The sequence below is a fragment of the Chiloscyllium punctatum genome, chromosome 36 (assembly GCF_047496795.1).
Source record: "Chiloscyllium punctatum isolate Juve2018m chromosome 36, sChiPun1.3, whole genome shotgun sequence".
Lineage (NCBI taxonomy): Eukaryota > Metazoa > Chordata > Chondrichthyes > Orectolobiformes > Hemiscylliidae > Chiloscyllium > Chiloscyllium punctatum.
In genome coordinates, this window is record NC_092774.1 from 63793567 (window position 1) to 63865353 (window position 71787).

General features: G+C 45.6%; 2 protein-coding genes, 1 non-coding gene and 1 pseudogene across 11 annotated transcripts in view; 3 read left to right on the top strand and 1 right to left on the bottom strand.

Annotated features, from left to right (window-relative positions):
• The first annotated feature begins 1825 nt into the window (after positions 1–1825).
• On the top strand, positions 1826–1897 carry trnae-uuc (transfer RNA glutamic acid (anticodon UUC)). Its single transcript has one exon. It is a non-coding gene; the product is annotated as a tRNA-Glu (tRNA).
• An 18271-nt stretch (positions 1898–20168) lies between these two features.
• LOC140460593 (uncharacterized) lies at positions 20169–32021 on the bottom strand. 2 transcript variants are annotated; one of them, XM_072555206.1, is made up of 2 exons: positions 31868–32021; positions 20169–21867 (listed from the first exon to the last, which is right to left on the bottom strand). In XM_072555206.1, the coding sequence occupies exon 2, from the start codon at positions 21478–21480 to the stop codon at positions 20596–20598; it is 885 nt and encodes a 294-aa protein (XP_072411307.1). In that variant the 5' UTR covers positions 21481–21867; positions 31868–32021; the 3' UTR covers positions 20169–20595. The 2 variants fall into 2 exon arrangements, with proteins under 2 accessions (XP_072411307.1, XP_072411306.1); XM_072555205.1 differs by lacking the exon at positions 31868–32021 and adding an exon at positions 22815–22958.
• Positions 32022–39332: 7311 nt separating this feature from the next.
• LOC140460113 (uncharacterized) lies at positions 39333–42747 on the top strand (annotated as a pseudogene).
• A 7644-nt stretch (positions 42748–50391) lies between these two features.
• LOC140460597 (uncharacterized) overlaps positions 50392–71787 on the top strand; it is a 621333-nt gene continuing 599937 nt past the window's right edge. Inside the window, exons 1-8 of one of the 8 annotated variants that reach the window (XR_011954221.1) lie at positions 50392–50642; positions 51876–52186; positions 53688–53780; positions 55028–55196; positions 56207–56278; positions 56952–57126; positions 61129–61256; positions 62565–62971. Coding sequence is in view for 1 of the 8 variants with exons in the window: in XM_072555212.1 (XP_072411313.1) it covers positions 62970–63413 (444 nt within the window). In the remaining 7 variants the exon portion in view is untranslated. Of the gene's footprint in view, positions 50643–51875; positions 52187–53687; positions 53781–55027; positions 55197–56206; positions 56279–56951; positions 57127–61128; positions 61257–62564; positions 63414–71787 lie in introns of those variants that run through there. The other 7 variants (XR_011954223.1, XR_011954225.1, XR_011954222.1 and 4 more) reach the window with 7 other exon arrangements.

Sequence of the window (71787 nt, forward strand, 5' to 3'; positions counted from 1 at the left end):
AGCCCACTGCCTGTCAGGGTGGAACAAGCAGAGACCCACAGAGCTGCTATTGAGGCGATGAGGCAAGAGTTTGGAAATGAGATCGAACAGTGAGGGGCGTGAAGTCGTAATCGAAGTTAAGCAGGCACCTGAGGACAAAAGTGTTTTATTTGCCAGTGAAAGATACTGCTTCACAAAGTTGGGATTATGGAAGGGAAGCAGTGACGGTGATTATCTTTGGCTGTTCCTCTTGTGAATGTTCCCATTGCTGCGCATGTCCGTGTTAACGTCAGAACTCTGCAGCATGGCGGTGTCAGGTCCGCACAGTGCCAGGGGCGCAATGGATGACGCATCTGACTCCACCTACCTGTTTGAAATGCAGCTCACAGCTTCTTCACACACCCCAATTAATCTTTCTCATTGTCCTGAAGCCGGCATACGGTTTGAATTCCCGAACTGCGGGAATGAGACTCTTTTCACTGTGTCGCGTCAGTAAGTGTCCCTGAGAACATCAGAGTCAAGTCACAGCGCTGTCAGAGGAGAGGAAGCTGAAATAGTCCCACACGCTGCTCACGGGCACATTTCACTTTCCCCAACTCACCGCCCCAACCACTGTGGCTCTTGGGAGTGGAAAGGGAACAAACACCAAAACCCAGTCTCAGCTTTGTAAATCTTCAGGAAATAAGAAAACTGTACATCCCTTCGGATCTTCCATCCTGGGCTGACAGCATTGATTTTAAATGGCTGTCCAGTCAGTGCCGATTCGTTTTGGCTAAAAAAAATCTTCCTTTTCTCATCCCAGCATTTCTTGCTACAGAGAACTGTGTGGCAGATTTCATGTATATATTTCCTTGTATGGTATTTTGTAAATTACATTCGTTTGCTGGTTGTTTGTATCGGGTTTTTCAGGTTCATTAGCCGCTGTTTAAGTGTGTTGGGAGGTTTGTGGGCGACCATGATGCTGAGAGGGTTGAGTTGTCTGGACATCATTTCCCAGATGTCTTTAATGTAAAGTAATGTGGCTAAGGTTTCTGCAGACGTTGTGTCTGCTTGTGTCAGTTTGTTGATGTGAAATCGGCACACTGGGTTTATTGGGTAGGCAAAAGTGAGGACTGCAGATGCTGGAAACCAGAGTTTAGATCAGAGTGGTGCTGGAAAAGCACAGCAGGTCAGACAGCTTCCGAGGAGCAGGAAAATCGATGTTTCGGGCAAAAGCCCTTCATCAGGAATAGAGGCAGGACCCCTCAAGGGTGGAGAGATAAATTAGGGGTGGGGTGTGCTGGGCCAAAGGTAGCAAAAAGTACAATAGGTGAATGGGGGTGGGGATGGAGGTGACATATCAGAGAGCAGGGTGGTGCGGATAGGTGGGGAGGGAGATTGGCAGGTAGGACAGGTCATGAGGACAGCGCTGAGCTGGAAGGTTGGAACTGAGGTAAGGTGGGGGGAGGGGAAATGAGGAAACTGGTGCAGACCACATTGATGTCCTGGGGATGAATGTATCCGAGGCAGAAGTTGGGACGTTCTTCCTCCAGGCATCGGGTGGGGAGGGAGCGGCGATGGAGGAGGCCCAGGACATGCAAGTCCCTGGCAGAGTGGGAGGGGAGGTTGAAATGTTGGGCCACAGGGCACTGGGGTTGATTGTTGCGGGTGTCCTGGAGATGTTCCCTCAAACGCTGTGACTTGACTCTGCGATGGGGCTCCAGTCTCCCCAATGTAGAGGAGACCGCATCGGGAGCAATGGATACACGAAATGACATTGGTGTTCGCCTTCTTCCTTCCGTGACCCGGGTTCGACTTCCGGGCAGGAAAGCAATTTTCAGGAGAGCTGTCAAACTTCTCCCGTATATCCCTGGTGGTCTAGTGGTTAGGATTCGGCGCTTTCACCGCTGCGGCCCGGGTTCGATTCCCGGTCAGGGAATCATTTTTCAGTGTGTTGCATAGCTATCCATTCTCCTTAAAAGCGCTGGACAGTTACTTATTTGTCTTCGTCGTGACTGGGTGCTACAGTGTGTCGTGTTTCGTTGAAATAGTGCCCTCGTTCAGATTTGTTTGTATGCGTAGGGATGATTACTTCTGTAGCGAAATACTTGGTTCGCGTGTGGTGTTTTCCTGTAGAGGCTGTTTTGATTTTACCATTGACTGTTCGCTCTACTGTGACATCTAGAAATGGCACTTTGTTGTTGTTCTCCTCTTTTGTGAATTTTATGCCAGTAAGGAGATTGTTGATGGTGTTGTACGTTTCCTCTAATTTGTTTCATTTTTTGATGACAGAAGTGTTTCATCGGTATTTCGTTGATTTATTTGTAGGGCTTGTTACTGAATATAAAGTGGGTGGTAACCACGAGGTTGACAGTGCTATCTTTGCTGATGAAGTTGGTGCTGTGTTTTTGTCTTTAGTTCTTCGAGTAGTGTCTTCAGTTTTCTTTGGTCACGTTGATGTTAATGGATGTGAACAGGGCTGTTATGTCAAAGGACAACATTATTCCATCCTCTTCTATCTTCATGTCTTTGGTGTTCAGGAATTCTTGGATGGAGTAAATGGAGTGGCATGAATCTTCGACTTGGTGTTTTAGTCCTCAGTGGAGGCCTTTGACTAGTCTGTATATTGGTGTTCCAAGTAGTGAGACTATGGCCTGAGGGGGGCTCCTTGTTTGAAAAAGAGGAGAACAACAATAAACTGCCACTCTTAGATGTCACAGTAGAGCGAACAGTCAACGGGGAACTTCACACTGGCATCTACAGAAAAACAACACACACAAACCAAATACTTAACCACAGAAGCAATCATCCCAACACCCACAAAAGAAGCTGCATCAGGAGATTATTTCAACGAGCCACTACATACTGCAGCACAGAGAAACTACGAAGAGCTCAAGAGAAATAAGTATATGGTGCATTGAGGGAGAACGTGTCCCCAATAAACCCATTCCACCGATTTCTCATTGATGCTTTCAAGCTGACTCTCAAAAATTCGGTTTGAACCTCCATTCTTTCCTCTTTGTTTTTTGTGGGTTTTGAAAGCTTTCCCAATCCTCTGACTGAGTATTGGAGTTGGGAAGTTATGTTGTGGTTGTACAGGACATTGGTTAGACCACTTTTAGAATATTGCGTGCAATTCTGGTCTCCCTCCTATCACAAGGATATTGTGAAATTTGAAAGGGTTCTGAAGCACCAATAGATCCACAGAGGGGAAGTGGCCCTTCTGCTGCCCTGAGTATGGGAAGGCCTTCAATGATTCTGCTGCCCTGCTGACGCACCAGTTGGCCCACACCGGGGAAGGCTGTTCTCCGGCCCCAAGTGCAAGATGGCCTTCAGCAGGTCTTCCCACCTGCTGAGACACCAGTGGGTCCATACTGAGAGGCCGTTCTTCTGCCCCAACTGCAGGAGGGGCATTGCTCTTTCCTCCGACCTACTGGCCCATTGGTGTGTCCACATGGTGGAGAGGTCGTTCAGTTGCCGTATGTGCAGGAAGGCCTTCAGCAATTCCTCTGCCCTGCTGAGGCATCTGTCCATCCACACCGGGGAGAAACCATTCTCCTGCGCCGAATGTGGGAAGGTCTTTACCTGCTCCTCCACACTGCTGAATCACCAGCTGGACCACACGGGGGTTTTGGGGAGGGGGGGACAGTGGAGGAGGGGGGAGGCCATTCTGCTGCCCTCAGTGCGGGAAGGCCTTCAGCAATTCCTCCACCCTACTGAAGCACCAATGTGCCCACACCAGGGAGATGCCCTCCAGCTGGCCCGAGTGTGGGAAGAGGTTCATGTTTTCGTACAACTTGCGGAAGCACCAGCGGAGGCACCAGTGCTCCCAGCAATCAGATCCCACCGGTGACGCTGCCTTCGGTCACCTCCCAGGACTGAACCTCCTGCCAGTTCTGACAGTGGGTGCAGTGGGAGAGTAGGTGGGCTGTTTTTCTTTTCTGCTGGACTGCAATTGCCTCCCCCACACCCCACAATCACAACTCCATGGGGGCTCAGGGTTAGCACTGCTGCCTCATGGCACCAGGAACCCAGGAATAATTCCACCCTTGGGGTCTGTGTGCAAGTTATGGAGGGTAGGAAAATGGATCTGAGTGGGTTAGTCTTCGGAAGATCAGTGCAGATGTGTTCGGCTGAAGTACTTGTTTCCACATTGTGGGAGTTCTATGATTCTATGAGCTTTGCCTTCAGTGGATACTGCTGCTCATTGAGCCCGGGACTGCACATTGCCAATGAAATGATCCAGAGAAACCGAAGACCGCAAGACCATCGGAGAAGAGGTTAGGCCATTCGGCCTACTCTGCCATTCGTTAGTAAGAAAAGTATTGGATGAGATGAGCTACACTGCGGAAACAGGCCATTCGTCCCAACAAGTCCACACCGACCCCCCCCCCCCCCGAAGATTAACCCATCCTGACCCATTTCCCTCTGACTAATGTACCTAACTCTATGGGCAATTAAGCATGGCCCATCCACATGACCTGCACATCTTTGGTTTATGGAAGAAAACAGGATCACAGAGAGAAAACCTACGCAGACACTGGGAGAAAGTGCAAATTCCTCACAGATAGTCACCCAAGGCTGGAATCAAACCTGGGCCCCTGGTGCTATGAGGCTGCAGTGGTTACCACTGAGCCACTACATATTGTAACCCGAAGTTGGCAAGTAGGAGCTTGGGAGAATACAGCAAGCTAGGCAGCACCAGAATGTGGAGTAGTCAGCATTTTGGGTATTAACCCTTCTTCAGGACTGAAACGTTGACTTCTCCATGAGAAACGATTCACAGGAATGTTGCTGGGGGTTGGAGGGTTTGAGCTACAGGGAGAGGCTGAATAGCGTGGGGCTGTTTTCACTGGAGCATCGGAGGCAGAGAGGTGACTTAATAGCGGTTATACAATCATGAGGGGCATGGACAGTGTAATAGACAAAGTCCTTTCCTTGGGGTGGAGGAGTCCAGAACGAGAGGGTATAAGTTTAGGGTAAGAGGCGAAATATATTAAAGTGACAACTTCTTCATGCAGAGGGTGGTCCATATATGAAATGAGCTGCCAGAGTATATGGGTCAGGTGCTGTCAAATGGGAGTGGATTAATTTAGGATATCAGGTCAGCATGGACAAGTTGGAACGAAGGGTCTGTTTCCTTGCAGTACGTGTCTCTGACTACTGGTCCTGATGTAAGTTTAAAATAGAGTCCAAGTAACTTTGAATAGTTCAATCTTGTTGAGCTCACCTCCTGAAAAGTTTCAGATGAATCCCTCTGAGAGATACTGTTTAAACATGCTGAGTTGGACAAAGTATCCCATCAAGTTCAACACAAAACCAGAGTTGAAGAAGTCAGAAGTCAGAACACCAAGGGGACCAAAACTGATCACAATATTCCAGGTGCAGCCTCATCAACGTCCTGTATAACTCCAACATAACTTGCCAACATCTGTACTCAATTCCCTAACTGATGAAGGCCAGTGTGCTGAAACCTTTCTTCACTGCCTTGTGTACCGATGTTATCAGAGATATAGGACCTACTTTAAACTGATCCACGATCCAGCTGCTGGGAGCACAGAAGTAGAGTAGTGCTGCGTGAGTGTGCTGGGTCGATAACCCAGAGGTCGATGGGTAAAAACCATGTGATGCTATTGCTCAATGTCTCTGTAAGCTGCTTTCATATACAAAGGTTCTGTGCATCTGGTTCCCAAAGCTTCTTCAGTGGAGGCGTGGCCGCTGGAGCCCAGGCGTTCAACAACCCCCCGGAGCTGGAGGAAGTTCCAAGCTCCAAGAAGCGGGGGGTAAGGCTGGAAGCATGATGCTCAAGGCTTGTATTTTTAACTCATTTTAATGGTACCTACTGTATGGGGCTATGGTTTACATTAAAACGGAGGATCATATCAGAGTGTTTATATTTAGCAGTGGTAGTTGGTAAAATGCACTCTCTGGAGGAGCACTTTCTATGATGCTGCATTTCTTGCCTTCTGCCCTTACCCCATTTCTTATCTCCCATCTTGATTTTATATTTTTTTGGTCAAATTTCATTTCAGATTAATCAGACTTGCGATTCACTGTGTGCTATTAATTTGTTTGTTTGAATATTGTAAGTCAAAATTAATGGTGTCATGTCATTTCTGATGTCAGAGTTTGACATTGAATGTGCAGATGTGAATATCAGTAAGTTGTGAAAATAAATCAAGAACTTGTGGTTTTTAACAAAAAGAGCAGTTCACTGATATTCATGGCATCGTCTCATTTGGGTGTGATGATTCAAATCTGACCAACAAACCGTTTCATGCAGTCATCCAATTGAATAAAAAAATTCTTTAATTTAATTAAAGAAAATAACTCTGGCAAACCAAGATTTATGCAATCTATTTATAAGATTATGTCCATTGCTCGCAATATGGTCTCATCCACATTGAGGAAACTGCACGCCAACTAGCGGAACATTTCAGGGAACAACTCTGGGACTCTAAATCTAACCGACACACCGCCCTGTGGCGGAACACTTTAACTCCCCCTTCCATTCCACCAAGGACATGCAAGTCCTGGGCCTCCTCCACTGCCAAACTCTTGCTACCTGACACTTGTAGGAAAACACCTCAACTTCTGCTTTAGGACCCTCCAACCACATGGTATCAATGCAGATTTCATCCGTTTCATTATTTCCTCTCTCCCACCTTGTCCCAGATCCAACCTTCCAATTCGACACCAACCTCTTGACCTGTCATACCTGTCCACCTTGCTTCTCACCTATTTACTCCACCCTCATCTCTGACCTATCACCATTAATCCCTCCCTCCATCTAACTATTGCACTCCCAGCTGCCTTCCCTCCAGCCCCACTTCCTTCCCATTTATCTCTCAGCCCCCTTGGGCCACCCTTTATTCCTGATGAAGAGCTTATGCTCTAAACCAAGACTGTGATGAAGCAACATCCTCAACAAATAGGAAATAGCTCCCAAGTCAGATTTCATTCCCTCTTCTGTTTCCCAGTTCTTTCAGAAATAAGGAATGTCTTTTTCTTCCACTAGAAAGTGGTCTTCCACTTTGCGCTGTCTGAAGTGTTATGCCAAACCACTATTTCAGCCACCTTTTAAGAATCCTTTCAACCTGTTTTTCTAACAATTGTGGAGGTGACCAAAAGCAAACATTTCACTTCTCCTCAATGTCCCATTTCTCCTACTATGAGCCATTTTGTCATGTTGTCTCTGTTACAAACAGCCAAGTGCACTTGGTTTCTGAATTGAAATTTGGCCATTGAAGTGAACAGGATTAATATTTATCGATAGCTAGCTGTGTTTGCACTAACTGTAATTATCCACCAATACGACGTCTTTTGTTCCACCAAAACTGGAAACAATGATCTGTGCTTATATTGCAGTCGGATATAGAAAATCATCCCAACGATCTTCACGTTATTATAGTTTACTGAGGCCATAACATCATTACGTGGCAGTTTGATGTGACTAAAACCTGGATGGGAATCTATTGATTATGTTGTTAAAATATCGGTATAATGTTATTCACACTGCGCTGTCACCAACTAAACGAAGCGGCTGTGTGTTTAAATACCGTAATGAACAGTTTGTGTTCGACTTCTCACACTTCGACTTGTGTTCGACTTCTTGCGGGGAGCTGAGCATTTACCCAAACAATGGGCACACCACCTCCCTGACACAGTGTTCACAACTCAAACTGACAGCAAAGATTCACGTGTGATCAAAAGTTTCCGCAAAGAAGATTTGACACGACCGATATACGGAAAGAACGTACTCATTTCTTGATTTGAAATGTAAGAAGTTGAGTGTAGTGAGCCAGACATGATTTGAACAAGGAACCTTCTGATCTGGAGTCAGACGCGCTACCGTTGCGCCACAAGCTCACGGACAGCTGATGACCTCTATTCATGCTTAAGGGAAGTGATCGCACTACAATAATTTTACGTTCAAGTCTGTTCTGTTTCTCCCCCTTCTCTTCCAAGGGTTGGGATTGTCTTTCGATTTGCAGAAGTTGAGATGCTCTGGATGCTGTGATCCAGGGCAAACACAGGCTGGAGGACCTTCGCGTAGAAATAGTGACGAGCATGTACGGTTATGTCAAGCTACAGGAGAACAAAATTGTGGCTCTACTCTTTTTTTTCCCGACTGGCATTTGACCACTTAAAATCTGTCAATAACAGCAGCATCTCCACAGCATACTGCACATGCTCCTCGGTGTCAGCAAGGTCTGTGCGGGTTAGCCGGTGTCAGCAAAAACTGCATGCTCGGCGCTGTCCCCGGAAACGACTCACGATCTTCATGGACCAATGGAGAGCATTGTCGGACTGGAAGGAAACTTATCCTCCTGCCAATCAGAGCCCCCTTACTGTCTGAATGTGGAAGGCGGACCATGTCATTCTGAAGCTGCTGCTGTTCCTCTCTCTGTAAATGAAGATTGAGCTTCACCCCAAACTGTAACTTCCTTCCTTTGTCCAACATCTGTGAATATGGCACTCTTTTCTCACCCTCTTTTTCCATTTATTTTTCATTCGGGGCTTCAGTTGTTGACTTGCAGCAACTGAAACGGAAGAGAGTGAATCCGGGGGGCGGGGCAGACTCTGGAAATGTTGGAGAAATTACTACTGCAGATGCTGAAGATCAGAGTCGAGAGTGTGGTGTTGGAAAAGCACAACAGGTCAGGCAGCATCAAAGGAGGGTATGAAGGAACAGAGACTTTCAGCTTCTGTGGAATGAGAGAAAGAGTTCATCATAAATTAGCATTGATCAGATAGGCCAATGGGAGATGGAGTTTAATTTAGAGAAATACATTTTGGTCAAGCAATCCAGGCAGGACTGACTGGGGAGTGTTGCAGAATAAAGAGACCTTGGAGTGCAGGTTCATACTTCATTGAAAATGGAGCCTCAGGTAGACAGAATAGTGAAGGCAGTGTTTGGTATGCTTTCCATTATTGGTCGCAGCATTGAGTATGGGAGTTGGGAGTTTGGGAGTTGGCTGTGCAGGACATTGGTTTAGCCACATTTGAAATGCTGCATCCACTTCTTGTCTCCTTTCTATCGGAAAGATGTTGTGAAACTTTGAAAAGGATCAGAAAAGATTAAGAAGGCTGTTGCCAGAGTTGGAGGGTTTCAATAGACAATAGACAATAGACAATAGACGCAGGAGTAGGCCATTTAGCCCTTCGAGCCTGCACCGCCATTCAATATGATCATGGCTGATCATTCCTAATCAGTATCCTCTTCCTGCCTTATCTCCATAACCCTTGATTCCACTATCTCTGAGAGCTCTCTCCAACTCTTCCTTAAATGAATCCAGAGACTGGGCCTCTACTGCCCTCTGGGGCAGAGCATTCCACACAGCCACCACTCTCTGGGTGAAGACGTTTCTCCTCATCTCTGTCCTAAATGGTCTACCCCATATTTTTAAGCTGTGTCCTCTGGTTCGGCACTCACCCATCAACGGAAACATGTTTCCTGCTGCCAGTGTCCAATCCTTTCATAATCTTATATGTCTCAATCAGATCCCCTCTCAGGCTTCTAAACTCAAGGGTAAACAAGACCAGTCGCTCCAGTCGTTCAGTGTGAGGTAATCCCGCCATTCCAGGAATTGACCTCGTGAACCTACGCTGCACTCCCTCAATAGCCAGAATGTCTTTCCTCAAATTTGGAGACCAGAACTGCACACAGTACTCCAGGTGTGGTCTCACCATGACCCTGTACAGCTGCAGAAGCACCTCTTTGCTTCTATACTCAATCCCTCTTATTATGAAGGCCAGCATACTATTAGCCTTCTTCACTACCTGCTGTACCTGCATGCTTGCCTTCATTGACTGGTATACAACAACACCCAGATCTCTCTGTACTGCCCCTTTCAGCTCCAAGGAGAGGCTGAGTAAGCCAGGGATATTTTTTCTCTGGAGGGTCAGAGGTTGAGGGGTGACCTTATAGAGGTTTATAAAATTATGAAGGTCATGGATAGGATGAGTAGACAAGGTTGTTTCCCTGGAGAGTCAGTGGGGGGTGGGGGGGGGGGGGGGGAAGAGACTGGAGACTAGAGACATAGGTTTTCAGTGAGAGGGGAAACATAAGAGTTCTGAGGGGCAACTTTCCCATGCAGAGTGTGGTGCATTTAAGGAGTAAGCTGCCAGAGGAAGTGGTGGACACTCATACAATCACAACATTTAAAAGGCATCTGGATGGGTTTATGAATAGGAAGGGTTTGGAGGGATATGGGTCAGGTGCTGGCAAGTGGGACTAGATTGGATTAGGATATCTGCTCCGCATGGACAGGTTCGAGTGAAGGGTCTTTTTCTAAGTTATACATCTATGACTCTATTTGATTACAGATGCTGCTCCTCTCTCTGAATGAAGATTGAGCGTCACTCCAACTGTAACTTTCTTCCTCTGTCCAACATCTGAGTACAATACTCTCTTTTATCAACCACGTTTTCAATTTTTTTTCATTCTGGGGTTCAATTGTTGACTTGCAGCAACTGAATGGAAAGGGAGTGAATCCAGGGAGGGGGACAGACTGTGTCTCGATTGACAATGTAGACAGTCAGAAGGCTGGAAGAACACAGCAAGCCAGGCAGCATCAGGAGGTGGAGAAGTCTACGTTTCAAGTGTTTCTTCAGGAAGGGGGATGGGTGTAGGACAAGATGCAGATAAAGGGGTGCCGGGAGCAAGGTGTTGAAGTGGGAATTGGTGAAGACAGAGGGTACAACCTGATGTCGATGGGAGGAAGGAATCTGGTTGGTGGCAGGGAAGAGTGAATGGGAGGGGCAGAGGCCGTGAAGGGAGTTGGGAGATGGAGAACTCCATGTGGAAGATGAGGTGTTGTGGATTGGATCGTTGTGGCAATGAAGGAGGCCAAAGCTGGTCATGTCAGAAAGGGAGAGGGAAGAGGAATTAAAATGGGTGGTGACTGGGACATCTGGTCAGCCTCTACAGACCCTCTTGCCCTTCCTTGTTTTCGCAAAATGCAACCCCTGGCTTTTATCCACACCTCTCTTATGCACATACTCTCTGACACATACACATCCCCAATACTCCCCCTCGCACAGGCTGATACTCCATAACACTCACTTCACCAAGCAAGCACACATGCAAAAACACACTCATGCACAAACTCACATGGAGACACCTGTGCTGCCCTGCATAGTTTGCAGAAATCTCTCTTCTCTTCAGAGAATCCCCACAGTGTGGAAGCAGGTTACTCGACCCAACGAGTCCACCCGACCCTCCAGAAAGTAACTTCCCTACCCCCATTTCTCTCCATTCATCCCTGACTAATGCACCTTACCTGGACATCCCTGGGCACTATGGGTAATTTGAGCATGGCCAATCCACCCTAACCTGGACAAAGTTAAAAATCACATAACACCAAGCTATTTGGAAGCACTGGCTTTCGGCACGAAACTCTTTCATCAAGTGGTTGTGAAGAATAAGATCATAAGGGTCAGAATTTATGGAAAAACATTTCAGTGGCAGGACACTGCAATGATATATTGAACAAACCTGGATTGTTAAGTCTTTCATGTTTTCAAATGGGTTGCAGGCATTATTAATATGTAAATTTCCAACTTCCTGTAAGGCACTTCTCAACATAACTTAAGGTTTTGTAACAAAAGATGACATCTCAGCTCAGACAATGCATTAAATGTGAGGTCAGAGTCCAAACCTTGAATCAAACTGATTCTATTTCCAAAGTCAAATTTACAAAATATTATATGTATTGACTGCCAGCAGATTGTGCATTTTTAAGCAAAATCGGATGTATCTGCAAATAAAAATTCACCCCCATGGACTTCTGTGTGTATGCGCACATGAGAGAAAGAAAGTCTGCTTCTGTGCAGTACATGTCTATCTCTATTTGATAAGATGCTTCATTTCTGGTGAAAATATTGTCAATCATAGCTGGGTACTAACAGTTAGATGTAAGCGAGAGAGGATCCTCAAGTTGGGCACAATCAGAATCCTGGGAGAGCCCTATTTCTGGTTTGCTTCCTAATGAACAGACATTATGCACTAGCACCGATTTATTTCTCATGTTGTTGTTGTTTCATTTTTTCTTGTCTGATTCCCTGCTATGACTATACTTTTGTGTCTGGTTGGTTGAGAGACTGGGAGATTGTGCATTGGACTTTGATTGACTTACTGAATAATTTATTGTTCCAGAAGGTGTAAAAAAAGAGGGGGTGGGGGTAAAAGCTTCAGCAGAAATCCAGTAGAGCTGAGAACAGATTGACATCTTATTCTGTGGGAACAGTGAAATCAGAGGACAGAGAAATGAGGACATGAAATCAGAGCAAACACCAGACTACCCTGTGGTCAGTGCTTTGATTAGCCATGGCAACCCTCTACCTTTACCGAGCTTCCCATTTGACTACCCCCTCGATATTCAGGATCCAATCCTTGTCATCCTGAAGCCATGTTTCTGTGAGGAGCCTCAGATCATAATTATTCTCTTCAATGTGTGCAGACAATTCATTTACTTTTGTTACAGTGCAGCACACATGTTGAAACACCACTTTTTGTTTCCATTTTTGTGATCATTCAGAATCCAGTTTTGATTGCTGGTATATTTACTCTCCTTGTCCCTTTCTATCATTCTCAGATGTTAATTTCCCACATCAATACATTGCTCACCAGTCTTGATTTGGATTGACCAGGGTAAATTGCCTATCATGTCCAGGGATGTGCAGGTTAGGTGGGTTAGTCATGGGAAAGGCAGGGTTATAGTTTCATAGTAATACAAGCAGGAGTAAGCCATTTGGCCCATCCAGCCTGATCCGCCATTCATTAAGATAATGGTAAAACTATCTATCGTCTCAGCTCCTCCTCCCTGCATTATCCAACTATTCTTAATTAACCTACCATGTAAAAACCTAACCAACTGTGTCTTCAATATACTTAATGAGGCTGTCTCTACTGCTTCCTTGGGCAGAGAATTCCATAGATTGACTACTATCCAGGAAAAATAGTTCCTCCTCATCTCTGTCCAAAATCCAGTCCTCCAAATTATATGGCCTAGTCTCATCCACCAGCAGAAATGTCTGGATAGTGGAGGGTTTCATCCCTACAGTGCAATGAATTCCCAGTTTCCACCAAAGTCCCCTACATAACTGGATATTAAATCTACCTACATCTAGGTGGATAGACTGGGACTTTTCTCACTGCAGCACAGGAGGTTGAGAAGTAACCTTAGAGATTTATAAAATCATGAGGGGGGTAGATGAGGTGAATGGTGGGTGTCATTCCCCACATGTGGGGATTTTAAGATTAGAGAGCAAACTTTGAAGGTGAGAGGAGAAAGATTTTAAAAAGACTTGAGGGGCAGCATTTTTTTAAAAAAGAGAGTGGTTTGTGTGTGGAATGAACATCCCGACACAGTAGTGGATGCAGGTAAAGTAACAACATTTAAAAGACATTTGGATAAGTACATGAATAGGAAAGGTTCAGAGGGATATGGGCCAAACACAGGCAGGTGTGACTAGTTCAGTTTGAGAACATAGTCAGCATGGATTAGTTGGACTGAAGGGTCTGTTTCTATGCTATATGACTCTATAACTGTTCTGTACTGGTCTTAAAAGCCATTTTCTCACCTTCCCCCATAAACATCCTCCTCTTTGTAGTTCAAAAATCAGATGAACTCCACCTTGAATATATTCAATAATTCCCTAACTGTATGCAGGCATCCCCACTTCTGAACTCAATTCCACTTGCGAATATACCACTTGCATTGCTCGCTGCACCTGACAACTGGCATTGACTGTTGTGGAAGGACGCTGAGGCCCCTTTGTACATCCACACGTCATTCCTGATGAAGGGCCCGTGCCCGAAATGTCAACTCTCCTGCTCGTCGAATGTTGACTGAGCATTTCCAGCACCACACTTTTCGACTCTGATCTCCAGCATCTGCTATCCTCACTTTCTCCATATCCCAATATGTCACCATTTAAACAATGCACCTCTTTTCTGCATTTTTTTTAACACCGCAAAGGCTCTAACTTCACATTGGGGTATTGTATTTGCCATGTGTTTGCCAATTGTAGTCTTCGGGAGAAACATGGGGAATGGTTCGCCGAGAGTCACAGCTGGGTCTGCAGAGGCCGACCTGACCTCCCAATCACCACCCATTTTAATTCCCCTTCCCACTCCCTTTCTGACATGGCCATCTTAGGCCGACTCCATTGCCACAACAAACCAAACTACAAATTGGAGGAACACCACCACATCTTCCACCTGGGCAGCCTACAGCCTGGAGGACTCAACACTGAGTTCTCCAATTTCAAATAACCTCCTTCCTCACTCCTCAAATCCCTTCCCAGGCTCATTCCCACTCCTCCCTGCCACCAACCAGATTCCTTCCTCCCAGTGACCAGTTTGTACTCTCTCCCTGTCTCCACCTATCCCCAATTGACCACCCTGCTCCCAGCACACCCTTGTTCTGCAGCTCTCCCAACACCCACCCCCTAGTCCTGAACAAGGGTGACACCCAAAGCAAGGAACTTGTGCAATGCTCATTGACACAGAGGAACGTATGCAATATGCTCAGTGGCGATGCTGGTATTATTGACAGATTCTGAAGTGTCCAAATGCCAATAGGAGAAAAAAAAGGTAGAACTTTCTTATGTCTTTTCCCTAGTGTAGGGGGTGAAGGTCTGCACTAGAGAGGATCGGTTCAGGGTGAGAGCAGAAAGATATAAAAGGTACCTAAGGGGCAACGTTTCCATGCAGAGGGAGGTGCGTGAATGGGATGAGCTGCCTGAGGAAGTGGTGGAGGCTGATACAATTAAAGCCCTTAAAAGGTCTCTGGATGGGTCTACGGACAGGAAGGGTTTAGAGGCAGATGAGCCAAGTGCTGACAAGTGGGACTGGATTAATTTAGGATATCTGGTTGGCATGGACGGGTTGGACCGAAGGGTCTGTTTCCGTGCTGTACATCTCTACCATTCTAAATAATAAAATGTATACTTTGATAAATTACAAACTATATCCATGTTAATAAGGTTTAGTACATCACACACTTCACTAACCATTCTCAACAGGTCCTACCCCTTCAATGACTGAGGAACATCCGCCTCCAGAATGGTCACCGGCTCCTGCCTGCTGTCCAGCCGGACGGTGTGGCCGTGACACAGCAGCTGCACCAGGAAGGCGGCGGTGCCCAGTGACGGGTGTCTGCCCCGGGGCCGCACGGCGCCATTTTCCTAACGGCCGCCCCTTCCCCGCTCGAGCGCCTTCTCCTCCCAACCGCCTTCACCCCCGCGTGACGTCAGCTCAGGGGGATGGGCGGGGCCGGGGGAGCCTCACCGTCACCAAGTAACAGACACCTCGCGCTACAACTGCTGCGACCTGAAGCGGCAAATCTGCATTTTAGAAGAGACATGGACATTTAACGGGCTATTTCAGCAAATAGTTTGAAATGGACAAGATTACATTTCAAAGGGATGTAGGCACATTCAAAGGGATATCTTAATATGCAAAATGACGCAGTCATATCTAAATGAATCTACATTTCGAAGAGACGCTGCCCTATTTATAAGTAGAAATGACCCTTTAAGAGACAGTCATATCTCAAGGGGTAAATATACATTATCGAGAGGCAAGATTGCGCTTAGAGGAACACAACACATTTAAAGGGCATAATTACATTTGAAGGGGCATTTTTATATTTAAAAAGACACATTGAAATCTCATAATTAAAAGTACATGGTAATATTTAGAAAGCATGACCATGTTTGAAATAGTGCAGCCACTTTATAAGAAAAGGGATTTGGGTTGGGGCGCGGGGTAAGATTTAATTTTGAAGAAAGTAAGCAAGCTATTACAGTTTGGAATGATCTCGAAGGGGTGATGGCACCAGTAAGTGGCAAACGTCAATACAAAATTCTTGAAAAGAAAATGATTCCAGCTTTATGCGGATGCAGGGAAATAATTCAACAAAAGAGCCATTACCAATTTATGGAGCAAACAAAATCCTTTTGAGAGATATAAATGGGAGCATCAATATTTAAATAGGAATTCCAATTTTTGTTCTCCTCCCAAAATCTGTCTTGTCGGGGTGCAGTGTAAGCCAGCACAATTTGTTATGCCACAGTAGGCCTTGCAACTCAACCTCATTGTGTTCTCACCCAATATTCATATCTGTGTGCTTTGCAGTCAAGGGAAAGAGGGAATGATGAAAAATACTGGCTCTGCCAGTGATGCTCACGTTCCATGAACAAATAAAACAGATCATGGTGCTGCCATCACTGCATGTGTCAGAATTAAATGATCAGAAAAATTCTGAACTCACTACAAACATTTTGTGCACAATGCCGTTATTTCTACTTATTTTGATTGCGATTTCGCCTGTACCAAATTAAGAGCAGCCTTAGTTTACGTTTCATTGGCAATTCTACATGTTGACTTTCTATTATCACAATCTCTTTAATTTTTTTATATGTATTTAAATTAATCTTCAGATTGTTCACAACTGAATGACATTCCAGACTGAAAATTCACAGCCTAAAAAATGTTTTGGCATTTGATGAAGTTATTTGGGCAATAGCAATAGCAAATGAAATATCAAAGAAATACAAACTTATGAGGAGGGATACTTGTCTTGTTTAACCAAGCACAATGGCAGTGCAGAGAATTTCAGAAATGCAGAATAAATATTCACAGAGTACCCCTTATTCAACTCATTCAAGAATTTCAAATTGTGTTTGAGGCAATTCAATGGCAAATGGCAACATTTGTTTGTTAATACACTCACCATAAATTGTGAATATGATTTTGATAAATAATCTATGTTTAATCCCAAATGGAACAATTGAGTGCAAAGTTACTTTCAACCATTTAATAAAACACTGCAAATGTTATTTCATATGAAAATACAATCGTTTTATAAAATCTTTACAAAGGAAATATATTAAACAAAATAGCTTTCCTGGGTGTCAATATTTACAACAGTTAAGCAGCTATTATTTGGCAATCGACCAACTAATTGAAATAATTTCAGAATAAATTAGCTGTTTCATTATTATACATTGAGATAGTTTAATTAAAATGTCACAAAGGAAATCTTTAACACAAAACCAAGTTAGATAAAATACAAAAGTATCTTGCAGAATTCACTTCAAATCATATCTGTTGAATCACAAAAAGATGATGCTCAATGTACTAAATGATGGACAAACATTGTAAAGAATGTATATATCTCAATTATATCTTAAATGAATATTTACTCTGCCTTGGACAACAACAACTGAAAAGTTTTTTAACAAATTGACAACTACAATAGCAAAGCTTTAGAAAATCCACCACTGAGCCAAATCTTGCATAAAAGTTTTTTCAGGAAATCCTTTAAAGATTTCAGGCTTCTCCAGCTTCAGTTAGGCGAAGAAGAAAAAAATGCATCTGGTTGGAGACGTGAATAGAAAAGAATCAAAGGGATATGGACCAAATGTTGGCAAATGGGTCACTAGATTAATTTAGGATATTTGGTTGTCTGGACTGAAAGGTTTGCTTTTGTGCTCTACAACTCTATGACTCTATTTCTACATTGTCAGAATCAATTTCACAAAACGAGGATTAGGCCATTCATCCTTTACAGCCTGTCTTGGGCTGTGGCCTAACTGCGCACGTTTCGATGCAAGTTTCAGAAAAATTTCAGCAGTTCTTTTCAAAAAGTGAACATATATTCAGAAACATTGTTAAAGTCTGAAAGTATCAATGTAACTATTCTCAATGTTAAAGATCAGCCATTTCAGAAAGTCATTTAAATGTAGAGCTTTTCTAACAATAGGTGTGAATTCTGTCTGTGTCCCAATATCGAGTCAGACTGACATTGTTGTTCGAAAAGCTCTGCATTTAAATGACATTCTTGAAGGTAATTTAAAACAAGTTCTGGGATTAGTGTACCAAAGAACAGAAGCCCATTCTGAAATATGAAAGATTTAATCTAAAATTGTTTAGTGAAGTACATCTCCATGACCATGGACTCCTTTGGCTATAAATTCTGTGATCATGATCTTATTGTCCACGACCACCTGATGAAAGAGCAGCACTCTGAAATGGAGCGATCAGTAAAAATGTCTCATTTGGATCATCCAAGGTTAGAAATGGAAGCATATCTCTTCAAGGTTACAGTTTGATTTGCCCTTTCAACGTTCTTGAAATGTAAGGTGTTCCATTGTAGTGTTCAATTCTGATCCATTAAAATCAGTATCCAGTCTCATCTGAGTGTAGAACCAACTCAACTGATGGAACAAACAAAAACTTTTCGGTTTGCTTTTTAGATGTGACATCTTCTCTCCCTCCCTCTCTGGTGACCCAACAGGACTACCAGAGCTGGAAGTACCACTCTCGAAATACGATTACTGACCTACAGTTTTCTTGTGCTGCTGAACATAAGGATTTAAAAACTGCTAGCCTGATCTCTCACAAAAGCACAAAAACAGACTGCTAACCCCTGTCTGCGTAGAGGAGAAATTTCAGGTGGAACAGATCACAAAATAACTGTTACCAGTCCCACAACACGTGTTTCCATCGACAAAGTTAAAAATCTCACAACACCAGGTTATAAACCAACAGATTTATTCGGAAACACTAACGTTTGGAGCACCGCTCTCTTATCAGGTTGGTTGTGGAGAATGAGATCATGTTCGTGGAATTTATAGCCAAAGGAGTCCAGTGTCATGGAGATGTCATATATTAAACAATTTTAGATTAAATCTTTCATCTCTTAGAATGGGTTTCTGCTCTTTAGCATGTTAATTCCAGAACTTGTTTTTAATTACCTTCTCAAGAAAGTCATTCAAATGCAGAGCTTTTCTAACAATAGGTGTGAATTCTGTCTGGGTCCCAATGTTGAGTCAGACAGACATTTTTCTTAGAAATGTTGCGCATTTAAATTACATTCTTGAGAAGGTAGTTTTTAGATTAGGGTGTAGGTTAGGCTGGATTGGCCATGCTAAATTACCCTTATTGTTCAGGATATGCAAGGTAGGGGGGATTAGCTATGAGAAATATGAAGTAAGGGAGTGGGTCTGGGTGGCAATGGTGCTAAATGCCTTCTTAACCATCCAGTCTACCAGTTCTTTGCAGGTTGCATCACTATGTATCTGAACCCTCTTACATCTCTGTTTTAACTATACAAGCCCTGTCCTTCCTCGTTTTAGCAAAATGCAACCCCTTGCTTTTTCATACCTCTCTCATATACGCACACCCTAACACTCTCACACACTCACAGACTTACACTCCATCACACTCGACCAAGCATGCACACACTCTTACATGCACTCTCACATACAAACTCACATGCACACACACACAACTCTTATGGAGTGAATTTTTATCGGCAGGATTATATTTGCAGATACTTTCAATTTTGCTCACAAAGCACACAATCTTCAGGCAGTCAATGCATGTAATATTTTATATATTCCTACTTTAAAAACAGAACTAGTCTGATTCAAGATTGGGATACTGACAGACTCAAACCTCACAACTTTAATGTATTGTGTGAGTTGAGATGTCACTTTTTTTTTAAATATAAAACCATAAGTCATCTCAGGAACATGACTTAGATGTTGTTCTTGGAGTAACATATTAATGAACCGAAACCTGCAACCCATTCTAAAAGATATCAGTTGTATGACACTGTGAATTTTGCTCTAAGATCTATGTCTTATGATCCTGCTCCACAGCTACCTGTGGAAGGAGCAGCGCTCCGAAAGCTAGTGCTTCCGAATAAACCTGTTGGACTATAACCTGGTCTTGTGTGATTTTTAACTTTATCCACCCCAGTGGTTTCTAGTGAACACAGCCCATACCTCCCAGTAAACTTTACAACGCCAATGAAACAACACAGTACCGGCACTCCTAAAAAATTTACAAATTTCTAATGATACTAGCTACCCATTCACTGCTCCATCTGATACACAACATTGCAAACTTAGTGCAGGAGGCTGAAAGAAACGAACAGCTTCAAAACAAAAAACCTCTTGGAGCTCAAAGCTTTGAATGAGAGTCTGAGCCCGCTGTAAGTTCAGGTAATCTTTATTATGACCCAACTTTGTTAAAGCTTCAGATCCTCCAGCAAAAAGGTGTAGAAAAAAGTAGCTGCTTTTTAAACAGCTCAAGGTCAAAGCACACATACTCCTCATCCCCCTATCCCACCTCACTTTCTTTACTATTGGTCATCACCGAGTTGTCCCTTTGTAATTGGATCCTTGGGACAGCCGTAACCTGGAGGAGGTATTGCCTTACTCAGCAATTTCAACCCATATCCTGTCTTCTCGTAAGTTTCTCCCTGCTCATTTGCCAGGGGCTGAGTTGGGGGGGGGGAAAGAGGGGAGGTGCTGGGCAGTGTAGTATTAACCACACAGCTGTGGGTCTGGAGTCACGTGTAGGATAGACCAGGTAAAGGATGCAGCTTGGTGACTGAATGAATCCTTTCCCACAATGGCAGTACCCCTCCCTAAAAAGAGCATGCGTGAATCAGATGGGCCCCCCACCCTAAAAACGGTTTCATCATCAGATTCTGAACTCCAGATTTCTGACAGAATTCCAATTCCGTGATCTGCCATGGCTGGATTCAAACTCAGGAGTCCCCGGAACTGGGTTGATAGTCCAGTCCCTAATGGCACTTAGTTGTTGCTCCTTCAATCACCCTGTGATGGCACGTGAACTCGTTGGTGCCTCCGCAGGTGGGAGGAGCAGGTGAAGGCCTTCCCACACTCTGTGCAGCCGAAGGGCTTCTCCCCAGTGTGGATCCGCTGGTGGGTCTGGAGATTGGAGGAATCGCTGAACTCCTTCCTGCACTCAGGGCAGCTGAAGGGCCACTCCCCTGTGTGAACCCTCTGGTGTCTCAGCAGGATGGAGGAATTGCTGAAGGCCTTCCCGCACTCAGTGCAGGGGAATGGCCTCTCCCCCATATGGATCTGCCGGTGGGTCAGCAGAGTGGTGGAATTGCTGAAGGCCTTCCTGCACTCGGGGCAGCTGAAGGGCTTCTCCCCAGTGTGGAGACGCTGGTGCTTCCACAAGTTGCTCACCTGACTAAATCCCTTCCCGCACTTGGGGCAGGTGAAAGGCCTCTCCCCAGTGTGGACCCGCTGGTGAGTCAGCAGGTGGGAGGAATTGCTGAAGGCCTTCCCACACTCGGGGCAGCTGTAGGGCCTCTCCCCTGTGTGGACCCGCCAGTGGGTCAGCAGGTCAGAGGAATGTCTGAACGCCTTCTTGCACTCGGAGCAAGAAAATGGCCTCTCACCAGTGTGGAGTCGCTTGTGGGTCTGGAGGTTGAAGGAATTGCTGAAGGCCTTCCCACACTCGGGACATGGGAAAGGCCTCTCCCCTGTACGGACCCGCTGGTGAGTCCGCAGGGCAGAGGCCTGGGTAAAGCTCTTCCCACACTCAGGGCAGCTGAAGGGCCTCTCTCTGGTGTGACTGCGCCGATGAGTCTCCAGGGCAGATGGGACACAGAAGCCTTTCCCGCAGTCACCACACTTCCATGGTTTCTCCACAGGGCGGGATTCCTCAGATTTCTCCATGGCCGAAGCTTCAGCCGCACACAAACACGTGTAGAGCCCCTTCGCACCGTGATTTCCTCTTAACAGGCAGTATAGCTGTTACATGCTCCACACTCAGTGCACTGCAACAGTAGGTCTCTCATCCAGTCCCACTGATACAGGAAATGTACTCAAACAGGAACCAAAAAGCTTTGCTCCTTCTCACAGAATCACAGTCAAAAATCGTTGTGGTCCTGATGGATTGATTGACCGTCAGACATTGACACCAAAGTGAGAACTGCTGACTCTGGAGAGTCACTGTCAAAACGTACGGCACTGGAAAAGCTCAGCAGATCAGGCAGCATCCGAGGAGCAGGAGAGTTGACGTTACAGTTAATTTTGAAACTTCTGTCTTCAGATCTTCAAACGCTGTAAAAAGAGAATATAAAGTCATCACTTTCAGTTCTGCTTTCTGGTGAACATTCTTTTCTTTTATTATTCCACAAAACTGAAAGCGTCATCCCATTCTCTCTCTCTCCACCTCTGTTCTCATTCCACTTTAACCAATTCTCCTGAAGGTGCTGATTCAGGATTTTACAGGTGCTGAAAAGCAAAAATGTCAAAGCTTATCTCTCTGAAACTCCACCTGAAAGTTAGTATCTTTCACGTCATTGGCATAATGCTGAGAGTGAGCAGGTCTGATTTGGAAAGCAAAATAAAGTGTGCCACTTCAGGATGAGCCTGCAATGCAGCTTCTTGAGGAACAACCTCAAGAAATGGTTAATGTCCCCAGGAAGGGGAGCATAATGAGACTTCAAGGTATTAACACCGACACCAGAGACAGAGAAACTGAACATACAGACGTGGCAAACATTGATGGAAAGCCAGAATCATAGAGATAGACACACAGAAACAGAATAGTTTGACTGAAATACCTGTGTCTGTGCTGACCAGATATCCTAAATTAATCTAGTCACATTTGCCAGCACGTGTTCCCTGGCCCTTTGAACCGTTCGTTTTGATACACCCGTCCAGATGCCTTTTAAATGATGTAATTGTACCAGCCTCCACTACTTTCTCTGGCAGGTCATTCCGTACACACATTCACACCCGCCAAAACCTTGTGAAAAAGTTGCCTCCTCAGGTCGCTTTTAAATCTCCACGCCCCCTCCCCCGCCGCCCTCACCCTAAACCAATCACCCTCTAGTTCTGGACTCCCCCATCCAAAGGAAAAGACCATGTCTATTTACCCTATCCATGCTCCTTATGACTTTATAAAAGTCTATAAGGTTACCCCTAAGATTCTGGCGCGGGCTGGGAAAACAGCCCCACCCTATCCTTCCGTCCCTCCTCACCCGGGCAATTAAGACACAGACCTGAGTTTGCAGAGTCTGCTCCCTCCCTGGATCCACTCCAGTTCCTACCAGTGAACAGATTTTCTCCCTCTTTGATTGAAGAGTTGCCCAGCGAAAGGGTTTTACTCTGAAACGAGCAGAGCCACTTCCGCGTTGTGACGTCATCGATGGGACGATGCGGGAGAGGGAGAGACAGGAATGGGAGGGTCGAACAGCGGGGAGGTGGCGGGAGCAATAGGGCAGAGAGACGATCGGGGTCAGGGGCGGGGCGACTGGGTGGAGCCAGAGGCGGAGTGCGGCCGGGACAGTGGGAGGAGCAAGTGTCGAGCGACGGCCGACGAGACAAAGGGGCGGGGCGAACGGCGGCTCTGCATTGCGCCTGCTCCGGATTGACAGGCCGCACTGCTCTGCACAGTTTGCAAAAATCTTTTCTCTTCAGAGAATCCGCACAATGTAGAAGCAGGTCACCCGGCCCAATGAGACCACACAGACCCTCCGAAGGGTAACCCACCCACATCCATTCCCTTTCCTCTCCTGCCCGATATTTACCCCCCGAATAGACCTCACCTGGGCACTATGGGTAATTTAACATGGCGAATCCACCCTAATCTGTGCATCCCTGGACCATGTGGGGCAATTTAGCATGGCCAATCCACCCTCACCCTTCACAGATTAACTACTCTCCGGGAATAACAGCTCTTCCTTAAATCTACTCCCCCTAATTTTATGGCCGATTCTCATCCACCAGCAGAAACTACTAGACAGGGCAGGGAGCTGGTGGGCGTGCGTCTGGATGGCATGCTCTTCAGAGGGGTTGAATGGTCTATTTCCACACTGTAGAGATTGAATGATTTATTGCAGTCGTGTTTGCCCCGGATCTCAGCGTGCAGAACCTCCCACCTTCCACCAAATCAAAAGACAAGTCCCACTCTGCCCTCTCGTATGTGCGTTATCTGTCTGCTTAATCGTTTCCAGTGAATACGGCCCAAACCCCGCTGCTGTCAGTAAACTTTAAAATGCTCAGGAAACAATGTAACGAGGACATGCCGCAACCTAAAGGACTAGCCACACTACATACATCAGGACCATTTCTGAACTGACAGCCAGACTACTGCGACCACTCGGACTCATAACAGCACACAAACCAACAGCCACGCTCAGACAACAACTCACCAGAACGAAGGACCTGATACCCAACATGAACAAAACTCATGTAGTGTACAAAAATCCCATGCAAGGACTGCACAAAACACTACATAGGACAAACAGGAAGACAGTTAACGATCCGTATCCATGAACACCAACTAGCCACGAAACGACATGACCAGCTATCCTTAGTAGCCACACACACAGACGACAAGCAACATGACTTCGACTGGGACAACACTACCATTATAGGGCAAGCCAAACAGAGAACAGTCAGGGAATTCCTAGAGGCATGGCACTCATCCACAGACTTTATCAACAAACACATTGACCTGGACCCAATATACAGGCCACTACAGCGGACAGCTGGAACTGACAACCCAAAGCGGCAGAGACAGGCCACTATAAATGCCGGAGGAAACAGCACAGAAGCACTTCACAGGAGGCTCCCAAGCACTGAGGATGTCACCTAGACGGGACGAAACGTTTGCAAGACAAATTCCCAGCTCGGCGAACAGAACCACAACAATGAGCACCCGAGCTACAAATCTTCTCCCAAACTTTGAAAACAATGTAATACCTGAGGTACTGAAAACCGTAAGGTTTCTAATGATAACAGTGACTGATTCACTCCTTCTGATGTACAGCAGTGGAAATACAATGTTGGAGGCTGAAAGAAATGAGCAGTTTAAAACAAGAACCCACCTAACCCTTCACTTAGCACCCCACTCAGCAAACTGTACTTACTGCCGGTAAAGCACTTCATCCCCACAGTGCAATGAATTCCCACTTTCCACTAAAATTCTGGATGTACTCATTCACTCAGTTGCTGTCCCACAAATTAAAGATTTCACTGTAACTTGTTCTGTGCAACGAACCAGAATTGATCAGGGACCTCGAAGTGAAGGAGCCATTGAGAAGTAGTGACCATAATACAATACGCTTCAATCTGCAATTTGAGAGGGAAAGGGTACAATCAGAAGTGACAGTATTTCTGTTGAATAAAGGGAACCATGGAGCTATGAGGGAGGAGCTGGCCAAAGTTCAATAGTGCAATACCTTGGCAGGGATGACAGTGGAGGAACAATGGCAGATATTTCTGTGTATAATGCAGAAGATTCTGGATCAGTTCATTCCAAAAAGGAAGAAAGATCCTAGGAGGAGGCATGGGTGGCCGTGGCTGATGAGGGAAGTTAAGAAACATATAAAGTTAAAAGAGAAAAAGTATAACATAGCAAAGATAAGTGGGAAAACGGGGGACTGGGAAGCTTTTAAAGAACAACAGAGGATTACTAAGAAGGAAATACGCAGAGAAAAAATGAGGTACGAAGGTAAACTGGCCAAGAATATAAAGGAGGATAGTAAAAGCTTTTTTAGGTATTTGAAAGGCAAAAAAATGGTTAAGACTAAAATTGGGCCCTTGAAGAAAGGGGAATATATTACGAGGAACAAAGAAATGGCAGAAGAATTGACTTGGTACTTCAGATCTGTGTTCACTGGGGAAGACACAAGCAATCTCCCTGAAGTAACAGTGGCTGAAGGACCTGAACTTAAGGGAATTTATATTTGCCAGGAATTGGTGTTGGAGAGACTGTTAGGTCTGAAGGTTGATAAGTCCCCGGGGCCTGATGGTCTACATCCCAGGGTACTGAAGGAGGTGGCTCCAGAAATCGTGAATGCGTTGGCGATTATATTCCAGAGTTCGATAGATTCAGGATCAGTTCCTGCGGATTGGAGGGTGGCTAGTTTTGAACCATTTTTAAGAAAGGTGGGAGAGAGAAAACAGGAAATTATAGAGCAGTTAGTCTGACCTCAGTGGTGGGAAAGATGCTGGAGTGTATTATAGGGGATGAAATTACGACACATCTGGATAGTAGTAACAGAATAGGTCAGAGTCAGCATGGATTTATGAAGGGTAAGTCATGCTTGACTAATCTTCTGGAATCTGTTGAGGATGTAACTCTGAAGATGGATGAGGGAGATCCAGTAGATGTAGTGTGCCTGGGCTTTCAGAAAGCTTTTGATAAAGTCCCACATAGGAGGTTATTGAGCAACATTAGGGCACATGCTATTGAGGGAAAAGTACTAACTTGGATTGAAAGTTAGTTAGTTGGCTGACAGGAAACAGAGTAGTGATAAATGGCTCCATTTTGAAATGGCAGGCAGTGACCAGTGGGGTACCGCAGGGATCAGTGCTGGGACTGCAGCTTTTTACAATATATATTAATGATATAGAAGATGGTATGAGTAATAACATTAGCAAATTTGCTGATGATACAAAGCTGGGTGGCAGGGAGAATTGCAAGGAGGATGTTAGGAGATTACAGGGTGACCTGGACAGGTTAGGTGAGTGGTCAGATGCATGGCAGATGCAGTTTAATGTGGATAAATGTATAGTTATCTACTTTGGTGGCAAGAACAGGAAGGCAGATTACTATCTAAATGGAATCAATTTACGTCAAGGGGCAGTACAAAGAGATCTGGGTGTTCTTGTACACCAGTCAATGAAGGTAAGCATGCAGGTACAGCAGGTAGTGAAGAAGGCTAATAGCATGCTGGCCTTCACAACAAGAGGAATTGAGTATAGAAGCAAAGAGGTCACACAGCATTGCCCTTTAATGTGAAGGGCCACTGCTTGTCACTGCCCACTCGGGTGTTTCCTTCCTTTTGGAGATTAGATCAGTGTGTGACTGTGCTTTTGTGTGTGTGTACGTGCAAGAGAAAAAAAAATAGAAGCAAAGAGGTGCTTCTGCCACTGTACAGGGCCCTGGTGAGACCACACCTGGAGTACTGTGTGCAGTTCTGGTCTCCAAATTTGAGGAAAGACATTCTGGCTATTGAGGGAGTGCAGCGTAGGTTCACAAAGTCAATTCCTTGAATGGCGGGACTACCTAACGCTGAAAGGTTGGAACAACTGGGCTGTTATACCCTTGAGTTTAGAAGGGATCTGATTGAGACATATAAGATTATTAAAGGATTGGACACTCTGGAGGCAGGAAACATGTTTCCGCTGATGGGTGAGTGCCGAACCAGAGGACACAGCTTAAAAATACGGGGTAGACCATTGAGGACAGAGATGAGGAGAAACTTCTTCACCCAGAGTGTGGTGGCCTTGTGGAATGCTCTGCCCCAGAGGGCAGTGGAGGCCCAGTCTCTGGATTCATTTAAGAAAGAGTTGGATAGAGATCTCAATGATAGTGGAATCAAGGTTTATGGAGCTAAGGCAGGAACAGGATACTGATTAAGGATGATCAGCCATGATCATATTGAAAGGTGGTGCAGGCTCAAAGGGCAGAATGGCCTACTCCTGCACCTGTTGTGTATTGCTCCCAGTAAGGGCAAAACTGCTCTGAAAGTGCTCTGACTCTCCTGCTTTCAGCAAAGCTGATTAGAGTTATAAAGCATGGAAACAGACCCTTCAGCCCAGCTTGTCATGCCAACCAAATATTCTAAATTCACCTAGTCGCATTTGGCCCATATCCCTCTAAATCCTTCCTATTCATGTACCTATCCAGATGCCTTTTAAATGTTGTCATTATCTGGTAGTTTGTTACACACGTGCACCATCCTCTGCACGAAAACCTTGCCGGTCATGTCCCTTTTAAAACATTCCCCTCTCACCTCAAACATATGCCCTCTAGATTTGGACTCCCTTACCCTGGGGAAAAGTGCTTGGGTATTTATCCTATCCATGCCCCTCATAAACATCTGTAAGATCACCCCATAGCCTCCAATTCTCCAGGGAAATTATCCCTGGCCTCTTCAGCCTCTCACTATAGGTCACAAGCATGGCAACAGCCTTGTATATCTTCTCCAACCACTTCCAAAGTTTCACAACCTCTTTGCTATAGCAGGGGGAGACCAGAACTGAACACAGTATTCCAAAAGTGGCCTAAAGAATGTCTTATACAGCTGCAAAATGCAGCACCTCTCATTTCTCTAAATTAAACTCCATCTGCCACTCCTTGGCCCATTGGCCCACCTGAACAAATCTAATTTATAATGAACTCTCTTTCCTCTCTTATTCCCTAGAAGCTGAAAATCTCCATCCCACATACTCTCTTTCCATTTGCTGAACCTAATCCCTGCTGTACCTCATCCTGAAGGGTCTGCTTCATGCTGACTAACAGGCCCACACTCAGGAGAGATCTAATTGAAACACAGAGAATACTGAATGGCCTGGATACAGTGGATGTTGGGAAGATGTTTCCGTTGGTATTAGAGACTCGGGCCCGAGGGCACAGCTTCAGAGTAAAGAGAAGGCCTTTTAGAACATAGATAAACATAAAACTCTTCAGCCAGATAGTGGTGAATCTATGGAATTCATTGCCACAGAAGGTTGCAGAGGCTAGGTCACTGAGTATATTTAAGACTGAGTATATATGTTCTTGAGTACCAAGGGGATCGAGGGTTATGGAGAGAAAGCAAGAGAATGGGATTGAGAAACCTATGAGCCACAATTGAATGGTATGAGCAGCCTTGATGGGCTGAATGGCCTACTCTCTGCTCCTATGTCTTATAGTCTCTTGCTGTCCTGGACACAGAGTGAGAACTGGGAACAGAAGTCGGCCATTTGGTTTTTTGAGCCTGCATAAGCATTGAACAGATCTTAACTGGATATGAATCTAACTACATCGAAGTGGATAGGCTGGGACTTTTTCACTGGAGCACAGCAGGCTGCGAGGTGACCTTATAGAGGTTTATAAAATCATGAAGGATATAGATGAGGTGAACGGCGGGTCTTCTTTCTCTCGGGTGGTTTCAAGATTAGGGAGCAAAGTTTGACAGTGAGTGGAGAAAGATTTTAAAAAGACATGAGGGGCACCAGTTTTTTTTTAAATACAGAGCGTGGTTTGTGTGTGGAATGAATGTCCAGAGGAAGGATGCAGGTACCGTAACAACGTTTCAAAGAAATTTGGACAAGTACATGAATAGGAAATGTTTGGAGGGATATGGGCCAAACACAGGCAGCTCGGACTAATTTAGTTTGAAAACATAGTCAGCATGGACTAGTTGGACTGAAACTGTTCGAAAACCATTTCCTTGCCTTCCCCCATAAACATCCACTTATTTGTTGTTCAAAAATCAGACAAACTCAGCCTTGAATACATTCAATGACCCCCCTAACTGCAGGAAGACATCCCACTTCTGAACTCAATTCCTCTTGTTAAAATACCACTTGCCTTGCTGATTGCTTGCTGCCCCTGTCTGACAACTGGCAGTGACTGGTTTCAATTACATTCACACATCATTCCTGATGAAAGGCTCATGCCCAAAATATCAACTCTCCTACTCCTTGAATGCTGCCTGACCTGCTGTGCATTTCCAGTGCCACACGTTTCGACTCTGATCTCCAGCATCTGCAGTCCTCACTTTCTCCACATCCCAATACATCACCATTTAAACAATACACCTCCTCTCTGTTTTTTTTTCACAGCAGAGGCTATAATTTTACATTGTGGTACTGCATTTGCCATGTGTTTGCCAATTGTGGACTTCTCTACATCGGGGAGACTTGTAGAACAGCATCGTGCCTGGGCCCGCACAGACCGACCGGACCACCCAGTCACCAGCCATTTTAATTCCCCTTCCCACTCCCTTTCTGACATAACCATCTTTGGCCTCCTCCCTTACCACAATGAATCAAACTGCAAATTGGAGGAACAACATCTCATCTTCCGCCTGGGCTGCGTAGAGTTGGGAGGACTCAACATTGGGGAACTCAATTTCAAATATGCTCTCTATCTTTCTACCTCCTCCTCCTCCCTGCCATCAACCAGATTCATTCCTCTCATTGATGGGGGCTAGAGGGTGGGGCTGGGGAGAACAGAAAGAGAATGGACGGGGGCTGGGAGAATAGAGAGAATGGACAGGGGCTGGGTGGAGCTGTGGAGAACAGAGAGAGAGAATGTACGGGGGAGCGGAGCGTGAGGGAGAGCAGGACTTGGGGGGGAGAGAAAGGCCTGCAGGGCAGAGCGTGGGGGACCCAGAGAATGGGGGCGAAGGGTCTGAGAGGGAGAATGTGGGGGTAGAGCGTTGTGGGGGGGGGCAGGAGAGAGAATGGTGTGGGGTGCAGAATGTGAGGAGAGAGAGAATGGACGGGGGCAGAGGATGGATGGAGAGAGAGAATGAGTGGCAAGGAGAGGGTGGGGGCGGTGGAAGAATGGGCAGCAGAGAGTTGGTGGAGAGACAGAATAGACAGGGAACAGAGAGATGGAGAGCAGAGGGTAAGGGGAGAGAGGGAGGATAGATGGGGTCAGAGGGCGGAGAGAGGGAAATGGACATGGGGCACTGTGGGTGGCAGAGTGGAAATGGACAGGAGGAGCTGTGGATGGACAGGGGATGCTGGGGGGGGGGGGGGGAACGGAAAGGAGGTGCTGTGGGTAGCAAGAAGGGAATAAGTGACCTCAAGGACAATCTTTTTATGTAGAGGGTGGTGTGTGTGTGTGTCTTTGTGTGTAACAAGCTGCCAGGGAAGTGGTGGAGATGGGTACAATTACAATATTTAAAAGGCATCTGGGAGGGATATGGGCCAAATGCTGGAACTTGGGACTGGGTCAGCTTGGGACATCTGGTCAGCATGGATGAGTTCAACCAAAGGATCTGTTTCCATGCAGTATGTCTCTAGCTGTCTACAACTCTATGATTGAAACCAGACCTTTTTACTGATAATCTTCCTGCTGGACTTTTGTAGTGCACCCAGTTTCAGGAGATTTGTGGTGGGTATAAGTGGCACATGTCTCCTATCATGGGAATTCTGGAAAATATAAAAGGGCTGTTAAAAGTACTTCAACTTTGGAAACACTGGGTCTTGTGGAAGCAGGGCATTTGACAAACCTTTTCAGAGAAATTTCCTCTAACTGGTGGACTATAGACAGCTTTCCCACGGAACATTGCACAGATATTAAGAATGTTACCTTCTGTAAAACATTTTCCTGAAAAATGCAGAAGAATTCAACTTGCTAATGTGAAACAAATGTTGGAGAGAAAGGAAACTGCCAAGATCAAAAGGCTGACGAATCTCAACATTTATCAGATTGTTTCGAGAACAGAAAAATCTGCACTGGAGACACCCTGAAGAGGGTTGTCTCATACCTATTCCTTCAATTAGTTTTGTATGTCTTAATTGTTAAGTCATACCTAGCACATGGAAAGATGGCTATGGTTTGTGGAGGTAAGTCATCTCGGCTTCAGGACAACTCTGCAGGAGTTCATAGGCCAAACCATCTTCATCAATGACCTTCCTCCATCATAAGTTCAGCAGTGGAGATGTTGCAATAATTGCAGATGTTCAGCACTATAAACAACTCCTCATAAACTGAAGCAGTTCAGTTTGAAATGCTACAAGATCTTAACCATATCCAATGGGCTGATGAGTGGCAAGTAACATGAATGCCACGCAAATGTCACACAATGACTCATCCCCAAAAGAGATAATCTGACCACTGACCTATGATATCAACAATGTTACTGTCACTAAGTACCCCATGATCAACATCCTTGGGGTTTACCATTGAACACAAACTCAACTAGATGAACCATACATACACAGTGGCTACAAGAGCAGGTCAGAGACCAGAAATACTGCAGTGAGTAACTCACCTCCTGACTCTCCAAAACGTGTTCCAATTTCTACAAGCCACAAGTCAGCAGTGTAATCGAATACTCCCCACTAGCTTGGATGGGGTTGCAGCTTCAACTGTATTTGAAATGCTTCATACCATCCAGGTCAATGTTGCCTGCTTGATTGGTACCATATCCACTGTTCAGAAGCAGTAGTGTGTAGTATCTACAAGACGCACTGCAAAAATTTACCAAAGTACCTTACAAATTGCCTTTCAAACTAACAACCACTTCCATCTAGAAGGACCAGGAAAACAGATACATGGGAACACAACCTCTTGCAAGTACCCGTCCAAGCCACTCACCATCTTGACTTGGAAATGTATTACTGTTCCTTCAGTGTCACTGGTCCAAATCCTGGAATTCCTTCCCTCAAGACATTGTGGGTCACCGTACAGGATGTGGACTGCAAAGGTTCAAGAAGGCAGCTCACCATCACATTCTCAAGGAGAACCAAATGCTGGCCAGCCAGCAACGCCCATGTACCAGAAGTAGATTTTAATAAATTATTGAAACAGCGGGTTGGAATCTGTAAACTAAATAAAATCAACGTTAAGAAGGGCCAGATGGAGAAAATTGATTCAGTGTTTCTTTGAGAACAGATAAAGTGCGATTATACTGACACTGAATTGGAACTAGAGTTTAGAGCTAAACACCTGTAGTGTTCCACTCAATGCATAAATCTAAAATCGATGAAAGATTTGCCCTTGACACGTACTTCATTAACACAAGAATAGGACAATTAAGAAGGCATATGGGATACTGTACTTCATGACATTAATGGCGCCTTCATTTCCCATGGTCCCGTGCGATCGAGAAACCTCTCTATGGGGCCCTGGTAGTGCGCATGCGTGCGGTGAGTGTGAGCGAAATGGTGCCGGGGGCTGAAGGAACAAGAACAGAAATCGCTGGAAAAGCTGAGCAGGTCCGGCAGCGCCTGTCGAGAGAAATCGAGGAGGCGTTTCGGGTCCAGTGATCCTTCTTCAGAACAGGAACAGGTTTCATAAACATCCCGGGGAGAGGAGACAGTGAGACAGGGTAGGATTGGAAACCGCGAGAGGAGGGAGACTGGGGAGTTTATAAACTCCTAGGGGGAGGCCTGAGGCCGCGAATAAAACCTCCCCAGGCCCACTTCACCGCCGGAGGAGCTCTCGTGTTGCCCGGGCAACGGGGCGCCATCATTGTAAGGATAAGGCGCATTTTGACTTGGGGCAGGGAGTGCGGGCGGCCATCTTGGTGAGGGCACCATCAGCCGTCATTTCCGGGAGAGAAATGACAGTTGGTGTCATTCAACTAGAATTTCCTCATTTCACTCAGAGACCTGTCCCTGAGCTTGGTCTGTGTGTCCTTCAGACAGGAAAAGGGAGTGGGAGAGAGAGAGAGAGAGAGATCTAGAATGACACGAAGGTGGACTGTGAATTTGAGGTGAATGAATCTGATCATTCCTGGCGCTGGGTACTTCCAAGATCGCAGTGACCAGGAGAGCATTGATGTGTTGATGTTATTTTCAGTTTGTTGACTGGGAAAAGAGAACGCCAGGAGTGGAGGAAAGACATGATGAAGATAGATTGGAAATTCAATACAGGAGGAGGGTTAACTTGAGCCAGCACCAGCCCATATCCCTCCGAACCCTTCCTATTCATATACTCATCCAGATGCCTTTTAAATGTTGGAAGTACACTAGCCTACTTCACTTCCTCCGGCAGCTCATTCCATACACCTACCACTCTCTGCATGAAAAAGTTGCCCCTTAGGTCTCGTTTAAATCTTTTCCCTCTCATCCTAAACCTATGTTCTGTAGTTATCGACTCCCCCACCCCAGAGAGAAGACTTTGTCTATTTATTCTATCCGTGCACCTCATCATTTTATACACCTTTGTAAAGTCACCCCTCAGTGTTCGAGTCTCCACGGAAAACCACCAGACTGTTTAACTTCTCCATATAGCTCAAATCCCTCAACCCTGGCATCATCCTTGTAAATCTTTTCTGAACCCTTTCAAGGTTCATACATCCTTCTGATAGGAACGAGACCAGAATTGCATGCAAGATTCCAAAAGTGACCGAACCTATCAGAAAGGGTTCAGAAAGGATTTACAAGGGTGTTGCCAGGGTTGGAGGGTTTGAGTGATAGGGAGAGGCCAAGCAGACTGGGGCTGTTTCCCCCTTGTGCGCTGGAGGCTGAAGTTGATAAAATCATGAGAGGCATGGATAGGGTAAATAGTCAAGGTCTTTTCCTTGAGATGGGATACTCCAGAATGTAAGGGTAATAGGTTAAGGGTGGGGTGGGGAAGGGAAGGTTTAAAAGGGACATAAGGGGCAACTTTTTCATTCAGAGCGCAGTGTGTGTAAGGAACAAGCTGCTAGAGGAAGTGGTGGGGGCTTGTACAATCACAACATTTAAAAGGCATCTGGATGGGTATATGAATAGGAAGGGGTTAAAGGAATATAGGCCAAGTGCTGGCAAATAGGCCGAGATTGATTCTGGATATCTGGTCGGCATGTTCACTTTCTCTCTGGTGTCGGTGTCAATACCTTGATGTCTTGTTTTCTCCCCCTTCCTGGGGACGTTAACCATTTCGTGTCTCATTATTCGTCAAGAAGCTGCATTGCAGGTTCACCCTGAATTGACAGTTTTTGCTTCCCAAAATCAGACCTGCTCACTCTCAGCAGTATTCCAGTGTTGGGAAAGAAACTAATTTTCAGGTGGAGCTATCCAAAATTCAGAGAGATGTCAGTCTTGACATTTTTGCTTTTCTGCCCCTGTAAGATCCTGAATCAGCACCTTCAGGAGAATTAGAGTGGAGTGAGAACAGAGGGGGAGTGAGAGTGAGAGTGGGAGTGGGATGATGCTTTCAATTTTGTGGAATAACAAAAGAAAAGAATGTTCTGCAGAAAGTAGAGTTGCTTGTTCTGAATTTCTACCCTGCACTGACAGTGATGACTTTTGTAATTTTTTTTTACAGAGTATTTGAAGATCTGAAGACAGAAGTTTCAAAATCAACAGATGAAGGGCTTATGCTTGAAACATCGACTCTCCTGCTCTTTGGATGCTGCCTGACCTGCTGTGCTTTTCCAGCACCGCACTTTTCGACACTGAGTGTCCAGTGTCTGCAGTCCTCACTTTGATGTCAATGTCTGACAGTCACTCAATCCATTGGGAACACAACAATTTTTGGCTGTGATTCTGTGAGAAGGAGCAAAGCTTTTTGGTTCCTGCTTCTATATGTTTTCAGAATCAGTGGAACTGGATGAGAGACCGTATGGTTGCAGTGCACTGAGTGTGGAGCCAGAAATAGTTGTATGACCTGGAAAGAGGAATTCAAGGCAGGGAGGGGCTCTACACATGTTTGTGCGCAGCTGAAGTTTTGGCCATGGAGAAACCTGAGGGATCCTGCCCCGTAGAGAAACCATGTCAGTGTGGTGACTGTGGGAAAAGTTTCCATTTCCCGTCTGCCCTGGAGACTCATCGGCGCACTCACACCGGGGAGAGGCCGTTCCCCTGCACAGAGTGCGGTAAGGCCTTCAGCAATTCCTCTGACCTGCTGAAGCACCAACGGGTCCACACGGGGAGAGACCCTTCAGCTGCCCCAAATGTGGGAAGGGCTTTACCCAGGCCTCCAGTCTGCTGACCCACCAGCAGGTCTACACCGGAGAAAGGCCGTTCCTTTGCACCGAGTGCAGGAAGGCCTTCAGCAATTCCTCAGCCCTGGTGAGGCATCAGCGAGGCCACACTGGGGAGAGGCCCTTCAGCTGCCCTGAGTGCGGGAAGGGCTTTAACCACGCCACCACCTTGCTGACCCACGGGCGGGTCCACACCGGGGAGAGGCCCTTCACCTGCTCTCAGTGTGGGAAGGGATTCACCCGCTCTTCCCACCTGCAGAGGCACCAGCGAGTTCACATGCCATGGCAGGGGGATTGAAGGAGCAATGGCAGAGTCCCATTATTGACTGGACCCCTGGGTTTGAATCCCATCGTGGCAGATGGCGGAATTGGAATTCGGTCAGAAGTCTGGAGTTCGGAATCTAACGATGAAACCATTTTTGGGGGCGAGGGCATGAGAACCCCCATCTGATTCACTCATGTCCTTTTTAGGAAAGGAAACTGCCGTTTGGGAAAGGGTTCATTCAGTCGTCCCATCCTTTACCCAGGCTGGCCTACATGTGACTCCAGACCCACAGCTGTGTGGTTGACTCCCCCACCTGTGGAAATGAACAGGGAGAAACTTACTTGGGTACAGGGTCTGGGTTGAAATTGCTGAGTGAGGCAATACTTCCTACGGGTTAAGGCTGTACCAAGGATCCAATTCCAAAGGGATAACTTGGTGCTGACTAATAGTAAAGAAAGTTGGGGGTGGGGGGACTGTGTACTCTTTAACCTTGAGCTGTTTGTTTTTTAAAAAAGCTACTTTTTCTCCGCCTTTTTGCTGGGGGGATCTGAAGCTGTAATAAAGTTGGGTCTTGATAAAGGTTACCTGAACTTACCGCTGGGCTCAGACTTTCATTGAAAGCTTTGAGCTCCAAGAGGTTTTTGTTTTAAAGCTGTTCATTTCTTTCAGCTTCCTGCACTAAGTTTCCAATGTCATGTATCAGATGGAGCAGTGAATGAGGAGCTAGTATCGTTAGAAATTGTAAATTTGTCATGAGTGCAGGTCCTGCATCATTCCCTCAGCATTGTAAAGTTTCCTGGCAGCACCGGGAGGTGGGGGCTGCCTTCACTCGAAATGATATGGAGGAGCCAGAGATGGACTGGGTTGGATCAAGTTCAAAAATCACACATCAGCTTATCGTGGTTTATTTGGAACCACTAGCTTTCGGAGCGCTGCTCCTTCATCAGGAAGCTGTGGAGCAGGATCATAAGACAGAATTTATAGCAAAAGATCACAGTATAGTGCAACTGATCGGATATATTGAACAAACCTAGATTGTTGTGAAGTCTTTTTGTCTTTTAGAATAGGTTGCAAGTTTTAGTTCATTAATGTGTAAATCCCAGAAAGCCTTTGAAGTCAGATTCTCGAGATGACTTAAGGTTTTATATAAATAGGTTTCATCTCAGTTCAGACAACAATGAAATGTGTGAGGTTTGAGTCTGTCTGTATCCCAATCTTGAATCAGACTGGTTCTATTTCCAAAGTAGGAATTTACAAATATTACATGTATCAACTGCCTGCAGGTTGTGTGCTTTTTGATCAAAATTGAATGTATCTGCAAATGCAAATTCACCCCACAGACCTGTGTGTGCATGCATGAGAGAGTGTGTGTGCATGAGAGCACGTGTGTCTGTTTGCGTAGGTGCTAATGTCTCCTCTGAAACGGTGAGGTGCTTCCATTGTCCTGTCCTGGGAGCAATGCTCTTGCTGGTGCCTCTCTGTCTGACCTGTCCTTTGTGTGGCTTTGATACTGCTGGGTTGTGAAACTGTCCTCAGGGCTTTGGGATAGCTGTGGTATTCTGTCATTGTTCGTGGGTACTTGAGGTGTACAGGTATTCCCTTGTCTGCAAGTGCTGTCTAGTTTCACTTGTCAGCCTGCTTGGTCCCTGCTAAGGCATTCTGGGTGTTTTGGTACAGTTTGGCCAATTTTGCTTTTGTGGGCCTATTGTGGGTTGCCAGGGTGGCAGATCTTTTCCCACATACAATTACCAGGAATACTTGGAATCCTGAGAAGGATTTAAGTGAATCCTCGAGAGATGTTGTATCCCTTGGACTATTCCCAGCAAGTGAATGAACTATCAAGACTCGTGTAAAGATTCGTGGGAACTCTTGCAGGGATGTAAAGAAAACTAGATTTACAATTTAAGGCCATACATCCCATTCTGCTAAGTTACACTAGTTAATTGGTAATTTTTATTTGTTTAAAAATGTGAAATCTTAATGAAGAGTTCTTCCAGTTAATCACTGGGTATTCAAATTTCTCTTCAGAATTAAAGATCATAACAAAACTGGGTGCCTTTGTGGGATGTTGAATCTGTAGTATGTGCTTGGTAAAATTTGGATGAACAATATTTCAAAGTGAATTTTATCGTGTTAAGTACTAAGACTTTCTGGAGAGGAAAGATTTGCCCTTGTGTGTTTTGCAACACTTAATCAAGGTCAGTTCAATAGAATACGCAGACAAGTTGATGCTAGAGTTGAGAGCTATGGCAAAATATCAGAAATAATGCAGGCAGTAGCACGGCAATTTAGGGTTAGAAAGTTAGCTAAAAAAATTATAAAAAAAGGTGGAAAGTTTTGTCAGCTTTTCTTAAAAATAGTTAACAAAATAAGTGTTGGTTCTGCAGAAAATGAGTCTGGGGATTTAGTAACGGACGATAAAGAGATGGCAGATGAATTGAAAAGAGTTTGAATCTGACTTCACTTGAGAGGATACAAGTAACACCCTAGAACTAGCTGTAAATCAGGAATTGAAAGGGAGGGAGGAACTGAAGAAAATTACAATCCCCAGGGAACGAGGACTGAGTAAACTGTTGGAACTCCGAGCTGATAAGTCCCGGGTATTTGAAGGAATTCATCCTAGACTCTTAAAGAGAAATTAGGGCGTGAAATAAGACCATCAGACATAGGAGTGGAAGTAAGGCCATTCGGCCTATCGAGTCCACTCCGCCATTCAATCATGGCTAATAGGCATTTCAACTCCACTTCCCCGCATTTCTCCCCGTAATAGGTAATGTATTGGTTTTAATTTTCCAAACCTCATTAGTTTCAGGGGTGTTTTTTTTTTAGATTGGACAAATCCTTTCTTCAAAAAGGGAGACCATTTAACTTAACATATGTAATGGGGAAAATGTTCAAAGCTATTATCAAAGATATTATGACAGAGCACTTGTATAAGTTCAAGGTAATCAGGCAGCGTGAATGTGTTTTTGTCAATGGGAAATAATGTGCCCCAGGGAATGGGGCACATTTCCCCAAATTCTCCGCAGTTCTGGTGTCCTTTTGGTTCTGTGTTTCCGATGAACAATTGAAACTGTGATCACACTCAGGAAACGTGTACAGTCACTCCCTCCTGCGAATAGTGTAATGTTTCTTCAGTCTGTGTGACTGGTTAAAGCGTTGCCCAAAGTCAGCTCACGGGGAGACTCTCTCAACAAGGGGAGAAGACATACAAAAGTTGAGCAGCGAGATAAAATGTCGAACCACGGGGAAAAAATATTGTGGCTCTACCCCTTTTTTTCCTATTGGCATTTGGACACTTAAAATCTGTTAGTAACACCAGCATCCCGATAGAGTGTACAGCGCATGTTTGACGGTGTCAGCAATGTCGTGCGCATGCTCGCCAGGTGTCAGCAAAATACTGGGCATGCTCATCGCAGTCGGCACAAAAAAGCGCGCGATCTTCTTTTGATTGACCAATAGGGAGTACTGGAGGACCGGAAGGAGACTAGTCCTCCTGCTAATCAGAGACACCGCATTGTCTGAATGCGGAAGTTGGACCATGAGTTTCTGAAGATGCTGCTGCTCTTGTTTCTCTGAATGAAGATTGAGCTTCACCCCAGACTGCAATCTCCTTCCTCTGTCCAACATCTGTGAGTACCGCACTCTCTTTTCTCACCACCTTTTCCATTTTTTTTTCATTCTGGGATTCAGTTGTTGACTTGCCGCAACTGAAAGGAAAGGGAGTGAATCGGGGTGGGGACAGACTCTGGAAACGTTGCTCCACGTCTGTGTCGCAATTGGCAAAATAGACAGGCAGGAGGCTGGAAGAACAGAAGAAGCCAGGTAGCATCAGGAGGTGGAGAAGTCGACGTTTCAGGTGTAACCCTTCTTCAGGATTGGGGATGGGTGCAGATAAAGGGTGTCCTGGGGGCAGGGTGGTGAAGTGGGGACAGGTGAAAGGTCTGACCTGGTTGGTGAATGGGAGAAATAAATCTGGTTAGTGACAAGGAGGAGTGGAAATGAGGGGGAGGGGCTGAGAAGGGAGTCGTGGTGGGGTGGGGTGGGTGGGAAGAGATGGGAAGTGAGGTTATTTGAGACTGGAGAACTTAATGTTGAGTCCGCTGGGCTATAGGCTGCCCAGGCGGAAGTGGAGACGCAGGTAGATAGGATAGTGAAGAATGTGTTTGCTATGCTTTCCTTCATTGGTCAGAGCATTGTGTACAGGCATTGGGAGATCATGTTGTGGCTGTAACTTGGTAAGGCAACTTTTGGAATAGTGCGTCCAGTTCTGGTCTCCCTGCTTTCGGAAAGAACTTGTGAGACTTTGAGAGGGGACGGAAAAGATTTGCGAGGATGTTGCTAGACTTGGAGGGTTTGACCTACAGGGAAAGGCTGAGTAGATCCAGGATATTTTCCCTGGAGCATTGGAGGCTGAGGGGCAGCCTTATAGAGGTTTGTAACTGGCATGGATAGGGTGAATATCCAAGGTCGTTTCCCCAAGGTAGGAGAGTCCAAAACGAGAGGGCATATGTTTGAGGTGAGAGGGGAATGATTTAAAAGGGCCCTGAGGTGCAACCTTTTCACGCAGAGGGTTGTGGATGTATGGAATGAGCTGCCAGAGGAAGTGGTGGGGCTGGTACAATTATATTTAAAATGCATCTGGTTGGGTACATGAATAGGAATGGTTTAGAACCATAAGAGCCACATGCTGGCAAATGGGACTAGATTAATTTCGGATATCTGTTTGGCACAGACGAGTTTGACCAAAGGGTCTGTTTCCGTGCTGTATGACTAATTGTCTTCGGTGAAAGCAGAAGTGTGGTTGTGAAGACTGGAGGCTGGGAGCAGAAGAAGTTACAATGAAATATTTGATTTATGAGAGAGCAACTGAGTGAGTGTGGATATTTGGGATTTTGGTGGAAAGTGGGAATTCATTGCACTGTGGGGATCAAGCCCTCACTATCCAGTCATTTCAGCTGGTGGATGAGACTTGGCAGTTCATGCAGGCAGTCAATCCAGATAATATTTTATAAATTCCTGCTTTGGAAATAGAAACAGTCTGAGTCAAGACTGAGATACAGGCAAACTCTGACCTCATACCTTTAATGCATTGTCTGAGCTGAGATGCCACCTTTTGTTGTAAAGCCTTATGTAATCTTGAGAGGGGGCCTTACAGGAAGTTCTGGGATTTACATATTGATGATACCTGCAATCCATTCTAAAAGATGAAAGACTGAACAATCCCGATTTGTTCAATATATCATTTCAGTGGCAGGCCACAAATGTCTTTCCATAAATTCTGTGCCTTATGGTCTTATTCTCCACAACCACCTGATGAAGGAGCAGTGCTCCGAACGATTGTTCTTCCAAATAAACCTGTTGGACTATAACCCGGGTTTGTGTGATTTTTAACTGTGCCCAGGTTAGGGTGGATTGATCATGCTAAATTATGCATAGTGCCCAGGGATGTGCAGGTGAGGGTGGATTGGCCGTGCTAAAGTACCCATCATGCCCAAGGAGGTGCAAGTTTGTGTGGGTTAGCCGTGCTAACTTACACGTAGTGTCCAGGGATGTACAAGGTAGGGTGGATTGGCCAAGGGATATGGGCCAAGTGCTGGCAAATGGGACTAAATTGATTTACAATATCTGGTCAGCATAGACGATTTGGACCAAAAGGTCTGTTACTGTGCGGTATATCTTAATGACTCTGGCTTTCTACTAACGTTTGCCACGTCTCTTCTGTTCAGTTTCTCTCTAGTGTCTGTGTTAATACCTTAATGTGTCTGGTTATTCCTCAAGATGCATTCCCGATTCATCCTGAATTGACACATTTTATTTTGCTTCCCAAAATCAGACCTGCTCACTCTCAGCAGTATCACAATGTTGTGAAAGATGTTAACTTTCAGGTGGAGTTATCCAAGATATAAGTCTTGACGTTTTTGCTGTTCTGATCTTGAATCAGCACCTTCAGGAGAATTACTTAAAGCGGAGTGAGAACAGGGGAGGGGGAGGGGAGAGAGAGAGAGAGAGAGAGAGAGAGAGAAAGAAAGAAAGAGAGAAGGATGTTGCTTTCAATTTTGTGGAATAACAAAAGAAAAGAATGCTCCACAGAAAGTAGAATAGCTTGTTCTGAATTTCTACCCTGCACTGACAGTGTTGTCTTTTGTAATCTCTTTTTCCAGAGTATTTGAAGATCCGAAGGCAGAAATTTCAAAATGAACAGATGAAGGCCTTATGCCCGAAATGTTGACTCTCCTGTTCCTTGGATGCTGCCTGACCTGCTGTGCTTTTCCAGCGCCGCACTTTTCAACACTGACTCTCCCGCGTCTGCGGTCCTCACTTTCACGTCAATATCTGACAGTCACTCAATCGATTGGGACAGCCACGATTTTTTATTACAATTCTGTGAGAAGGAGCAAAGCTTTTTGGTTCCTATTTCAGTATATTTTCATTATCAGTGGGACTGGATGAGAGACCCTACTGTTGCTGTGCACTGAGTGTGGAGCCTGAAACTGTTATACGGCCTGGAAAGAGGAATTCACAGCAGTGAGGGGCAGGACACGCATTTGCTTGTGGTTGAAGCTTCGGACATGGAGAAACTGTGGAAGTGTGGTAACTGTGGGAAAGGCTTCCGTACTCCGTCTGACCTGGAGATTCATCGTCGTTTCCACACCGGGGAGAGGCCGTTCTCCTGTCCCAAGTGCGGGAAGGGCTTTACCCAGGTCTCTGCCCTGCTTAGGCACCAGCGGATCCACATGGGGGAGAAGCCTTTCACCTGCCCTGAGTGTGGGAAGGCCTTCAGCGATTCATCCTCCCTACTGACCCACCGGCGTGTCCATACGGGAGAGAGAGGCCCTTCAGCTGTCCCGAGTGCGGGAAGACCTTCAGCAATTCCTCCACCCTGCTGAGGCACCAGCGGGTCCACACGGGAGAGACTCCCTTCAGCTGCCCCGAGTGCGGGAAGGCCTTCAGCCGTTCCTCCAATTTGCTGACCCACCAGCGGGTCCACACGGGGGAGAAGCCCTTCTGCTGTCCCGAGTGCGGGAAGGCCTTCGGCGATTCCTCCTCCCTGCTGACTCACCGGCGAGTCCATACGGGGGAGAGGCCCTTCAGCTGCCCTGAGTGTGGGAAGGCTTTCACCTGCTCCTCCCACCTCCGGTGCCACCAGGAATTTCACGTGCCATCGCAGGGGGACTGACAAAGCGACTGCCGAGTGCAGTTATCGACTGGATTATCAACCCAGTTCTGGGATCTGTTGGGTTTGAATAACACCGCGGCAGATGGTGGAATTGGAATACGGTCAGAATCTAAAGATGAAACCATTTTCTTTTGTGGGGGGGGGGGGGGTGGGGTTAGGGGAGGAGAGAGAAAACCCCAATCTGATTCACTCACGCCCATTTTAGGGAAGGAAACTGCCATTGTGGGAAAGGATTCACTCAGTCGTCCGACCTGCATCCTTTACCCGGTCTGGCCTACACGTGACTCCAGACTCACAGCAGTCTGTTTCACTCCACACTGCCCCCATTCCCGGCCCCACACGTTAAGGCTGTACCAAGGATCCAATTACAAAGGGACAACTCTTTGCTGACCGATAGTAAAGAAAGTGGGTGGGGTGGGGGGAGGGGGGAGTGTGTGCGCTTTGACCTTGAGCTGTTTAAAAAGCAGCTACTTTCTCTACATATTTTTGCTGGGGGGGGATCTGAAGCTGTAACAAAGTTGGGTCACAATAAAGATTACCTGAACTTACTGCTGGGCTCAGACTCTCATTGAAAGCTTTGAGCTCCAGATGGTTTTTTGTTTTAAAGCTGCTCATTTCTTCCAGACTCCTGCACTAAGTTTCCAATGTCGTGTATCAGATGGAGCAGTGAATGAGTAGCTAGTATCGTTAGAAATTGTAAATTTTGAAGGAGAACAGGTACTGCATCGTTTCATCAACATTGTAAAGGTTACTGGCAGCACTGGGAGGTGTGGGCTGTGTTCACTCGAAACTCTCTTATCTTTAAAATTGAGAATAGCTAAAATGATATATTCAGAAACATCATTGAAGTCTAAACGCATTTCAATTTTTTTAAAAGAGCTGCTGAAATCTTTCTGAAAATTGCACTGGAATATTTGCAGTTAGGCCACAGCTCAGGACAGGCTGTACCGCCGCTCCCTCACCACCAGGTGCCTGGAGGAAGAATGCCTCATCTTCTGCCTCGGAACACTTCAACTCCAGGGCATCAATGTGGACTTCAACAGTTTCCTCATTTCCCCTTCCCCCACCTCACCCGAGTTCTAAACTTCCAGCTCAGTAACTGTCCCCATGACTTGTCCGGACTTGTCCTATCTGCCTATCTCCTTTTCCACCTATCCACTCCACCCTCTCCTCCTTGACCTATCACCTTCATCCCCTCCCCCACTCACCCATTGTACTCTATGCTACTTTCTCCCCACCCTCACCCTCCTCTAGCTTATCTCTCCACGCTTCAGGCTCACTGCCTTTATTCCTGATGAAGTGCTTTTGCCCGAAACGTTGATTTCGAAGCTACTTGGATGCTGCCTGAACTGCTATGCTCTTCCAGCACCACTAATCCAGAAGATGGTTTTCCATGGTTCTATGGTTTTCCAGTACCCAACACTCAGCATTGTTTTAAGGTAATTGGAGGAAGGTTTCAGGGGAGATGTCAGAATAGGTTCTCTACTCAGATAGTGGTGGCTGTGTGAAATACACTGTCAACAGTGGTTGTAGAGTCAGATACATTAGGGACATGTAATGGACTCTTGGATAGGTACATGAAAGTTAGTACAATAAATGGTATGTAGGTCAGTCTGATCTTAGAGTAGGATAAAGGGCCGGTACTGCATCGAGTGCCAAAGGGCCTGTACTGTGCTATATACCTAAATAGAGTCAAAAGTTTTGTTTTATCAGCAGTACAGTCAGATCCGAGCAAACAAGGACATGCAGGGCATACCGTGCTTAGACAGAGTGAGGCATACAGAGTTACAGCTGCACAGGAGGTGCGCAGAAGCAACATTAGAGTTCATATTGGAGAGCTCCATTCAGCAGTCTAATAATAGCAGGGAAGAAGCTATTCTTGAACCTGTTGGTACATGTGTTCAAGCTTCTGTATCTTCTGCCTGGCAGAAGATGGTGCAGGAGATCATTCCTGGGGTGGGAGGGGTCCTTGAGGTTGGTAGCCTTTCCATGACAATGAGAAGTGTAGATGGATTTCATGGGTGGGAGGTTGGCTTCCGTAATGGACTGTGCTGTGCACACAACCTTCTGTAGTTTCTTCCGGTCCTGGGCAGAGCAGTTGCAGTAGCAGGGCGTAATGCACCCAGATTCAATGCTTTCTGTGGTGCATCTGTAAATGTTGGTGAGTGTCATTGTGGACATGCTGAATTTCTTGAGCATCTTGAGGAAGAAAAGGTGTTGTTGTGCCTTCTTGACCGTTGCATGGGTAGGTTTAGATATTTCGCCACTCCTTTCTCATTCTTACTAACTCCTTTACTTGATGCAGTCACAGTCAGTTTCATACCTTGTGCTAATCTCTTTTGAAGGTCTTCTTCAGAAGGATAAAATATTATGAGGGGCAAAGGTAGTGTACATACATAATATGAAATCTTTAAACTTGAATTCATTTTAAAGAGCAGAACAACGTATTTATGGTAAAAATGGGTAAACTTAACAGGTTTTATGAAGGGTGAGAGTGGAAAGTATGTGGAGGTGCATGTTAAAACAGGACTGAGTCTGCATGGTTTTGACAACAGGAGGTCATGTCTGACAAATCTATTAGGATTCTTTTGAGCAGGTAATGAGTAAGTTAGACAAAGGGAGAGCCAGTGGACGTGAGCGATTTGAATTTCCAGAAGGCCTTTGACAAGGTGCCGTGCAGGAGGCTGCGAAGTAAGATAAGAGTCCCTGGTGTAGGAGCAAGGTACACCTCATTCTTGTAGAGGATTGGCTGACTGGCAGAAGGCAGAGAGTTGGCATAAAGGGGACTTTGGAGTTCCAAAGGGGTCCATGCTGAGAATGCTTGGACAGTCCAGGAGAATGGTCAGAGAAGGGGCAGATGGAATACAATGTGGTAAAGTCTGAGGTTATGCACTTTGGGAAGACCAGAAACAGAGACTGTTTTCAAAATGGGAAAGGCTTCGGAAATGTGAAACAGAAAGGGATTGTACCATTCATTCGGGGTGGTGTGGAAAGGATCGTATCATTGAGACTTGGGAGGATTATACCCTTAACGGCTGTGGGGGAGTAATGGATTATACCATTCAGAGGGGGACGATTACATCATTCGAAGGTGGAGGAGGAAAAGGGGAGGGGAGGATTGTACCATTCACATCACGGGGTGTGGATTGTACCATTCACAGGGAGAATTATTTAGTTTTATTTTTCAGAATTTCCAGGATACACGGTATATGCCAATTTTACCCACCAGAAATCGACTGAAACTGGGTGCACTAAAAAAATCCAGCAGGAAGATTATCAGTAAAAAGGTCTAGTTTCGGTCATAGCAGTTATGGACTGAGATAGTCACACTGCACAGAAACAGACACTTCAGTTCTGTTCATACACGCCGACTAGATATTCCAATCTGGCCCAGTCCCACGTTGCAGCATTTGCTCCATATTCCTCTAAATCCGAACTATTCATCTAGACACCTTTTAAATGTTGTAATTGTACCCCCCTCCACCACTACCTCTGGCTGCTCATTCCATACACGCTCTACCTTCTGCATGAAAACGTTGCCCCTTAGTTCCTTTTTAAATCTTTCCCCTCTCATCTTAAACTTATACCTTCTAGTTTTGGACTCCTCCATCTTGGGGGGAAAAGACCTTGGCTATTCGCCCTATCCATGATTTAATAAACCTCTCAGGTCACTCCTCAGCCACCTCCACTCCAGGGAGAACAGCCTCAGCCGAGTCAACTTCTCCCTATAGCTCAAATCTGGCAGCATCCTTGTAAATCTTTTCTGAACCCTTTCAAGTTTCACAACATCCTACCAAGAGGAAGGATGCCGGAATTGTACACTTATTCCAAAAGTGGCCTAAACATTCTCCTGTACAGCCACAACATGACCTCTCAAATCCTATACTCAATACTCTGACTAATAAAGGAAAGTATACCAAACATCATCTTCACTATCCTATCTACCTGCAACTCCACTTTCAAGAAACTGTGAACCTGGTCTCCAAGGTCTCTTTGTTCAACAACACTCCCTAGAACCTTACCATTAAGTGTAGATGTGCTGCTCTGATTTGTTTTTCCAAAATGCAGCACCTCGCATTCATCTAAATTAAACTTCATCTGCCACTCCTCAGCCCACTGGCACATCTGATCAAGATCCCATTGTAATCTGAGGTAACTTTTCTCGTTGTTCACTACACCTCTAATTTTAGTGTCATCAGTAAACCTACTAACTATACATCCTATGTTCACATCCAAGTCATTTGCATAAAAAATATAGAAAGGAGTGGACCGAGCATCGATCCTTGTGACACTCACTGGTCATAAGCCTCCAGTCTGAAAAACAACTCGCCACCACCACCTTCTACCTTTTGAGCCAGTTCTGTATCCAAATGGCTAGTTCTCTCTGTATTCCATAAGATCTAACCTTGCTGACCAGTCTCCCTTGGGGAACTTTGTCGAATGCCTTACTGAAGTCCATATAGATCAAGTCCATTGATCTGCCCTCATCACTTTTCTTTGTTACTTCTTCAAGCACTCAATCAAGTTTGTGAGACATGATTTCCCACGCACAAAGCCATGGCGACTATCCCTAATCAGTCCTTGCCTTTCCAAATATGTGTAAATCCTGTCTCTCAGGTTTCACTCCAACAACCTGCCCACCACCGATGGCAGGTTCCCTGGCTTTTCCCTATCACCTTTCTTAAATAGTGGTACCACGTTGACCAACCTCCAGTTTTCCGGCACCTCTCCTGTGACTATCAATGATGCAAATATCTCAGCAAGGGGCCCAACAATCACTTCCCGTAGCCTCCCACAGAGTTCTCAGGTACACCTGATCAGGTTCTGGAGATTTATCCACCTTTGTGTTTCAGGACATCCAGCATCACCTCCTCTGTAATATGGACACTTTTAAAGATGTTATGATCTATTTCCCTACATTCTATATTTTTCATGTCCTTCTCCAGAGTAAACATTGATGCAAAATACTTGTTTAGTATCTCCTCCATCTCCTGTAGTTCCACACATTGGCTGCCTTACTCATCTTTGATGTGCCCTATTCTCTCCCTAGTGACCCTTTTGTCCTTAATGTATTTGTAAAAACTCTTTGGATTCTCCTTAACCCTATTTGCCAAAGTTATCTCATGTCTAGTTTTTGCCCTCCTGATTTCCCTTTTAAGTCTACTCCTATTACCTTTATACTCTTCTAAGGATTCACTCAATCTATCCTGTCTATACCTGACATATGCTTCCTTCTTTTTCTTTACCAAACACTCAATTTCTCCAGTCATCCAACATTCCCTACACCTTTCACCCTAACAGGAATATACTGTCTCTGGACTCTCATTATCTCATTTCTGAGGCTTCCCATTTTCCAGCTGTCTCTTTACTTGCAAACATCTGCCCCCAAACAGCTTTTAAAAGTTCTTGCCTATTACTGTCAAAGTGAGACATTCTCCAATTTAGAATTTCAATTTTTAGATCTGGTCTATCCTTTTCCATCACTATTTTAAAATTAATAGAATTATGGTTGCTGGCCCCAAAGTGCACCCCCACTGACACCTCAGTCAGCTGTCCTGCCTTATTTCCCAAGAGTAGGTCAAGTTTTGCACCTTCTCCATTGGTATATCCACATACTAAACCAGAAATCTTTCTTGAACAAGCTCAACAAATTCCTCTCCATTTAAACCCTTAAACCTATGGCAGTCCTGGTCTATGGTTGGAAAGTTAAATCCCCTACCATAACCATATAAGGGGAAGTGAGTTTAAAGCTGGGCACAATCCTCCAGGTGCAGTTTCAGCAATGCTATGTTTGGTTGCAGCAACACTTTCCTCCCATTATGTTCTATTCCTTTAGCGATAAAAGCGAAAGCTGTATTCACTTTCTTTATTATCTACTGTACCTGCATGCTTGTTTTCTGTGACTCATTAATGAGGATATCCAGATGTGTCTGCACCAGATCATCCCAAACCTTCTATTAGATAATAGATTGCTTTGCTGTTTTTGTTTTGACCAAAATGCATGACCTCACACTTATCCACATTAAACTCCATCTGCCACATTTTGTCCTACTCTCCTAACCTATCTCGATCCATTTGAATGGTTCATGTTTCCTCATTGCAATTTACCATCATGCCTATTTATGTGTCATCCACAAACTTGGCAAATGAGCCTTTTATACATGTATCCAAGTCACTAATGTAGATTGTAAATAGCTGGGATCCAAGGACACAACCCTGTGGCACCTGACTAGTTACATCTTGCCATTCAGAAAAAGAGCCATCAATTTGGACTGTCTGTCTTTTGCCCATCAGCCAGTCACCTATCCAAGCTGATAACTCAGCCCATATCGCATATGATCTAACCTTGTGAATTAACGCTTTGAGTGGCACTTTAGCAAATTCCTTCTGAAAAGCCAGATCTATTACATCTACAGGATCCCTATTATCGACTTGTTACATTGATGAAGAACTTAGTTAAATCTGATTTGCCCATCATAAAACCATGCTGACTCTGATGGATAGAGTTTTGACTTTTCAAATGTCCTGATATTGCTTCCTTGACAATTTACTCTAACACCTTCCCAACAACAGATGTGAAACTAACTGGTCTGCAATTTCCCACATATTGCCTGCCTCCCTTTCTGAATACAGGCATTACATTAGCATTTTTTCCAATCCACTGGAACCAGAGGATCCTAAGATATAGGAGCAGAAACTAAGTCATTCAATCATGGCTGAAACGTTTCTCAGCTCCATTCTCCCGTTTTCTCCCCATAACCTTTGATCCAAGTTATCAGCTTGGATAGGTGACTGGCTGATGGGCAGAAGACAGACAGTCCGAATTGATGGCTTTTTTTTCTGAATGGCAAGATGTAACTAGTCCGGTGCCACAGGGTTGGGTCCTTGGACCTCAACTATTTACAATCTACATTAGGGACTTGGATACACGTATAAAAGGCTCATTTGCCAAATTTGTGGATGACACATAAATAGGCGTGATGGTAAATTGCAATGAGGAAACATGAACCATTCAAATGGATCGAGATAGGTTAGGAGAGTGGGCCAAAATGTGACAATCAAGAACCTACCTATCTCTCTATTAAATAAACTCAATGAATCTTTCTCATGTCCAGGGAATTTTGGAATATTGTAACTAATGAATCCACAATCTCCACTGCCACTTCCTTTAGTACCCTGGGATGGAGGCCATCAGGACTAGGGGAGTTGTTTGCCCTCAATCCTAATAGTGTACCTATCGACGTTGATTTGACTTTGACTTGCTCGTTCCAATCCGAATGGTACTGCTGTCCTCCAACGTGAAAACTGAGGAAAAGTATTGATTTAGCAGCTCTGTCATTTCAGTGTTCCCCTTATTAACTCACCTGTTTCACCTTCCAAGGAACCAACATTTACTTTAGCGACTCTGTTCCCTTTGGCACAACAATAGAAGCTTTTGATATTTTATACTCGGCTTCTTTTGTAATTTACCTTCCCTATTTCTATTCATTTTTTAAAACCCCTTTGTTTGTGTCTGGAAGTTTCCCGATGTTTCAGCCTTCCAAAGGTCTGGAGTAACATTCCTGAACAGGCTGAACATTAAAAAGAAAACCACATTCACATTTAAATGAAACCCACCTTTCAGGGGCTGGAGGCGGGGAAAACCAACCCCCATTGTTCCCTATTGGTTGGAGGGCTCCCCAACCACGCCCCCTCAGTTGTTGACGACATTGTTTGGACCACGCCCCCCTGTGTGTTGGCGCATGTGCAGTGTAGGTCCCGCGGCCGGCCAAAGACAGTGTTACTGAGTGTGGGAGAGGAATGGCGCCGGCGGCTGAAGGAACAAGAACAGGACCCGCTGGAAAAGCTGAGCAGGTCCGGCAGCTCGTGTCGGGAGAAATGTGAGGACGGGTTTCGGGTCCCGGTGATCCTCCTTCAGGACAGGACCAGGTTTCAGAAACATCCCGGGGAGGTCGCCAGGCCCGAGCGGCAAGACCTGGCTCCTGCCCCCGGGGAGAGGAGACAGTGAGACAGGGTAGGATTGGGAACCGCGGGAGGAGGGAGACTGGGGAGTTTATAAACTCCTAGGGGGAGGACTGAGGCCTCCAATAGAAGCCCCACAGGCCCCAGTGTTTACTTCACCGGCGAAGGAGCTCTCGGGTTGCCCGGGCAACCGGCCGCTATCTTTGTGAGGGTCAGGCGCATGTTGTCTTGGGGCGGGGTTGTTGGATTGTTGTATAATATTGATCTCTCTGTACTTTTAATCTTGAAGATTTTTAAAAATGTACACTGGCTTCAATTTATGAATTCTAAGTACAGAAGCAAACTATAAACATCTCCTTACATGGATCCCAACATGTGCATAGGAGCCAAGACTGTCTCAAGATTTACTGAGGTGCTGAATCAATAGCTCTTTCTCTTTTGATTAATGAAGGTGGTGCCCAGCAGACTCCTGCTCACAGCCTGTTCTGTCAGCCTTTATGGGAAAGATAGGATAGCAAAACATCTCTATGACTCTATAATTGCTGAGATTTGCTTTACAACCTTTCTTAAACCAGGCTGCAATGTTTGCAGTTCTCTAGTTTTCTGGCACCTCCAAGTCCGTGGAAGACTGATAAATTATGGCTTCCACAATTTCTGTTGTCCCTTCCTTCAAGATTGTTGGATGCATTTCATCAGTGCCTTGTCAAACTTTAAGTACCAAATGCTTAGCGAAGACTTCTTTCATGTTAATTTTGTACTCTTGGCAGGTCATGTTGCGGCTGTGCAGAACATTGGTTAGGCCACTGTTGGAATATTGCGTGCAATTCTGGTCTCCTTCCAAGGAAAAGATGTTGTGAAACTTGAAATGGTTCAGAAACGATTTACAAGGATGTCACCAGGGTTGGAGGATTTGAGCTATAGGGAGAGGCTGAACAGACTGGAGCTGTTTTCCATGGAACGTTGGAGCCTGAGGGGTAACCTTATAGAGGTTGCAAATTTATGAGGGGTATGTATAGCATAAATAGACAAAGTCTTTTCCCTGGGTTCGGGTCTGTTTCCATGCTGTACATCTCTATGACTCTGTTGGTTGCATCTGTAAGATCCTGAATCAGCACCTTGAGGAGAATTAGAGTGGAGTGAGAACAGAGGAGGGAGAGAGTGTGGGATGGTGCCTTCAATTTTGTGGAATAACAAAAGAAAAGTATATTCCGCAGAAAGTAGAATTGCTTGTTCAGAGTTGTTACCCTGCACTGAGTGTAATGACTTTTGTAATCTCTTTTTACAGAGTATTTGAAGATCTGAAGACAGAAATTTCAAAATCGACAGATGAAGGCCTTATGCCCGAAGCATTGACTCTTCTGCTCCTCGGATGCTGCCTGACCTACAGTGTTTTTCCAGCGTCTCACTTTTGAAGTCTTGACTCTCCAGCATCTGCAGTCCTCACTTTCACATCAATGTCTGACAGTGACACTGGGACATCGGGACTGCAACGATTTTTGACTGTGATTCTGTGAGAAGGAGCAAAGCGTTTGCTTCCTGCTCGAGTGCATTTTTAGAATCAGTCGGACTGGATGAGAGACCCTACGTTGCAGCGCAGTGAGTATGGAGCCTGAAGCAGTTATACGGCCTGGAAAGAGGAATTCACGGCAGGGTGGGGCTGTACCCACGTTTGTGTGCGGCTGAAGCTTCGGCCATGGAGAAACCTGAGGAATCCCGCCCTGTGAAGAAACCGTGGAAGTGTGGCGACTGTGGGAAAGGCTTCTGTGCCCCGTCTGCTCTGGAGACTCATCGGCGCAGTCACACCGGGGAGAGGCCCTTCAGCTGCCCCGAGTGCCGGAAGGGCTTTACCCAGGCATCCGCCCTGCAGACCCACCGGCGGGTCCACACGGGGGAGAGGCCTTTCAGCTGCCCCGAGTGTGGGAAGGTCTTCAGCAATTCCTTTGCCCTGCTGAGGCACCAGCGAATCCACAAGGGGGAGAGGCCACTCTCCTGCCCCGAGTGCGGGAAGGCCTTCAGTGATTCCTCTCACCTGCTGACCCATCGGCGGGTCCACACAGGGGAGAGGCCCTTCAGCTGCTCCGAATGCAGGAAGGCCTTTACCCAGGCCTCTGCCCTGCTGATCCATCAGCGGCTCCACACAGGGGAGCGGCCCTTCAGCTGCCCAGAGTGCGGTAAAGGCTTCAGCGATTCCTCCACCCTGCAGACCCACCAGCGGGTTCACACGGGGGAGAGGCCCTTCAGCTGCTGTGAATGCGGGAAGTGCTTTACCCAGGCCTCTGCCCGGCTGAGACACCAGCGGTCCCACACCGGGGAGAGGCCCTTCAGGTGCCCCGAGTGTGGGAAGGGCTTTGCCCGGGCCTCCAACCTCCAGACCCACCAGCGGATCCACACGGGGGAGAGGCCCTTTAGTTGTCCCGAGTGTGGGAAGTGCTTTACCCAGGCCATCACACTTCAGAAACACCAGCAGGTCCACATAGGGGACAGGCCCTTCAGTTGTCCCGGGTGCAGTAAGGTGTTCACCTGCTCCTCCCACCTGCAGAGGCACCAGCAAGTTCACGTACAATAGCAGGGGCATTGAAGGAGTGACGGCTGAGTGCCATTATTGACTGGCGTATTAACCCAGTTCTGGGGCCTCCTGGGTTCGAATCCTGCCGTGGCAGATGGTGAAATTGGAATTCAGTCAGTAATCTGGAGTTCCAAGTCTAACGATGAAGCCAATTTTGGGGGCGGAGTTGTGGGGGTGGGGGGTGGTGTTGGGGTGAGAAAACCCCATCTGATTCACTCACGCCATTTTTCGGGAAGGAAACTGCCGTTGTGGGAAAGGATTCACTCAGTCGTCCCAGCTGCATCCTTTACCCTGTCTGGCCTATGGTTGACTCCACACTGCACCCATGCCCCCCCTCTGTGCCCCCCGCCCCCTTTCTCTCCCCCTCCCACTGGGCCCCTCCCATTCCCTTTTTGCTGGGGGTGGAATCTGAAGCTGTAACAAAGTTGGGTCACAATAAAGGGTCACCTGAACTTCCCGCCAGGCTCAGACTCTCATTGATGGCTTTGAGCTTCAAATGGTTTTTGTTTTAAACCTGTTGATTTCTTTCAGCCTCCTGCACGAAGTTTCCAATGTCGTGTATCAGATGGAACAGTGAATGAGTAGCTCGTATCGTTGGAAATTGCAGATATTTCAGGAGTGCAGGTACTGTGTCGTTTTATGGGCATTGTAAAGTTTCCTGGCAGCACCAGGAGGTGGGGGCTGTGTTCATTCGAAATGATGGGCAGTTGCTGGTGTTGGACTGAGGTGGAGAAAGTTAAAATCGACACCACTCCAGGTTAGAGTCCCAACAGATTTATTTGGAAGCGCTAGCTTTGGGAGCGCTGCTCCTTCATCGGGTAGGTGTTGGGCAGGATCATAAGACATAGAATTTATCGCAAAACATTCCAGTGTCATGCAGTTGATCAGATTTCCTGAACAAGTCCAGTTGCAATTCAGTCTTTCATCTTTTCGAATGGGTTGCAGGTTTCGGTTCATTAACATGGATATCCCAGAACTACCTTTAAGTCACATTCTCCCGATGACTTAAGATTTTGTAAAAATAGGTGACATCTCAGCTCAGACAAAGCAAGAAAGGTGTGAGGTTCAAGTCTGTCTGTATCCCAGTCCTGAGTCACACATGTTCTATTTCCAAAGTAGGAATTTATAAAATATTACATAGATTGACTACCTGCAGATTGTATTTTGCTCAAAAAGCACAATGTATCTGCAAATGCAAATTCACTGCATAGGTTTGTGTGTGTATGTGTGTGGGCATGAGAGAGAGAGATGGAGTGTTTGCATGTGCATGCTTGATAAAGTGTGTCGATGCAGTGGAGTATAAGCCTGTGAGAGGGTGTGTGCATGGATCTGAGTGTGGGAGGTGTGTGTGAGAGAGGGTCTGTGTGACTGGGTGTGTATGTATGGGAGTGAGAGACAGTGTTAAGTGTAGTGTGGTCACCCAAGGTCCCGGTTGAGACCGTCCTCGTGGGTTCCAAACTTGGCTATCGGCCTCTGCTTGGCCAGTAGAAACAATTCAGCAGTTACTGGGTGACATGGTGGCTCAGTGGTTAGCAGTGCTGCCTCGCAGCACCAGGGCTCCGGGTTCAATTCCCACCTCGGGCAACTGTCTATGTGGAGTTGGCACATTCTCCTCATGGGTTTCCTCTGGGTGCTCCAGTTTCCTCCCACAATCCAAAAGATGTGCAGGTCATGCTAAATTCCATATAGTGTTGGGTGCATTAGTCAGGGGTAAATTTAAGGTAGGTGAACAGGTCTGGGTGGGTTACTCTTTGGAGGGTCAATGTGAACATTTTGGGCCAAAGGGCCTGTTTCCATACTGTAGAGAATCGAATCTAATCTACACACACATATTGGAGAGGGCAGGGTGAGACTTGTCTTTCACTTTGCAGAAGGTGGGAGGTCCTGGATGCTGTGATTCAGCGTAAACACATGCTGGAAGACCTTTGGCTCAGAGAGATGGAGTTGGAAGCCAGGCTGCAGACACATCACTGGGAAAGTTAACCGGATACTTTATTCCAGGAGATGGTCATTCCCCTCTGGACAGAGCCTTCTGATTAGGTCAGTGGACAGGGTCAGAAGGGTGTGAGTGTGAATCACGCAGGTAAAGGGGATCTGAGATTGGGAGGCAGGAGGAGGAGCTAACTGGCTGTGTGGTGGGGCGGGGCACTGGGGGTAAGGGCAGAATATTGACAGGTGATTGTCGTCTTTCTCTGAAGTTAGCAGCAGGAGGCCAGATGGCATCGGTGTCTGTCTGGCACCAGGTTCAGGAACCGACGTGCTCAGGACAGAAGTGGGAAAGGGAGGCTGCAGTGGGTGTGGTCCACAAATCTCAGGAGGGGCAGAGCCTTTGCTGAGGGCGCATGAGAAGTCAGAAGCTAAAAAGATAAAGCAGAACATCAAAGCTCTGGGTGGCATGGTGGCTCAGTGGTCAGTACTGCTGCCTCACAGTGCTGGGTTTGATTCCAGCCTCAGGCGACTTTGGCACATTGTCCCCCTTGTGTCTGCGTGGGTTCCTCCCACAGTCCAAAGATCTGCAGTTTAGGGTGGATCAGCTGTGCTGAAGTGTCCACGGATATGCATTTTCAGGTGCGTAAGCCATGGGGAACTCCAGGGCTGTATGGTAAGTGGGTTGGTCTGGTGGGATGCTATTTGGAAGGTCAGTGTGAGGTAAATGGGCTGAATGGCCTGCAGGGATTATGTGATTCTACTGCTTTAGCCATTTGTATATTGAGAAATGATTACTGTGGTGCTGGGGAAGGTGGGATTTGTTGTGTCACTGCCCTCTGTCCATTCTCTTTCTGTCCCCCTGTCCATTTTCTCTCTCTTGACACCCACCCTCAGTTCCTCCCCCCCCCCCCCCCCCCACCATTCTCTTTCCCCACCACCTGTTGTTTCTCATGCCTCCATTCCTCTTTGATCGCTGTATCAAGTCCTTCTAAGAGGAGAGAGACAGATGGTGATGACTCTACCTGGGAGATGGGGGTGCACGAGAAATGGCTGATCTTTAACGTTGAGAATAGCTACTCAGAAACAACATTAAAGCATGTTCAATTCTATTTTTAAAAAAGCTGCAGGCATCTTTCTGAAACTTGCGTTGAAATATGTGCAATTTGGCCACAGTTGAGGACAGGCTGTAAGGGGTGAGTTGCCTATTCTAATATTGTGAAATTGGTTCCATGTAGAAATAGTCATGGAGCATGGAATGGAACAGTTTGGTCCGTGCCGACCAGATATCCTAAATTAATCTATTCCTATTTGCCAACATTTGGCCCAAACGCCTTTAAACCTTCCTATTCGTACACCCATCCAGATGCCTTTTAAAAGTTGTAATTGTACCAGCCTCCACTCCGGCAGTTCATTCAATACATTTACCATCCTCTGCGTGAAACAAGTTACCCCTTAGGTCCGTTTTAAACCTTTCCCCACTCACCCTAAACTAATGTCCTCTCGTTCTGGCATTTTGTCCCTCATCTTTCCCCACTCAACCTAAACCTATGCCCTCCAGTTTGTGGCTCCCCTAACCGAGGGAAAAGAAACACACAAGCTGAGCAGCCAGCCAAAATGCAAAAGGAATACAATGTCGAGCCACGGGGGTGGAGGGGGGAAGGAAATTGTGGTTCAACTTTTTTTTCCTCCGATTGCTATTTGGACACTTCAAATCTGTCAGGAACGTAAGCATTTCTGAAGTGCATAATGCGCATGCCCCTCGGTGTCAGCAAGAACAGCGCATGTCCGCTGGTGTCAGCAAAAGACTGTGCATGCTCCTGGTTGTACGCACAAACGACTCATGACCTACTTTTGATGGACCAATAGGGAACTCGGGAGGACCGGAAGGAATCTTGTCCTCCTGCCAATCAGAGCACCGCTATTGTCTGAATGCGGAAGTTGAACAATGAGCTTCTGAAGCAGCACCTGCTGCTGTTCCTGTCTCTCTGAATAAAGATTGAGCTTTACCCAAACTGCAACTTTCTTCCTCTGTCCAACAACTGTGAGGACGGCACTCTCTTTTGTCGCCATCTGTTCCACTTTTTTTTCATTCTGTCGTTCAATTGTTGACTTGCAACAACTGAAAGGAAAGGGAGTGAATTCAGGGTGGGGACAGAGTGTAGAAATATTGGTCGACAGTGTGGTGCTGGAAAAGCATAGCAGGTCAGGCAGCATCCGAGGAGCAGGAAAATCGACGTTTCGGGCAAAAGTCCTTCATCAGGAATTTTCCTGCTCCTCGGATGCTGCCTGACCTGCGTGCTTTTCCAGCACCACACTCTCGACTTTAATCTCCGGCATCTGCAGTACTCACTTGTCTAGAAATGTTGGTCCAGATCTGTGTCTCAATTGGCAAACACATGACAAATGCATGACTGCAATGTGATAATATAGCCTTTGCTGTGGGAAAACAAAAGCAGAAAGGAGGTGCATTGTTTTAATGGTGATATGTTGGGATATGGAGAAAGTGAGGAGTGCAGATGCTGGAGATCAGAGTTGACAAGTGTGGCCCTGGAAAAGAACAGCAGGTCAGACAGCATCCAAGGACCAGGAGAGTTGACGTTTTGGACACGAGCCGTTCGTCGGGAATGTTATGTGGATGTACAAAGAGGTTTCAGTGTCTTTCTACACCAGTCAATACCCATTGTCAGACAGGTGCACTAAGCAGTCAGCAGAGCAAGTGGTGTATTAGCAAAAGGAATTGAGTTCAGAAATGGGGTGGGGCCTTCCTGTGGTTAGGGGGTCATTTAATATATTCAAAGCTGAGTTCATCTGATTTTTGAACAACAATGAAGTGGATGGTTATGAGGGAACAGAAAAAATGGTTTTAAGAACGGTTATAGAATCGCACAGCACAGAAACAGATACTTGATTTCATGCTGACTGTATTCATAAACTAAACCAGTCCTACCATATTTGGCCTATATATCTCTGAGCCCTTCCTATTCATAAGAGCAGAAATTAAGCCATTCAGCCCACTGGGTCTGCCCATACCATTCAATCGCGGCTGAGAAGTGTCTCAGCCCCATTCTCCTGTTTTCTCCCTGTAACCCTCGATCCCCTTGATACTCAAGAACTGTTTCTGTCTCAGTGTTAAATATCCTCAGTTACCTGGCCTCCACAGCCTTCTGTGGCAATGAATTCCATCAGTTCACCACTCTCTGGCTAAAGAAATTTCTCCTAATCTCCGTTCTGAAAGGTCTTCCCTTTACTCTAAGGCTCTGCCCTCAGCTGCTGGTCTCTCCTTCCAATGGGAACATCTTCCCAACATCAACTCTGTCCAGGCCATTGAGTCTTCTGTTTGTTTCAATTAGATTCCCCTGAGTGGGGCCCTGTTAATCAGCATGAACCAGACCCTTCAGGATGAGGTACAGCAGGGATTAGGTTCAACAAAGTGAGAATGGAGGGAGAGTGTGTGGGATGGAGATTTTGAGCTTCTAGGGAATAAGAAGTACAGAGAGTTCGCTATAAATTAGAATTGATTGGATGGGGCAATGGGCCAGGGAGTGGCAGATGGAGATTAATTTAGGGAAATGTGATGTTTGCATTTCGGTAAGGCAATCCAGACAGGACAGTTAAGGGAGTATTTCAGAACAAAGAGACCTTGGAGTGCAGGTTCATTGTTCCTTGAAAGTGCAGTCTCAGGTAGCCAGAATAGTGAAGAAGGCATTTTGTATGCTTTCCTTTATTAGTCAGAGCATTGAGTATCGGAGTTGGGAGGTCATGTTGTGGCTGTACAGGACATTGGTGAGGCCATTTTTAAAATACTGCATTCAATTCTGGTCTTCCTGCTACAGGAAAGATGGTGTGAAACTTTGAAAGGGGTCAGAAAAGACTTGAAAGGCTGTTGTCAGAGTTGGAGGGTTTGATCTACAGAGAGAGGCTGAATCGGTCAGGGATATTTTCCTAGAGCATCGGACGCTCCGGGATGACCTTATAAATACTTATAAGGGGCATGGATAGGGTGAATGCAAAAGTAGAGAGCATATGTTTGAGGTGAGAGGGGAATGATTTAAAAGGGACATGAAGGGCAAATTGTTTCATGCAGAAGGTGGTGCATGTATTGAATGAGCTGTCATAGGAAGGGGTGGAGCCTGATATAATTACAGCATTTAAAAGGCATCTGGATGGGTACAAGAATAGGAAAGGTTTAGAGGGATATGGGCCAAATGCTGGTAAATGGGACTAGATTAAGTTAGGATATCTGGGCAGCACATACGAGTTGGACTGAAGGGTCTGTTTCTGTGCTGTATGACTCTCTGGGTCTTTGGTGAAACCAGAAGTGTCATTGTGAAGACTGGACTTTCAGAGCAGCCTTCAAAGATGTTTTGTCCTTACTGGGAACAGAAGATGTTACAATGAAATCTTTCATTTATGAGACAGCACCTGAGTGAGTGAGTACATCTGAGATTTTGGTGGAAAGTGGGATTTCATGCACTGTGGGGATGAAACCCTACCCTATCCAGTCATTTCTGCTGGTGGGTGAGACCACTCCTCAAGATTAGTTGGAGTAGATTTAGGATAGAGAGAAGGAAGAACTGCTTTTCCCAGAGAATAGTGAATCTATGCTTCTCTGCCCAAGGAAGCAATAGAGGCAGCTTAATTAAGTTTATTCAGGACACAGTTAGATGGGTTTTTGCATGGTAAAGGTATTAAGGGTAGTTGGGACAATGCAGGGAGGAGAAGCTGAGACAATGGAGAGATCAGTCATGATCTAAATGAATGGCGAATCAGGCTCGATGGGCCAAATGACCTACTCCTGCTTCTATGACTATGAAACTCTAACCCTTCATTTCCCATGGCTAACCCACCTAACCTGCACATCTCTGGACACTATGGGCAATTTAGCATGGACAATCCGAATCAAGGCCAGTGAGCAATACAGTGATGTGAAAAATGAACATCCGAGAACGACAGAAAGACATGGAGAGTAAATGTACCAGCAATCAAAACTGGATTCGAAAGATCATAAAAATTGAAACTAAAAATGGTATGTCTGAATGTGTGCTGCATTGGAGCAAAAGCAAATGAATTGACTGCACACATTGAAGTGAATAATTAAAATATGGGACTCCTTACAGAGATATGGCTCCAGGATGACAAGGATTGGATCCTCAATATTGAGGAGGTGATCAAATGGAAAGTAAGATCAAGGTAGAGGGTTAGCACAGGTCATCAAAGAACTGATCACAGGGGAATCTGGTGTCAGCTCTGATTTCGGGTCCTGATTTCTCACCCCTTCTGGATTTCTGCTGATGCTTTGACCCCCTTTTTTTTTTTAACACCTTCCGGAACAAGAAGTCAATCCAGACCCACAATCTCCCAGCCTGTTAATCGTCCAGACACCGAGTGTAGTCATAGCAGGGAATAAAATAAGAAATGTGAACCAAAATTAGAAATAAGTAGGTGCTTGTGCTTAATATTGTTCAATAGGAAGGAAACCAGAAATACTATTCTCCCAGGATTTCTACAGTGCCTTATTTGAGGAATTCCCACACTGTTACATCGAGCTATTAGTACCCACTATGATTTACAACAATATTTATACCAACAGGAAAAAAAGTATCTTGTCAAATTGACATAGGGGTATACAGCATGGAAACAGACTTTTTCTCTCTCTCATGCACACACATGCACAAGTCCATGGGGGTGAATTTGTGTTTGCCAAATGATATTTACATATGCATTCTATTTTCCTCAAAAAATGCACAATCTGCAGGCAGTTAATACATGTAATATTTTGTAAATTTCACTTTGGAAATAGAACCAGTCTGACTCTAGACTGGGATACAGACAGATTCTGACCTCACACCTTTAATGCATTGTTTGAGCTGAGGTGTCTCCTTTTGTTATAAAGCCTTAGTTATCCTGAGAAGGTGCCTTACAGGAAGTTCTGGGATTTACATATTAATGATATCTGCAATCCATTGTAAAAGATGAAAGATTTAACGATTCAGGTTTGTTCAAAATATCATTTTAATGCCAGGACACTGTAATGCTTTTCCAGAAATTCTGTGTCTTGTGATCCTACACTTCACAACCACCTGATGAAGGAGCAGCGCTCCAAATGCTAGTGCTTCCAGATAAACCCATTGGACGATAACCTGGTGTTGTGATTTTTAACTTTTTGTCCAGGTAAGGTTTGATTGGCCAGGTCAAATTACCCATAGTGCTCAGGGATGTGCAAGTTAGGGTGGATTGGCGGTGCTAAATTACCCACAGTTCCCAGGGATGTGCAGGTTAGGGTGGATTGGCGGTGCTAAATTACCCACAGTGCCCAGGGATGTGCAGGTTAGATGTATTAATCAAGGGGTAAATGTAGAGCAATTGGATTAGGAGAATGGGTGTGGTGTAGTTGCCATTCAGAGGTTGGTGTGGACTTGTTAGAACAGTGAGGGTTCTCTGAAGAGAAGGGATTTTTGTTAACTGTTCAGGAAGGGGGATGAGGGGGGAAGCGGTGGGTGGAGTGCGGGGTGGGGGAAAACTTGTTCACTTGGAGCAACTGGAGTGAACCCGGGGAGGGAGCAGACGCTGCAAACTCAGATAGGTGTCTTAATTACCTGGGTAAGGAAGGTTGGAAGGATAGGGTGTTGCTGTTTTCCCTAGTGCGTCAGAGTGTGACTCTCTTAAAATCAGGAGGGGCATGGATTGGGTAAATAGACGAGGGCTTTTCCTTGGGATGGGGAGTCCAGAACTCGAGGGTAATAAATTTAAGGTGAGGGCAGGGGGAGGGAGACTGCAAAGAGACCTAAGGGGCAACATTTTCACACAGAGGATAGTGCATGTATGGAATGAGCTGCCAAAGGAAGTGGTGAAGGCTGGTACAATGACCATTTAAAAGTCATCAGCCTGAGTGTATGAAAAGGAAGGGTTCAAAGGGATACGGACAAAACGCTGGAAAATGGGACGAGATTAATTTTGAATATCTGGTTGGGCACAGAAGAATTTGACTGAAGTGTCTGTTTCTGTGCTGTACATCTCGATGACTCTGGCTTTCCACAAATGTTTGTCATGTCTGTATGTTCAGTTTCTCTCTGGTGGCGGTGTCAATGCCTTGATGGCTCATTTTGCTTTACCCCCCCACACCTCCTGGGAATGTTAACTATTTTGTCTGGTGGTTCTTCAAGAACCTGCATTGCAGGTTCACCCTGAATTGACATTTTTTGACTTCCCAAAATCAGACCTGCTCAGTCTCAGCAATATCCCAGTGTTGTGAAAGATATTAAATTTCAGGTGGAGTTCTCCAAAACTCAGTCTTGATGTTTTTGCTTTTCTGCCCCTATAATCAACACCTTCAGGAGAATGAGTTAGAGCGGAGGGCGGGAGAGAGAGAGTGAGTGTGGGATAGTGCTTTCAATTTTGTGGAATAACAGCACAAACAAATTGCTTGTTCTGAATTTTTATTCTGGACTGACAGTAATGAATTTTGTCATCTCTTTTTAGAGTATTTGAAGATCTGAAGACGGAAGTTTCAAAATCAACAGATGAAGGACTTATGCCCAAAATGTCGACTCTCCTGCTCCTCAGGTGCTGCCTGACTTGCTGTGCTTTTCCAGCATCGCACTTTTCGATACTGACTCTGCAGCATCTGCAGTCCTCACTTTGACATCAATGTCTGACAGTCACTCAATCCATCGGCACCGCAACAATTTTTGACTGATTCTGTGAGAAGGAGCAAAGCTTTTTGGTTCCTGTTTCAGTCCGTTTTCAGCATCAGTGGGACTGGATGAGAGACCCTACTGTTGGAGTGCACTGAGTGTGGAGCCTGAAACAGTTATAAGGCCTGGGAAGAGGAATTCATGGAGGGGAGGAGCTCTACACGTGTTGTGTGCGGCTGAAGCTTCGGCCATGGTGAAACCTGAGGAATCCTGCCCCATGGAGAAACCGTGGAAGTGTGGTGACTGTGGGAAAGACTTCCTTTTCCCATCTGATTTGGAGATTCATCGTCGCAGTCACACTGGGGAGAGGCCATTCCCCTGCACAGAGTGTGGGAAGGCCTTCAGCAATTCCTCCGACCTGTTGAGGCACGGGCGGGTCCACGCCAGGGAGAGGCCCTTCAGGTGCTCTGCATGTGGGAAGGGCTTTACCCAGGCCTCCACCCTGCTGACCCACCAGCGGGTCCACACGGGGGAGAGGCCATTCCCCTGCACAGAGTGCAGGAAGGCCTTCAACAGTTCCTCCGACAGGCTGAAGCACCAGCGGGTCCACACAGGGGAGAGGCCGTTCACCTGCTATCAGTGCGGGAAGAGTTTTAACCGCTCCTCCCACCTGCGGGGACACCAGAGAGTTCACATGCCATCGCAGGGGGTTTAAAGCAGCGACGGCTGAGTGCCTTTATCGACTGCACTATCAACCCAGTTCCGGGAGCTGCCAAGGCAGATGGTGGAATTGGAATTCGGTTAGAAATCTGGAGTTCAGAATCTAACAACGAAACAATTGTCAGGGAGGGGAGGGGGAACCCCCATCTGATTCACTCGCAACCTTTTTAGGGAAGGAAACTGCTGTTGTGGGAACAGATTCACTCACTCGTCACAGTGCATCCTTTACACGGTGGCACAGTGGTTAGCACTGCTGCCTCACAGCGCCAGAGACCTGGGTTCAATTCCCGCCTCAGGCGACTCCCTGTGTGGAGTTTGCACATTCTCCCTGTATCTGCGTGGATTTCCTCCCACACTCCAAAGATGTGCAGGTCAGGTGAATTGGCCATGCTAAATTGCCCGTAGTGTTAGGTAAGGGGTAGATGTAGGGGTATGGGTGGGTTGCGCTTCTGCGGGGCGGTGTGGACTTGTTGGGCCGAGGAGCCTTTTTCCACACTGTAAGTAATCTAATCTAATCTAATTACCCGGGCTGGCCTACACGTGACTCCAGACCCACAGCAGTCTGGTTGACTATTCTGCACTCCTTCTTTCCCACCCCCCCCCCCCCACCCCAACTCCAGCCGATGAGGGGGGAGAAACCTACTTGGAGACAAGGTATGTGTTCAAATTGGTGCATGAGGCAATACTACTTCTAGTTTATGGCTATACCAAGGATCCAATTACAAAAGGACAACTCGGTGCTGACAAATAGTAAAGAACGTGGGGGTGAGGGGGGCGCGGGGAGAAGTGTGTGTGCTTTGACCTTGAGCTGTTTTTTTAAAAAAAAGATACTTTTTCTACACCTTTTTTGCTGGGCGGATCTGAAGCTATAACAAAGTTGGGTCGCAATAAAAGTTACCTGAACTTACTGCTGGACTCAGACTCTCATTGAAAGCTTTCAGCTCCAAGAGGTTTTTGTTTAAAAGCTGATCATTTCTTTCAGCCTCCTGCGCTAAATTTCCAATGTCGTGTATCAGATGGAGCAGTGAATGAGTAGCTAGTATCATTAGAAATTGTAAATTTTTTAGGAATGCAGGCACTGCGTTGTTTTATCAGCATTGTAAAGTTTCGTGGCGGAAGTGTGGGCTGTGTTCACCAGAAACGTTTTGGAGGTGTCAGTGTTTGGACTGGTGTGCACAAAGTTAAAATCTCACAACACCAGGTTAGAGTCCAACAGGTTTATTTGGAAGCACTAGCTTTCAGAGTGCTGCTCCTTCAACAGGTAGCTGTGGAACAGGATCAGAAGACACAGATTTTATAGCAAAAGATCACAGTGTCATGCAACTGATAGGATATATTGAACAAACCTAGATTGCTGTTAAGTCTTCCATCTTTTAGAATGGTTTGCAGGTTTATGTTCATTAATATGTAAATCCCAGAACTACTTTTAGTTCATGTTCTCAAGATGACTTAAGGTTTTATAAAAATAGGTGACATCTCAGTTCAGACAATGCATGAAAGGTGAGAGGTTCGGTCTGTCTGTATCCCAATCTTGAATCAGACTGGTTCTATTTCCAAAGTATGAGTTGATAAAATATTACATGGATTGATTGCCTCCATTAACTGCCTGCCGATTTTTCCACAAAAAGCACACACTGAATCTATCTGCAAATATAATACTGCAAATGCAAATTCATCCCATGGACTTGTATGTATGTGCATGCATGAGAGAGTAGTGAGTGTGTGTTTTTGCATGTGTGATGGAGTATGAGGGTATCTGCAGTGGTGGATTTGTGTGTGTCTGAGAGAGACCATGTGTATGAGAGAGGGTCTGCGTGAGTGTGAGAGAGTGTAGGGTGTAGTGGGGTCACCCAAGGTTCTCCTCGTGGGTTCTGAACTTGACCATCAACCTCTGCTCAGCCACTGGAAACAGTTAAGCAGTGACACAACACACATCGGAGAGGACAGAGTGGCACTTGTCTTACAGAAGGTGGGAGGCTCTGGATGCTATCATCCAGGGTAAACACACGCTGGAGGACCTTCGGTTCAGATTCAGCTAGAGGCCAGGCTGCAGACACGGTGGTGGTGGGTGGGGGGAATCTTAACCGGACACTTTATTCTGGGAGATGGTCATTCCCCTCAGGACAGCCTTCTGATTGGGTCAGGGATTGTCTCCGTTCTCTGCAGTTCCCAGCTGGAGGCCAGATGACATTGGTGTCTGCCTGGTGCCAGGATTCAGGAACCGATAAGAAGAGGGAGAGAGAACGGATGGTGATGACTCTACCTGGGAAATGGCTTATTTTTAAAATTAAGAATAGCTAAAATGATATATTCAGAAACATTATTAAAGTATGTTCAATTTTATAAGAAAGCTGCAGACATCTTTTGAAACTTGCATTGAAATATGTGCATTTAGGCCACAGCTGAGGACAGGCTGTAATGGGTGAATGGCCTATTCCTAGTCTTGTGAAATTGGCTCAGACTATGTCAAAAAAGAATCATAGAATTGTAGAGCACAGAAACAAAGCCTTCGGTCCCAACTGACCAGATATCCTAAATTAACCTAGTCTCATTTGCCAGCACTTTGCCCTGTCAACCTTCCTGTTCATGTCCCCATCCAGATACCTTATATATGTTGTAATTGTACCACTTCCTCTGGCAGCTCATTCAATTTACGTACCACTCTCTGTGTGAAACAAGTTGCCCCATAGGACACTTTTAAGTTTTCCCCTCTCACCCTAAACGACTTCTAGTTCTACTCCTGGACCTCTCCACCTCCGGAGAAATACCTTGTCTATTTACATTATCTATGCCCTTCATGATTTTATAAACCTCTATAAGGTTACCCCCTCAGTCTCCAATACTCCAGGGAAAACAGCTCCAGCCTTTTCAGTCTCTCTCTCTGTAGCTCCAAACCTAACAACATCCTTATAAGTAAGTCATTTCTGAATCCTTTCAAGTTTCACAACATTCTTCCCACTAAGTGATCAATAGGCTGTGAACAATTTATTTTTTTGTTGGGGTGTAAGAGAGGGCATTTCTTAAGACCAATTAACTTTCACACTTTTTCTTTCTAATCCGAGGTCACTCAAATCTTTCCCCACTTACCCTAAACCTATGCCCTCTCGTTTAGGACCCCCAACCCTGGGGAAAAGATATACAAAAGGTGAGCAGCCGAACAAATGCAAAAGGGCTAATAAGTCGAGCCACAGAGGGGAAAAGAAAGTGGCTCCAGCCTTTTTTTCTCCTATTGGCATTTGGACACTTCAAATCTGTCAGTAATACCACCTTCCAGGATCTCCAGCGTCTCTGTGGCAGCGAGCACTGCGCATGCTCCTCGGAGACAGCACAAAAACTACACCAGCTGCTCGGTGTCCGCGCATACGGCTCGCGCCCTTCTTTTGATGGACCAACAGGAAGCACTGGACGACCGGAAGGAGACTGATCCTCCTGCCAATCAGAGCGCCCCTATTGTCTGAATGCGGAAGTTGGAACATGAGCTTCGGAAGTTGCTGTTGTTGCTCCTCTCTCTCTCTCAATAAAGATTGAACTTCACCCTAGATTGCAACCTCCTTCCTCTGTCCAACATCTGTGAGTACGGCACTCTCTTTTCTCACCCTATTTTCAATTTCTTTTCTAAATTCTGAGCTTCAGTTGTTGACTTGCAGCAACTGAAAGGAAATGGGGTGAATCGGGGTTTGGGGGAACAGACTCTGCAAACGTTGGTTCAGGTCTGTGGCTCCATTGGCAAACGCATTACCACAATGTGATGATTTTGCCTTTGCTGTGGAAGGAAAAGCAGAAAAAAGGCGCATTGTTTAAGTGGTGATATATTGGGATGTGGACAAAGTGAGGACTGCACATGCTGGAGATTAGAGTCGAAAAGTGTGGTAATGTAAAAGCACAGCAGGTCAGGCAGCATCCGAGGACCAGGATTGTTGGTGATTTGGACACGAGCCCTTCGTCAGGAATGATGTGTGGATGTACAAAGGGGCCTCAACATCCTTCCACACCAGTCACTGCCAGTTGTCAGACAGATGTAGCAAGCAATCAGCAAGGCAAGTGATATATTAGCAAGAGTTCAGAAGTTGGGATGGCTTTCTGCGATCAGGCAGCCATTGAATATATTCAAGCCTGAGTTCATCTGATTTCTGAACCACAAAAAAGTGGATGGTGATGGGGGAAGGCAAAAATAATGGTTTTAAGACCAGTACAGAACAGTTACAGAGTCATACAGCTCAGAAACAGACACTTCAGTCCAACTAGTCCATGCTGAATATATTCACAAACTAAACTAGTCCCATGTAGTTTGGCCCATATCCCTCTGAACCTTTCCTACTCATGTACTTATCCAAACGTCTTTTAAATGTTATTACTGTACCTATATCCACCACTTCCTTAGGACATTGATTCCACACACAAACCACTCTCTTTCAAGAAAAGGTGTTCCTCATGTCTTTTTAAAATCTTTCTCCTCTCTCCTTAAAAATTTGCTCCCTAATCTTGAAACCACCATCTGAAGGAAACAGCACCAGCCACTCACCTCATTGACACCCCTCTTGGTTTTATAAACTTCTCAACTTCCTGTGCTCCTGTGAAAAAAGTCTCAGCCTATCCACTTAGATGTAGGTATATTCATATCCAGTTATGATCTGTTCAGTGCTGGTGCATGCTCAAAAGACCAAATGGCCTACTCCTGCTCCCAATTCTCTCTCTCTGTGTCCAGGACAGCAAGAGACCATAAAACATAGGAGCAGGAATTAGACCATTCAGCCCATCAGGTCTGCTCATACCACACAACTCTGGTTGATAAGTTTCTCAACCTCATTCTCCCACTTCCTCCCTGTAACCCTTGATCCCCTTGATACTCAAGAACGTATCTATCGCAGTCTTAAATACCCTCAGTGACCTAGCCTCCACAGCCTCATGTTGCAATACATTCCACGGATTCACCACTGTCTGGCTGAAAAGTTTCTCCTTATCTCCCTTCTAAAAGGTCTTCCCTTTTCTAGTCTCTTTCAGGTCTGGTCTCGCCCACCAATGGAAACATCTTCCCAATGCCCACTTTGTTTAGGCCTTTCAATGTTCTGTATGTTTCAATTATATCTCCCCTGAGTGAAAGTGTAGGCCTGTGTTATGGACTAAGCCAGACCACTGAAAACATTCTGAAGCAGGCAGCCCCAGACCATAACTTTGCAATTTGATTTGGTAAGTGCACAGTGAAAATTACCTGGAGTAAGTTAGCTTGGTTGACTACTAGATTTTAAAACAGACAAAAATTTATTCACAAAATTACACAATGAAACACAAAGATCAGAATAAAGAACCCCTACAGAACTCAACCTTGCCAACTAGACTCAGTTATGCTGTTCTGAATATACACAATAGTCCCAATAAGCCAACTCCCTTTGAAAACCAGTATAAATGGAACACATGCTTATAGGTTGAAGTTGAGAGGCGGAAAAGAGAGAGAGTTTCCACATAGCTCCCTGTTGAATTTCCAACCAGTTCAATACTGAACTAAAACTGCTCAGCTCACTCCCCTTTCTTTATACAGGTCACTTCTAAAACTTGACCAATTTGGCCTGAAGTCACACCTGTTTACATATAAACAAAAGGCCTTTCAAATTCCCTTTCATCTCTGTTCAAACCAGACTGATCAGCACCCAGCCGGTTTATTACCTCTGAAAAAAGTCATGGACAGAGTCTCCTTGAGCCAGAGAAAAGCTTTTAGTCAAAAAGGAACTAGCTTTGTGACACCTGTTAATCAGCATGAACCAGACCCTTCAGGATGAGGTACAGCAGGGATTAGGTTCAGCAAAGTGAGAATGGAGGGAGTGTGTGGGATGGAGATTTTCAGCTTCCAGAGAATAAGAGAGGAAAAAGAGTTTGCTGTAAATTAGAATTGAACGGATAGGCCAATGAACCGAGGAGTGGCAGATGGAGTTTAATTTAGAGAAATGTGAGGTGTTGCATTTTGGTCAAGCAATCCAGGCAGGACTGGCACAGTTAAGGGGAGTGTTACAGAACCGAGAGATCTTGGAGTGCAGGTTCATGGGTCCTTGAAAGTGAGTCTTAGGAGGTCATGGAGTGGCTGTACAGGACATTGGTTAGGCCACTTTTAGAATACTGTGTTCAGTTCTGGTGTCCCTGCTACAGGAAAGATGTTGTGAAACTTTGAAAGGGTTCAGAAAGGATTTTCAAGGCTGTTGCCAGAGTTGGAGTGTTTAAGACAGGAAGAGGCTAAATAGGCCAGTGAAAAGTTTCCGTGGAGCATTGGAGGTTGAGGGGTGACCTTATAGATGTTTATAAGGGGCAGGATAGGGTGAGTACCCAGGTTAGGGGAGCCCAAAACTGGCCGGCATATGTTTGCGGTGAGAGGGAATGATTTAAAAGGGACCTGAGGTGCAACATTTTCATAGAGGGTGATGGAGTCTGATACAATTACTACAAAATTTAAAAGGCATCTGGATGGGAATATGTAGTGGAAGGGTTTAGGGGGATATGGGCCAAATGCTGGCAAATGATTTAGGTTAATTTAGGATTTCTTGTTGGCACAGATGAGTTGGGTTGAAGGGTCTGTTTCTGTGCTGTATGACTCTAATCATCTTCGGTGAAAGCAAAAGTGTGGTTCTGAAGACTGGACTTTCAGAGCAGCTTTCAAAGATGTTTTGCCTTGACTGGGAACAGAAGAAGTTGGAAATTAAATCTTTTATTTGTGAGACAGCAACTGAATGAGTGAATACATCTTGGAAAGTGAGAATTCATTGAACTGTGGGGATGAAGCCCTACCCTATCCAGTCATTTCTGCTGGTAGATGAGACCCGGACTCAAGATTAGGGGGAGTAGATTTAGGACAGAGATGAGGAGGAACTGCTTTTCCTGGAGAGTAGTGAATCTATGGAATTTTCTGCCAAGGAATCAGGAGAGGCAGCTTCATTAAGTATATTCAAGACACAGTTGGATGGGTTTTTGCAATGGTGGGGGAATTAAGGGTAGTTGGGACAATGGAGGTAGGAGTAGCTGAGACGATGGATAGGTCAGCCATGAGCTGAATGAATAGCAGAGCAGGCTCAATGAGCCAATGGCCTACTCCTGCTTCTATTACTATGGAACTATAACCCTGCATTTCCCATGGCTAACTCACTGAACCTGCACATCCCTGGACACTTTGGGCAATTTAGCCTGGTCAATCCAATTCAAGGCCAGTGAGCAATGTCGTGATCTGGAGAATTAACATCAGAGAATGATAGAAAGGGACAAGGAGAGTAAATATACCAGCAATCAAAACTGGATACTAAAGATCACAAAAATTGAAACTAAAACGGTGTGTCTGAATGTGTGCTGCATTGTAACAAAAGCGAATTAATTGACTACACATTTGAAGAGAAAAGTTATGATCTGTGACTCCTAACGGAGACATGACTTCAGAATGACAAGGATTGGATCCTGAAAATTGAGGGGGTAGTCAAATGGAAAGCAAGATAATGGGAGAGGTGCTAATGAAAGCACTGATCACAGGGTAATCTGGTGTCAGCTCGGATTTCAGGTCCTGGTTTCTCTGTCCTCTGTTGATTTTCCTGTTCCAACAGAGTTAAATGTGGGTCTGCTCTCAGCTCTGCTGGATTTCTCCTGAAGCTTTGACCCCCACCCCCACCCCTTTACACCTTCTGGAACAATAAAACATGCAGTTAATTGAGACCCAATCCACAATCTCCCAGTCTCTCAAACCAATCAGACACAAGAGTGTAGTCATAGCATGGAATCAAACAAGAAGAATGAAACAAAGTTAAATGTATATAGGTGCTCGTGCTTAATTAGATTAGATTCCTATAGTATGGAAACAGGCCCTTCCACCCAAAAAGTCCACATTGACCCTCCGAAGAGTAACCCACCCAGACCCATTCCCCTACATTTACCTAACGTGCACCTAACATGGGCAATTTAGCATGACCAATTCACATGACCTGCGCAACGTTGGACTGTGGGAGGAAACGGGAGCACTCGGTGGAAACCCACTCAGACCCGGGGAGAACGTGCAAACTCCACACAGAATCAAACCCAGGTCCCTAGTACTGTGAGGTAGCAGTACTAACCACTGAGCCACCATGCTGGCCCCAAATGTTTGTTCATTAGGAAGTAAACCAGAAATAGAGCTTTCCCAGTATTCTTATAGTGCCCTACTTGAGGAATACTCTCTCCCTTACATCTATTAGTACCCAGCTATGATTTACAACAATATTTACACCAATGTAAATAAAGCATCTGTTATCAAATAGACATAGAGATATACAGCATGGAAAGAGACTTTTTCTCTCCCTCATGCATGCATGCACACACGTAACTGACAGGAAGTTCTAGGATTTACA

Excerpts from the sequence above, each read along its gene's own strand:
- LOC140460593 (XM_072555206.1), bottom strand. The coding sequence starts at position 21,480 with ATGGAGAAATCTGAGGAATCCCGCCCTGTGGAGAAACCATGGAAGTGT.